Below are 62,231 nucleotides of genomic sequence, written 5' to 3'. Positions count from 1 at the left end.
CATAACCACCGAGCCAGATGCGAGGGTTTGGTCGGCTGCTCCACTGAGTGAATTCATCCAGGGCATTGTTTTCCTCAGCATTGTGGGTTGATACCAGATGAGCACCAGTCTTCACAGATTTGCAGTGATTCTGTGTGATGTAGACATTAAGGAAACAGAGAAAACATATTTAGAGTTGGATTAATATTGATGATGCTTTGAGAGTTACTTATGGAGGTAAAATCACACAGCAGATATAGACCCAGTGGGCACAAACTTGTTAAATCAAATCAAAGTTGTTACCATGTCGTTTCAATCAAAAAATCTATGTTTTTCCTTCTGATGACATTGAATCAATGTGGAAAACTGGTTGGATTAGGAAAAAGTCATTAGCGTACAGTACAGGAATTTAGGATTTTTTTTCACCCAAAGTTTAACCTAAATCCAATGACATGGTTCAAATTGTTGTTTATTTCACTTTGAATTCACGATACTTGACAACTCAATCCATCAAAACTAGATGTGACATCTGTGCCCAGTGGTGAGGTACACTACTGTATGTCTACCTTTAACTGAGACATCATGGATACGTGGGATAAAACCTGAGAGAAGTCTGAATTTACCTCAGCTGACGTATAGTCCAACATCTGGTTGAAGTGCTTAATACAGTAGGACCCCAGTTTGTACCAAGCAGCATGACCAGTGCATTGCTCAATGACATAATTCTCTAGTAGTTTAACTGTTGAATTATCTAAAAGAGGGAGAACAAGAGAGATAGGAGAGAGAAAACAAGTGATACAAACAGACAGAGCTAATAATATAGCAAGTAAAACAGAGGTAAGGCTGTAGGGGAGAGTGGGGTACGTTGTGCCAACGGGTTAGTTGAGCAACCCCTTGTTTCTAGGAAACCATACACGACATTAATTAAATGAATGTGACCAAACATTTAGGAAGTGGTCATCATTTCATGAAGGAAGAAACATGGAGAAAGTGTTGCTAGTTCCAAAAAACGGAATTCCACAAAGTCAAATAAATGTATTGTGTTATAGATTTCATGGTGCTTGTATCTAAAACAAAATAGGTTGTTTTAAGACTCTTTCATATATCAGTTGGGGTCTCTATAAGCAACAAAATGAGGTCCTAAACCTAGCATGAAAGTGCATCCCTGTAGCTGCATGAGCTAATACAGTCAAAATGGTTGCTTTGGGGTAAATTGTGTCATTTGGCCAGGGACAAGTTAAGCCAATAGCTCAACACACCCCATACAAATGCTAATTACATTTAGTCAGTTTTATACATAATATGCATAGTATTTTTTCCATTTGTCATGCATATGAACTCAAGGTAGTGTCTGCTCTGTAGCAATAAAAATGCACGATCATGCCCCGTGTATACAAATGCAAAACAAGCAGGGGTCTAGCCTCCCTTGAGGTTCTTGAAAGAGCAGCCAAGGAAGTGAGAGAAGGGAAAAAGTCCATTCAAGCAGCAGTTAGGGAGGAAAAATTGACAGAGTGACACTGAAGAGGAACATTGACAAACAAGAAAACAAACATGTTCCTGTGAGAAAGAGAGGCTTTGATAGAGTCTGATAGAGTCATGACATGGAGTCTGATCTTATTAAACATATCAAGAATCCGGCAGACATTTTCATGGGTTTAGTAGACTCAAATGTAGAGAACTTGCCTATGAATTGGCACAACATCCCCGTTCAAGACAACTGGCGGCTCAACTTACCCATTCTCTATTACCCCATACCCTGAGACCTCTTTTTTTGGACAAGCTATGTTTTCAAAACTGTTATGTTTACATGAATTCTGATTATTTCCAGGGATACACAACATCTTGAGATATATGTAGATATATTTGTTAGAAAGAATACTATGATGTAGTGATGCTGAATGTAAAAAATGACTCAACATACCCCCTACCACTTCTGAGTAGTTTACATTAGAAATATGTTACTCTGTGACTTAAGTCAATTCCTTATAAACAGACTATCTTAACTGGAAATGTTTAACCAACCTCTTTCATAATTTGGTTATTTTACCCCTAAAGACAATTAAAACTGAAAACAACACCACTTCCAAACTCAAAGTATACAGTAGCCACTCTGGGTTTGACATGATCATGATAGCATTGATGCTCACCTGCAAAGGTATGGGGGCAGGGGTGGGCAGAGGCCCCGAGGAACATCATCGCCAGAACGAGTAGGACCTTCATCTTGTCTTCTGTCTGTCTGTCTCTCTATCTGTTTGTTTGTATTGATTAACACAGGTAAAAGAGCATAAGTTAGCTAAAGGAGAAAAATAAAAGATTGATGCAAAAAATGGATACAAGAAGTAAAACAATTGTCTTACCAAAGTGTGAACTCTTTCTTTTCTATTCTTTTGACTTTCTAATTCTTTCACTCACCGCTCTCTGCTTTTATAGTGTATCTGTCTCATACCCCTCCTCTATCTCCTCTTCACCTCTGCATGCTTCCTTGTTTGTCTCTATCCTTATAAGGTCTGTTGTTTTGGTTTGTTTTTAATTCAGTACCTTATGAGTACAATTAACCATTTAAAAGCATTTCAGAAGATATGACAAAATGTCATAACAACGAAGAAAGTTCATCATATTTTATCATCTTAAAATGTAGTAGCCTATTGAGCATATTTGAAGTTAGGCTTATCATGAAGTGGAGTTGTGCATTCCAACACAATATTGGCCCGCTAGAGAGAAGAGATGTGTCAATTATAATTTTATGTTGGTATATTTATTTGACGTTAGATTGTTGAATAGAAGACATGTTCACTGGCTTTAACTGGGTTCATGTCAACATTTAATGTATTTTTTATGTAACCTTCATTTAACCAGGCCAAATAGAACACATAGATTCTGAAGGATTTGACAAATAAGCAAAGTGTTTTGCATTGCTATTTTGAATGACATTTTCAAATCAAACTTTATTTACACAACGTTAGCATTTGGAGACAATGGGCAGGTCAACAAAAGCATGGATCGCAGTCTTAGACTGCTTACAAGGTAAGGAAACCAATATTACATTTTGTGATTTGAGTGAACTATCCCATTAAGACAGAGTTGAGTTGGGATATTTACTCACTCATGGCATCATTGGACTGTCCTGTTTTTTTGGTTTTTATCTTTATGCTCTGCATAGGCCTATGGCACCTGGTAACCCTAGGCCTTGACCTGAGTAGTTCACAACAGATGTGTGTGGGGTTTGAAAAGAACAGGGATAAATGCACAATATTACAGATTGATTTGGTCTGTGAAACTATTCATTAATATGCAAACTCAACTCTGTTTTAATCTTAGATATCAAATGGACACGTTTGTGGCTGCATCACATCCGGCCGTGGTTGGGAGTCCCATAGGGCGGTGCACAATTGGCCCAGCATCGTCCGAGTTTGGCTGGGGTAGGCCATCATTGTACATAAGAATTTGTTCTTAAAACTGACTTGCCTAGTTAAATAAAAATAACAAAAATATTAATAATAATCTGTTCTACACAACGCATTTCTATCTGAACATTTCATAATATACTGTAATCATTAACTTCACCCTCCTGGTCAGCTACTCCTCCCACACATTACACCAATAGACATTAGGGTGTATTGGTATTTGTCCCCATCGGATTCCTAAATATTGGTATAAGGCCAGGTCCAAAAAAGTCGGGCAAATATTATTGATGAATGAAGATATTTGTAGCAATGCATGATGTCTCAAATTAAAATAACTGAAGCAATATCAACATCATTCATTATGAAAATAGATTCACAAAGAGCAAGAAATCGATGTACAGAAGTCTCAAGTACACTGTGTTTAGCCTTTTTAAACACAGTCCTTTTTGTAAAATCTTGACTGTGATGGAAATCTTGAACTGACAAAGGCTTTGTCTTTGAACCATGGGCTTTCTCTAACATTTTGTAGAGTTTTGGTGTGGTTGTGATGTCTGAGACTAAGCTATAAGGTGAAAGGTATCTGACAGTGCAGAGGTACTGGTGAGGCTATGGGAGAACAGACAGACAGAGACCAAGCATGAGGACAGAAGCAGTTGGGGGGCCATGACAACTCTTCTGGATTTTATCATGATGATCAATTTGAATAGTGAACACAAGCAGCTGTTATAGTGTCTTTAGTTTAGCTGCGTTTTAGCCTTCAAAAGTGGTTCAGACCCACATTTTAGGAGATAAGGCTAGATAAGGCAGTTGCCTAAACCTGATTGCACTGCATTCCCCAGCACCTGCATTTTAGAGCCAACCTCACTCTCACCTTGATTTCAATTGCACAGTCAGAAACCACTTACGTACCATTCGTTTTTGAGCAATTTGTGTTTCAGCTGCGGTTTGTGCCTGAACTATTGTCATGAGCAGGTTTTGGAACGATAAATATATTTTATCAAGGAATGTAAGACTCATTCTCTACACATTATGTTATTTAGATTCAACATTTATTCATTTCACCTTGACGTAATAATAATATAATATAATGTGCCATTTAGCAGACATTTTTATCCAAAGCATTTCCCAGTCATGCGTGAATACATTTTAAGTAATGGTGGTCCCAGGAATCAAACCCACTACCCTGGCATTACAAGCGCCCTGATCTACCAACCGAGCAATTTTGAAAGACGTGCACCCTTATAATACTAGGCTGTGCCATGCCAGTCTCTGTTTGGGTGCACTACTCCAACAGGGCAATGAATGGGAAGGTATGGGATTTCATTCTAAATCTATGGGTTCAACCTATTGTCCATCTCTAACCTGTCAAGGCTGCTTCAGCCCCTCACTCTGATGCAGCATCCTTTAATCTTATAGTGGATGTTAACTAAAGTATCATCTATTCGTGGCATGTTGTCCCAACCAGCACATATCAAATCAAATCAAAATTGATTTGTCACATGCGCCGAATACAACAGGTGTAGGTAGACCTTAGCGTGAAATGCTTGCTTACTAAGCCAACAATGCAGTTCAAGAAATAGAGTTAAGAAAATATTTACTAAATAAACTCAATTAAAAAATACAATAAAAAGTAACACAATAAAATAACAATATAGAGGCTATATACAGGGGGTACCGGTACCCAGTCAATGTGCGGGGGTTCAGGTTAGTTGAGGTCATTTGTACACGTAGGTAGGGGTAAATTGGCTATGCATAGATAATAACAACGAGTAGCAGCAGTGTAAAAACAAATCGTTCGGGTGGCCATTTGATTAATTGTTCAGCAGTCTTATGGCTTAGGGGTAGAAGCTGTTAAGGAGCCTTTTGGACCTAGACTTGGCGCTCCGGTACCGCTTGCCGTGCGGTAGCAGAGAGAACAGTCTATGACTTGGGTGACTGGAGTCTTTGACAATTTTTTGGGCTTTCCTTTGACACCGCTTAGTATATAGGTCCTGGATGGCAGGAAGCTTGGTCCCAGTGATGTACTGGGCTTTACGCATACCCTCTGCAGCGCATTACGGTCGAATGTCGAGCAGTTGCAGTACCAGGCGTTGATGCAACCGGTCAGGATGCTCTCGATGGTGCAGCTGTAGATTTTTTTGAGGATCTAGGGACCCATGCTAAATCTTTTCAGTCTCCTGAGGGGGAAAAGGTGTTGTCGTGCCCTCTTCAAGACTGTCTTGGTGTGTTTAGAACATGATAGTTTGTTGGTGATGTGGACACCAAGGAACTTGAAACTCTCCAGCTGCTCCACTACAGCCCTGTCGATGTGAATGGGGGCGTGTTCGGTCCTCCTTTTCCTGTAGTCCACGATCGTCTCCTTTGTCTTGCTCACGTTGAGGGAGAGGTTGTTGTCCTGGCACCACCCTGCCAGGTCTCTGACCTCGTCCCTGTAGGCTATCTCATCGTTGTCGGTGATGTTATTTGACAACTCAGTCAAATGTTAAATCAAAACTAGATGTTGAACTGACGTCTGTGCCCAGTGGTGAGGTACGCTACTGTATGTCTACCTTTAACTGAGACATCATGGGTATGTGGGATAAAACCTGAAATAAGTCTGAATTTACCTCAGCTGACGTATAGTCCAACCTCTGGTTGAAGTGCTTAACATTTTACATTTACATTTTAGTCATTTAGCAGACGCTCTTATCCAGAGCGACTTACAGTAGTGAATGCATACATTTCATACATTTTTTTTTTTCGTACTGGCCCCCCGTGGGAATCGAACCCACAACCCTGACGTTGCAAACACCATGCTCTACCAACTGAGCTACAGGGAAGGCTTGTAGCTCAGCACAGTAGGACCCCAGTTTGTACCAAGTAACATGGCCAGGGCATTGCTCAAATACAAAATCTTTGCTTGGGTCAACTGTTGCCTGATCTAAAAGAGTGAGAACAAGGGAGATAGGAGAAAGAAAATAAGTGATATTTAGGAAGAGGTCATCATTTCATGGAGTCTGTGAAGGAAGAAACCACATGGAAAAAGTGTTGTTAGTTCCAAAAAACAGATTTTCACAAAGTCAAATAAATGTATTGTGTTGTAGGTTTCATGGTGCTTGTATCCAAACCAAAGTAGATAATTTAAAGACTGTTTCATACATTAGTTGGGGTCTCTATAAGCTACAATATGAGGACCTGAACCTAGCATAAAAGTGCATCCCTGTAGCTGTGCGAGCTAATACAGTCAAAATGGTTGCTTTGGGGTAATTGTGTGATTTGGCCAGGGGCAAGTTAAGCCAATAAATAGCTCAGTACATTAACAAACAAGAAAACAAACATGTTCCTGTGAGAAAGAGAGGCTTTGATAGAGTCTGATAGAGTCATGACATGGAGTCTGATCTTATTAAACATATCAAGAATCCGGCAGACATTTTCATGGGCTTAGTAGACTCAAATGTAGAGAACTTGCCTATGAATTGGCACAACATCCCCGTTCAAGACAACTGGCGGCTCAACTTACCCATTCTCTATTACCCCATACCCTGAGACCTCTTTTTTTGGACAAGCTATGTTTTCAAAACTGTTATGTTTACATGAATTCTGATTATTTCCAGGGATACACAACATCTTGAGATATATGTAGATATTTTTGTTAGAAAGAATACTATATTTCCCCTGACATAGTGATGCTGAATGTAAAAAATAGCTCAACATTAAAGTGAAAAGCCATATCTCAGACTGGCCAATAAAAATATAAGATTAAGATGGGCAAAATAACACAGACACTGGACAGAGGAACTCTGCCTAGAAGGCCAGCATCCCGGAGTCGCCTCTTCACTGTTGATGTTGAGACTGGTGTTTTACAGGTACTATTTAATGAAGCTGCCAGTTGAGGACTTGTGAGGCATCTGTTTCTCAAACTAGACACTCTAATGTACTTGTCCTCTTGCTCAGTTGTGTACCGAGGCCTCCCACTCCTCTTTCTATTCTGATTAGAGCCAGTTTGCGCTGTTCTGTGAAGGGAGAGGTTCACAGCGTTGTACCAGATCTTCAGTTTCTTGGCAATTTTTTGCATGGAATAGACATAATTTCTCCGAACAAGAATAGACTGACGACTTTCAGAAGAAAGTTATCTTGTTAGGGACAGGGGGCAGCATTGGGAAGCTTGGATGAAGGAGGTGCCCAATGTAAACTGCCTGTTACTCAGGCCCAGAAGCTAAGATATGCATATAATTGGTAGTATTGGATAGAAAACACTCTAACGTTTCCAAAACAGTTAAAATAATGTCTGTGAGTACAACAGAACTGATATGGCAGGCGAAAACCTGAGACAAATCCATCCAGGAAGTGGAAATATTTTGATGTGGCTGTTTTTCAATTCAATGCCTATACAGAATGTAATGGGTTAGGACCCAGATTGCAGTTCCTATGGCTTCCACTAGATGTCAACAGTCTTTAGACATGCTTTCAGGCTTTTATTTTGAAAAACGATGAGTAAAAAGACCTTTTGGTCAGTGGACAGGGGAAGTAGGCAGAGCTGGATTGGGCGCGTGACTGTGGGCGCGCCGTTCGTTGTTTTTCCTTTCTATTGAAAATGATATTGTCTGGTTGAAATATTATTGATTATTTAGACAATAGACAACCTGAGGATTAATTATAAACATTGTTTGACATCTTTCGACGAACTTTACCGGTACTATTAGGATGTATTCGTCTGCCTGTTGTGACCGCCTTTGAGCCAGTGGATTACTGAACAAAACGCACCAACAAAACTGAGTTTTTTGGATATAAAGAGGGACTTTATCGAACAAAACAAACATTTATTGTGTAACAGGGAGTCTTGTGAGGGCAACCAGATGAAGATTATCAAAGGTAAGTGATTCATTTTATCGATATTTCTGACTTTCTGACTCCTCTACTTGGCTGGAAAATGTTTGTATGCTTTTGTAAGCGGGGCACTGTCCAAAGATAATCGCATGGTATGCTTTCGCCGTAAAGCCTTTTTGAAATCTGACACAGCGGCTGGATTAACAAGAAGTAAATCTTTAAGCCGATGTATAACACTTGTATCATTATGAATGTTTATTATTACTATTTCTGTCATTTGAATTTGGCGCTCTGCAATTTCACCGGATGTTGTCTTTCCCAGAGAGGTTATTTGTTTCTGGCCATTTTGAGCCTGTAATCGAACCCACAAATCCACCCTACCTCCACCCTACCTGACACCCTAGACCCACTCCAATTTGCTTACCGCCCCAATAGGTCCACAGACGATGCAATTGCAATCACACTGGAAACTTCAGGAAACAGCAGAGGGAGCACCCCCCATCCACATCGACGGGACAGTAGTGGAGAAGGTGGGAAGTTGTTTAAGTTCCTCGGCATACACATCACGGACAAACTGAAATGGTCAACCCACATAGACAGTGTAGTGAAGAAGGCGCAACAGCGCCTGTCACCGAAAACACTCACAAACCTGTCCTGTCACCGAAAACACTCACAAACTTTTACAGATGCACAATCGAGAGCATCCTGTCGGGCTGTATCACCGCCTGGTATGGCAACTGCTCCGCCCACAACCGTAAGGCTTTCCAGAGGGTAGTGAGGTCTGCACAACGCATCACCGGGGGCAAACTACCTGCCCTCCAGGACACTTACACCACCCGATGTCACAGGAAGGCCAAAAAGATCACCAAGGACAACAACCACCTGAGCCACTGCCTGTTCACCCCGCTATCATCCAGAAGGCGAGGTCAGTACAGGTGCATCAAAGCTGGGACCGAGAGACTGAAAAACAGCTTCTATCTCAAGGACATCAGACTGTTAAACAACCATGACTAACATTGAGTAGCTGCTGCCAACATACTGACTCAATCTCTAGCCACTTTAATAATAAAAAATTGGATGTAATAAATGTTTCACTAGTCACTTAAACAATGCCACTTTATATAATGTTTACATACCCTACATTACTCATCTCATATGTATATACTGTACTCTATACCATCTGCTGCATCTTGCCAACGCAGCACGGCCATCGCTCATCTATATATTTATATGTACATATTCTTATTCATTCCTTTACACTTGTGTGTGTATAAGGTAGATGTTGTGAAATTGTTAGATTACTTGTTAGATATTACTGCACGGTCGGAACTAGAAGCACAAGCATTTCGCTACACTCGCATTAACATCTGCTAACCATGTGTTTGATGCTCCAGATACTCAACTAGTCTAAAGAAGGCCAGTTGTATTGCTTCTTTAATCAGAACAACAGTTTTCAGCTATGCTAACGTAATTGGAAAAGGGTTTTCTAATGATCAATTATCCTTTTAAAATGATAAACTTGGATTAGCTAACACAACGTGCCATTGGAACACAGGAGTGATGGTTGCTGATAATGGGCCTCTGTACGCCTATGTAGATATTCCATAAAAAATCTGCAGTTTCCAGCTACAATAGTCATTTACAACATTAACAATGTCTACACTGTATTTCTGATCGATTTGATGTTATTTTAATGGCCCAAAAAATTGTTTTTCTTTCAAAGTGACCCCAAACTTTTGAACCAGTGTATTTGCTTGATGTTAGGTTGTTGACCGACAGTAGAAGACAGGTTCACTGGCTTTAACTGGGATCATGTCAACATTTAATGTATTTTTTATGTAACCTTCATTTAACCAGGCAACTGAATTGTGCAATGACGACCTTGGAAGAGACAAAACGTCGCCTGTGTGGACAAGGGCTAGAATTAAAAATGAAAACACAATATAAGACAAAACGGACAACACAGACAGACGACACTGGCAACAGCGCAAAAACAACAACATAATCAAATCAACATTTTATTTGTCACATTCAAGTGTTTTAATTAGCACGTTCCCATTTTTAAACCTACGATTAAAGGGATAGTTCACCCAAATTACAACATTATATATTGCTTTCCTAATGTCAAGCTCTCAATGTGCGAGTTTGGAATGATAATGATACCATTCACGTGTCGCAATTTACTGCACTTGCGAGCTCCGGACAACACAAAATCGTCCCGAACAAAAGACTAGCATGTCAGAATTATCTGTCATAGATCTGCACATTTCGTGCTGTGTGAATACCTCTACAAGGGAGATTCTACACAATCGTTGTCTGTGGCCAATAGAAACATGACATGTGCTGTAGAACAGATTAATCAATTAGTTCATCTTTTTACAGCACAATAAGTTTAGCCTACATTCAGGATGTTTATGTGTATATTTCACACTGTTTTGTGAAAACAGCCAAATATATCCAAATCGGATTTTATTAACCACATTGTAGGCCAAATAGAACACATAGATTCTGAAGGATTTGACAAATAAGCTAATTGTTTTGCATTGCTATTTTGAATGACATTTTCAAATCAAACTTTATTTACACCAACGTTAGCGTTTGGAGACAGTGGGCAGGTCAACAAAAGCATGGATTGCAGTCTTAGACTGCTTACAGGGTAAGGAAACCAATATTACATTTTGTGATTTGAGTGAACTATCCCATTAAGACAGAGTTGAGTTGGGATATTTACTCACTCATGGCATCATTGGACCGTCCTGTTTTTTTGGTTTTTATCTTTATGCTCTGCATAGGCCTATGGCACCTGGTAACCCTAGGCCTTGACCTGAGTAGTTCACAACAGATGTGTGTGGGGTTTGAAAAGAACAGGGATAAATGCACAATATTACAGATTGATTTGGTCTGTGAAACTATTCATTAATATGCAAACTCAACTCTGTCTTAATCTTAGATATCAAATGGACACGTCATCAACCCAATGACTCTGCCAGTAAAGCCTGTCTCCTGTGCCAGCCTTCTCCCATTCCAAACATTGTCTGTTTACTTTACTTGACCTTGTTTTGTCCCTGCACCCACTCCATCCTCTCAATTCAGCAAATAGAGACATCAGTAGGAGTTCACTATCAGTTCCTCTAGTTTGCAATCACTAGGTCAATAGATACACAACACATGCTCTGCATATAATAATGTGCCATTTAGCAGACACTTTTATCCAAAGCGCCTTACAGTCATGCGTGAATACATTTTACATGTGGGTGGTCCCAGGAATCAAACCCACTACCCTGGCGTTACAAGCACCCTGCTCTACCAACTGAGCAATTTTGAAAGTCGTACACCCTTATGATACTAGGCTGTGCCATGCAGGGCAATTTTGTAGACAGATGTCCTAAATGATCAACTCTAAATTAAATAGGGTAATATGTTAATTCTAACCAATCGAAAACTAGGCTAGGTTAGCCTAGGCTACAGTGGAAGTCCAATATTTCTTTAGCATTTCCATGTAAAACAAGGCTATTCATTAGAAATCATTCAATTATGGAAACATCTTCATTTACAATCATTTCTGTAGCCTAATTTCACCAATCGAGCTCCATAAAATAGAAACCTGGAAGGCAAATAATACAAATGTTTTCATGTAACTACAATCTCATCTTTATTTAGGCTACATTAATCCTTGCAATTCCACATGAGAAACCCTCGTGTTTATAAGGAATCACAGCATTTGTACAATTTGACAGTTTACCTGGTAAGAATGGTAAGAATCAAACTAGTGAAGAACAGCCCATAGATTGTAAGAATCACACTAGTGAAGGACAGCCCAGAGATGGTAAGAATCACACTAGTGAAGGACAGCCCAGAGATGGTAAGAATCACACTAGTGAAGGACAGCCCATAGATGGTAAGAATCACACTAGTGAAGGACAGCCCATAGATGGTAAGAATCACACTAGTGAAGGACAGCCCAGAGATGGTAAGAATCACACTAGTGAAGGACAGCCCAGAGATGGTAAGAATCACACTAGTGAAGCACAGCCCAGAGATGGTAAGAATCACACTAGTGAAGGACAGCCCAGAGATGGTAAGAATCACACTAGTGAAGAACAGCCCAGAGATGTTAAGTGCATATATTTTCCACACACTGACGCATTTAGTTATGAGAAATCAGTTTTTTTATGTGCCAAATGTTTGTATAGAGTATATATGAATGTATGATAGTAGTTGAAGATACAGTATATATGAATGTATGATAGTAGTATCACATCAGTATATATGGTAGTTGAACTTTTACCAGGTTATGTACAGTATATACTGTATTGAAATGAGGCTGCCAACATGCTGATAGAAATGTCATAGTAAACATGCCAGTAACTATACTATGTTTCTGTCTCACTCCTCTGCCAGGTTCTGGATGTCTATGCATCTGTTTCCTGTGTTGAGCTCCTGGAACCCCATGCATTGGACTCTGATGCCCAGTGCCAGGACTGGCTGAAGCAGGTGAAAAGACTGAAGGGGTCTATGGAGCTGGTCTGCTCCCAGAGAAGCCTGAAGCAGTATGGAGAGAGGAGCCGGGAACTGTTTGACTACATCTGGTGAGGGAAATGTCCCTTTGAAAGACTACAGAGGGCCATTTGACTTTCTTTATTCATTTTATTTTTTAAGAAAGTCAATATGCGTTGTGAAAGAGGTGAAGACCTTCACTGTATAAAGTTCTGAATTCAAGGTGCTAGTCCATCCACACATGTTGGAATGAAGTAATAAAGCAAGCATATCCATGATATTCAAAAAGCAAGAACAAAAATATATAGTATCAGTCAAAAATCTAGACACTTACTCATTGAAGGGTTTTTCTTTATTTTTACTATTTTCTACATTGTAGAATAAAAACTATGAAATAACACATAAGGAATCATGTAGTAACCAAATGAGTGTTAAACAAATCAAAATATATTTTAGATTCTTGAAAGTAGCCACCCTTTGCCTTGATGACAGCTTTGTACACTCTTGGCATTCCCTCAACCAGCTTCACCTGGAATGCTTTTCCGATAGTCTTGAATGAGTTCCGATATATGCTGAGCACTTGTTGGCTGCTTTTCCTTCATTCTGCGGTCCAACTCATCCCAAACCATCTCAATTGGGTTGAGGTCGGGTGATTGTGGAGGCCAGGTCATTTGATGCAGTACTCCGTCACTCTCATTCTTGGTCAAATAACCTTTACACAGCCTGGAGGTGTGTTGGTTCATTGTCATGTTGAAAAACAAAGGATAGTCCCACTAAGCACAAACCAGATGGGATGGCATATTGCTGCAGAATGCTATGGTAGCCATGCTGGTTAAGTGTGCCTTGAATTCTAAATAAATCACTGACAGTGTTACCATCAATGCACCCCCACACCTTCACACCTCCTCCTCCATGCTTCACGGTGGGAACCATACACCCGGAGATCATCTGTTCACCTACTCTGCGTCAAACAAAGACAAGGACAGATTTCCACCGGTCTAATGAACATTGCTCATGTTTCTTGATCCAAGAAAGTCTCTTCTTCTTGTTGGTGTCCTCTAGTCGTGGTTTCTTTGCAGCAATTCGACCATAAAGGCCTGATTCATGCAGTCTCCTCTGAACAGTTGATGTTGAGATGTGTCTCTTGAACTCTGTGAAGCATTTATTTGGGCTGCAATCTGAAGTGCCGCTAACTCTAATGAACGTATCCTCTGTAGCGAGGTAACTCTGGGTCTTCCTTTCCTGTGGCGGTCCTCACGAGAGCCAGTTTCATCATAGCGCTTGATGGTTTTTGCGACTGCACTTGAAGAAACCTTAATGTCTAAAACTAATGCTGGACTCTCGCTTCTCTTTGCTTCTTTGAGCTGTTCTTTCCATAATATGGACTTGGTCTTTTACCAAATAGCCCTATCTTCTGTATACCACCCCAACCTCGTCACAACACAACTGGTTGGCTCAAACGCGTTACGACAGAAAGAAATTCCACAAATTAACTTTGAACAAGGCACACCTGTTAATTGAAATGTATTCAAGGTGACTACCTCATGAAGCTGGTTGAGAGAATGCCAAGTGTGTGCGAAGCTGTCATCAAGGCAAAGGGTGGCTACTTTGAAGAATATCAAATATCAAATATATTTTGAATTAACACTTTTTTTGGTTACTACATGATTCCATATGTGTTATTTCATAGTTTTGATGTCTGTGTTTGTGTTTTGATACAATGTAGAACATAGTAAAACTTATATATAAATAAATAAAAGCTAAGTAATTGTTTGTCTGAATTAACTTTCTCCCAGATATGGTTAATTCTTCCAGAATAAGTAAAGATTTGTCCTTGTTTGTTTTGTGTTTTTAGTAATCATTGGAACCGTATCTGCATCGTCTTTCTGTTTGTGGAACACATGCTGATAGGCTTTGAGTCTGAGGAGAGGGAGCTCAAGTCTCTGGTCCTTGATCACACTCGTACCATAGGCAAAGTGAGTTTATATCATATATTTTTGTTCTTTAAGTCAACATGCCACCAATTACATTTGTGCTTTGTTTATACTTCTACATAGTTTAAGTCTGATGGTTGCTAAACCTGAAATATGGGATGGAAATAAATGTAAATGTCAACCTGAGCTCTTGAACTATGTTAACGTATTGCAATTTTCTCATTGCATTGAACTTTGTGCGTAAAGGATAAATTCAGTATTTTACAAGTGAATGTTTAAACGGTTCCTAACCCTGGAACTTCAGCTAACTTTTGACACCACTAGCTAAAAACCAATGGGAGTAATGGGCGACAACTATGTCATTTAAAAAAAAAACATTCAACTGAAATCAACTCAATTGGTTGGATGTCATTTTAACTAATCTATGTGACTGCTAATTATCTCGTGTGGCAGATTCTGGCAAAAAACTCAGACGTAAAATCGGAGGAACCATTTGCGGCCATCATTACAGTACTGAAGACTTGCAAGCAAAAAGCAAGTGATCTGATTTGCAAGTAGGTCTATATGATATAATTTATTTAGTGTAAAAGTCTATTCATATTATATGTCTACATTATTCGCTGTGGTTGATAAGCTGTATACAGAATTTGATGTTTAATAACGGCAGCTATTTTTTTCTCTTTAGGTTTGGTTTCCAGTGCCGTGTGTGCATGGGGGAACCACAAGACCCCGTGGACCTGCCCTGCCACCACATGTTCTGTCTGACCTGTGTCAGAGGATGTCTCAACACAGGCCAAATGTACTGCCCCACGTGCAAACACGAACTCCCAGATGACTTCGAGGTCAAAGTGACTGAGGACATAAGGTGGGTGTGTTTTACCCTTTTTTTAAATCTGGATAACCAATGATAAAGGACATGTCTTTCCCTGTTAACCGTCTTATCTGTCTAATCTGTCTACTATGGTTTTGCAGAGCTTGCATCACACTAAACGCTCAGTTCAGGCAGAGTTGCAATGCGTTTTTCATAAACCTGGTCACTACTGTGTGCTTCAAGGACAACATCCCCCCATCAAAAGGTGTCATCCTGCACCTGTTGTCCTTCCTCATGGTTGAGACAGAACCCATCCCACTCATCAGAGGTACCCTCAACACACACACACACACTAGCCAAAATTATAGAGTTTAGATTCCATTTGTTCCTGTATTCTTTTTGACATTTTAAGCATTAAACAGACCAGAGGGAAGATTGTGGCTCAGTAAAATGTTTTTATCTGTGTTCTGATATGTATTATATTTGTACCAGCACAAAGTCAGATACACACCAAAGATTTCTCACCATTTGATGAGTCTATGGACAAGAATCCTGTGGTGCGATCAGTGATACTCAAGCTTCTGCTCAAGTACACGTGAGTGAACCAGGAAATAAATGTTGTTTATACACTATATATACAAAAGTATGTGGACACCCCTTCAAATGAGTGGATTCAGCTATTTCAGCCACACCCGTTGCTGACAGGTGTATAAAATCGAGCACACAGCAATGCGATCTCCATAGACAAACATTGGCTGTAGAATGGCCTTACTGAAGAGCTCTGTGACTTTCAACATGGCACCGTCATAGGATGCCACCTTTCCAGAAAGTCAGTTCGTAAAATGTTTGCCTTGCTGGACCTGCCCCGGTCAACTGTAAGTGCTGTTATTGTGAAGTGGAAACGTCTAGGAGCAACAATGGCTCAGCTGCGAAGTGGTAGGCCACAAAAGCTCACAGAACGGGACCATTGAGTGCTGAAGCGTGTACTGCGTAAAAACTGTCTGTCCTTGTTTGCAACACTCCACTACCGAGTTCCAAACTGCCTCTGGAAGCAACGTCAGCACAAGGACTGTTTGTCGGGAGCTTCATGAAATGGGTTTCCATGGCCGAGCAGCCGTACACAAGCCTAAGATCACCATGCGCAATGCCAAGCGTCGGCTGGAGTGGTGTAAAGCTTGCCGCCATTGGACTCTGGAGCAGTGGAAACGTGTTCTCTGGCGTGATGACTCACGCTTCACCATCTGGCAGTCTGACGGACGAATCTGGGTTTGGCGGATGCCAGGAGAATGCTACCTGCCCCAATGTTTAGTGCCAACTGTAAAGTTTGGTGAAAGCGGAATAATGGTCTGGGGCTGTTTTTCATGGTTCGGGCTCGGCGCCTTAGTTCCAGTGAAGGAAAATCTTAACGCTAACGCATACTATGACATTATAGACGATTCTGTGCTTCCAACTTTGTGGCAACAGTTTGGGGAAGGCCCTTTCCTGTTTCAGCATGACAATGCCCCCGTGCACAAAGCGAGGTCTATACAGAAATGGTTTGTCAAGATCGGTTTGGAAGAACTTGATTGACCTACACAGAGACCTGACCTCAACCCCATCGAACACCTTTGGGATGAATTTGAATGCCAACTGCAAGCCAGGCCTAATCGCCCAACATTAGTACCCAATCTCACTAATGCTCTTGTGGCTGAATGGAAGCAAGTTTCGCAGCAATGTTCCAACATCTAGTGGAAAGCCTTCCCAGAAGAGTGGAGGCTGTTATAGCAGCAAAGGGGGGGGGGACCAACTCCATATTAATGCCCATGATTTTGGAATGAGATGTTTGACGAGCTGGTGTCCACATACTTTTCGTCATGTAGTGTATCACTGCAATGCTGCTGTAACCAGCAACGCAATTCAGTTGGTTTCAGATGTTATCAAACATTTGACTGAAAATTAACTCTTTTTTTTTAAATATTTTTTTTTTTAGCTTTGATGACGTCAAAGAATATCTGCAGCAGTATTTGACATTGATAGAAGAGAGCAACATTCTAGAGGCTGAGGATAAAAATGAACTTTATGCGCTCTACATCAACTGCCTTGAGGTAGGATCTGACAGGATTTCACCCTAAATCAATGGAGTGCTATCACTATTCTATTTGTAAAAGAGGTCTTCTAACCTCAACGGGACTTTATGGATAAATAAAGGTTAAATAAATGGAATAGATGTTTATAACTGTTTTTCTGCAGGACTCCATGTTCGACAGAAAGCCACATGAATGCCAGAAGCCTGCAGATCAGCAGGCCTACCTGCAGAATGAGACTGAGTTCTTGCGTCACTTCCTGGACTTTGTCACTACGTCGGCTGAGACCGTCACAATAGAGTACCTGCAACAGATCGCGAGGGTCCGTCTATGCCTGGACATGGCTGCACACCTGCTCCATAGCAAAAAAATGCATGAAATGTATGCATTCACTACTGTAAGTCGCTCTGGATAAGAGCGTCTGCTAAGTGACTAAAATGTAAATGTAATACAGTCTGGTAAAAACACTCAGTCAATATGGCGTCATGAATTCTGATCCTTGTTGCTTTCAAAATTGTGCTTGTTGGTGTAAATTAATTATAGTTGTTTTTTTATACGGAATGTTTTATAAAGAATGCTTGCAATCACTTTGACTGACTGATCCAAGATCTGTCCTCGGTTCCTCACATTGTGTGCAGGGGAATGTGAAAATCCTCAGGATGTTGTCGAGGAGTTCCTGTGTAAGGAGAGTAAGAACGACTGGTACCGGGTTTACCTGATCCGCAACGTCAGCAGCCAGCACGGTGTAGAGTATGTCCAGAGAATGCTGAAGGATACAGAGAAGTACAGGTGGCTTTTTCCTGAAGAGTTGCAGCAGCAGGTACATCACAGGGTTTCATGAAACGTTTCATACTCCATTTGTTTTAAACTGTTGAAATTACCCATCGGCCCTGTTTCCTGTTCTCTATTGTTTACAAACATGTTTCTAAAGAGGACCTGAGCGGGTTAGATACAATGATGTGTATTTCCTAGCTAGTACTGTGAAGGACGATGTTCTAGATATCAGGGTCTTCCATCGTCTTGTATGCAGAATGAAGATGTTGGCCAGATGGACCAGTATCTCGTCTATGGAGACGACTACCAGGATATCCGCGAGGCTGTTGCCAAAGCAGTACTAGAGGACAGTGTGCAGGAGATTGAGGATACCTGTCAGGTATTAGTTTAACTCCACTAAACTCAATACCACTGTATGTAATGTGTGTGTGTGTGTGTGTGTGTGTATTAGTTTTATTAAAACTATTTCTAACCTAAGAGTTTATGGATGTTTGGTGAATTTGTCCTCATCTTTGTGTGTTGTTTTGTTGTAGAGATGTACTGCACCTGCAAGGAGGCGGACCTTGTATGTCCTGCTGTCTCTTTTCAGAGAAGTCACCAGTCTGTACCGAGCAGCCAACACAGGCCTCTACCCCACCCCTAAGGTAGTAATACAGGCCTCTACCCCGCCCCTAAGGTAGGAATACAGGCCTCTACCCCGCCCCTAAGGTAGGAACACAGGCCTATACCCCACCCCTAAGGTAGGAATACAGGCCTCTACCCCACCCCTAAGGTAGGAATACAGGCCTCTACCCCGCCCATAAGGTAGTAATACAGGCCTCTACCCCGCCCCTAAGGTAGGAAGACAGGCCCCTACCCCACCCCTAAGATAGGAAGACAGGCCTCTACCCCTAAGGTAGGAAGACAGGCCTCTACCCCTAAGTTAGGAAGACAGGCCCCTACCCCACCCCTAAGTTAGGAAGACAGGCCTCTACCCCCATTCTAAGGTAGGAACACAGGCCTCTACCCCGCCCCTAAGGTAGGAAGACAGGCCTCCACCCCTAAGGTAGGAAGACAGGCCTCCACCCCTAAGGTAGGAACACAGGCCTCTACCCCACCCCTAAGGTAGGAATACAGGCCTCTACCCCACCCCTAAGGTAGGAACACAGGCCTCCACCCCACCCCTAAGGTAGGAAGACAGGCCTCCACCCCTAAGGTAGGAAGACAGGCCTCCACCCCACCCCTAAGGTAGGAACACAGGCCTCCACCCCACCCCTAAGGTAGGAAGACAGGCCTCTACCCCACCCCTAAGGTAGGAAGACAGGCCTCCACCCCGCCCCTAAGATAGGAAGACAGGCCTCCACCCCACCCCTAAGGTAGGAAGACAGGCCTCCACCCCACCCCTAAGGTAGGAAGACAGGCCTCCACCCCGCCCCTAAGGTAGGAAGACAGGCCTCCACCCCGCCCCTAAGGTAGGAAGACAGGCCTCCACCCCACCCCTAAGGTAGGAAGACAGGCCTCCACCCCACCCCTAAGGTAGGAAGACCGGCCTCTACCCCGCCCCTAAGGTAGGAACACAGGCCTCCACCCCGCCCCTAAGGTAGGAAGACCGGCCTCTACCCCGCCCCTAAGGTAGGAATACAGTTCTCCACCCCGCCCCTAATGTAGGAACACAGGCCTCTACCCCTTCCCCTAAGGTAGGAAGACAGGCCCCTACCCCGGCCCTAAGGTAGGAAGACAGGCCCCTACCCCACCCCTAAGGTAGGAAGACAGGCCTCCACCCCACCCCTAAGGTAGGAAGACAGGCCTCCACCCCGCCCCTAAGGTAGGAAGACAGGCCTCTACCCCGCCCATAAGGTAGGAAGACAGGCCTCCACCCCACCCCTAAGGTAGGAAGACAGGCCTCCACCCCGCCCCTAAGGTAGGAACACAGGCCTCCACCCCGCCCCTAAGGTAGGAAGACAGGCCTCTACCCCGCCCATAAGGTAGGAAGACCGGCCTCTACCCCGCCCCTAAGGTAGGAACACAGGCCTCCACCCCGCCCCTAAGGTAGGAAGACCGGCCTCCACCCCGCCCCTAAGGTAGGAATACAGGCCTCCACCCCACCCCTAAGGTAGGAATACAGGCCTCCACCCCGCCCCTAATGTAGGAACACAGGCCTCTACCCCTTCCCCTAAGGTAGGAAGACAGGCCCCTACCCCACCCCTAAGGTAGGAAGACAGGCCTCTACCCCACCCCTAAGGTAGGAAGACAGGCCTCTACCCCGCCCCTAATGTAGGAACACAGGCCTCCACCCCGCCCCTAAGGTAGGAAGACAGGCCTCTACCCCACCCCTAAGCTATACACGTTAGACCATCTCCTTCAACTCCACATCAGAGGGAAAACTGTTAGCCCACAACTAACGATAGAGTTGGCAAACTATTCTGATTTTTATGTTATAATAGTTATACTTTGAATTATATTGACTTTTTGTAGACTTCAGAAAATCCCAATTACATTTATCCAAAATGTCTGACTTTGTTTTATTCCTCCAGCAATGCAAAGCACTTGAGGACTTCATCGAGGGATCAAGGTACCTAAATTGCAGGGAAGTGAGGGACTTTGCCAAATAATTGGTTCACAACAGGATGGGAGGACTGAGTGTCCTGGCAGACCGGTCCAGTGTGGAGCACACCCTTATAGAGCTGGTTGTCCACATGTCTGCTGTGCTGCTCACTGGGACAGAAGGGCTGCTCACACCTCTTCAGCAGCTTGGCCTGTCTCCCAACAATATGCTGGTATGATTCTCATCAGCACCTGTCAATATCTTACATTGACTTTCTCCTTGTTGACTGTGAGAGTTGCCTTTATCTGCTTATGTCTATCCCAACAGAGTGCCTTTCTACCCACAATGCCTGAGGACATGCTGGCTGTCGCTCAAAGGCTTATAACACAGAGTGAAGTGGATTATGGACTCTCCTGGTACTGTAAGTACAGACATTTTGAATCCTAACCTGATAAATGCATGTACTATAACTTGAACTTTGAGTAAATCATCCGAGTTACACCTCTGTGAAATTGTATTTGTTAACATCGTGCTACAGGAAGCATATAGACAGTATAGACATATAAATTAATTGTTATTTTCAGATTCAGCTAATACAATTTTGGGTTAAAAACAATGACATTTCTGTAATAATAAGCTCAGTTTTGACTCAAATCTCAACAGCTTGTCCGAATGGTCACCCCTGTGTTGTGGATAAGGTAAGCAAAGTTCTTCATGTAAAATTGCGTTAGTTTCATATTTTATGTTCATTAGCTAAGCAAACAGCCAAATGATTTACTCACTCTATTGCAGTGTGGTCAACCCACCCATAAGGCACAATGTCTAGAGTGTAGGGCGGAGATTGGAGGGGAGAACCATGTTCCCTTGACTGGTTTCCAGAAGATGGAGCTACAGCAGTAAGTCAGCTCTCTAAGGGCCCAACATTGATATTACTGCCAAAGCATCAGAGTAGGAGTGCTGATGTAAGATCAGTTTGGCCTTTAAAATAATACTAAAGTATATGGACAGGAGGGACCTGATCCTAGACCAGCACTCCCACCACTCTTAGAAAAAGGGTTCTTCATCTATCCCCATAGGATAAGTCTTTGAAGAACCCTTTATGGTTCCAGGTAGAACCCTTTTGGTTCCATGTACAACTCTTTCCACAGAGGGTTCTACATGGAACCCCAAAGGGTCCAACCTGGAACCAAAAAGGGTTCCTACGAAGACAAGAACCCTTTTGGAACCCTTTTTTTCTTAGAGTGTTTTCTGATCCGTTTTATACATGGCTCCGGATCTCATGTCATGACCAATAACTGAACGTGTCCTCTTAGGGGAGATCTCACAAGGACTGGCCACATCCTGGGAGACCCTCAGAGGAGGGACAACCCAGACACCCTGGACACCAAAAACATGTCCCTCACCCCCTTCATCCTGGTCAGACTGCTTGGCCTTCCCTGTGGCTCAGTTGGTAGGGCATGGTGTTTGCAACGCCTGCATGGTGTGAGCAACGCCAGGGTTGTGGGTTCGATTCCCACGGGGGGCCAGTACAAAAAAAAAAAATATGCATGAAATGAAATGTATGCTTTCACTACTGTAAGTCACTCTGGATAAGAGCGTCTGCTAAATGACTAAAATGTAAATGTAAAAAATGTACTGCTCACCCACCTGGCCATGCTGAGAGGGGCCTCAGAGCAGCCACAGGTAGGCCATCTTGTCTGCCAAAGGCTGCCAACTCTTTCTGGCTTTATGGGTCCGGTGTGTGAAAGAACAGTGCCTTAATTAAGTAGGGAGTCCACCCACACTGCCAAGAGGGATTGCTTTGGTGATGAAGTTCCACTTCCTTGTATTATAAAATACATTTTACCAATAGAAATATGATAATTCATGTTATTAATTGTTCAGTGGGTTCTTTCTTGAACATATCATCAACATTAAAGTCAGATTTCATAACATTATAAATCTGATTCATAAGCATCGAGCTCTATTGACAGAGGTGCAGGTTTCTAGTAACAATTTTTGAGGATTTTATATTTTGGGGTTATTCACCTTCAAAGTTGTTTCTGCGGGTCGCTAAAAGCAAAATATGCATGACGAGCTAAATTTAAATGTAAAAGGCTTTGTATATAAAAAGCTTGGTATACAGTGGGGGAAAAAGTATTTGATCCCCTGCTGATTTTGTACGTTTGCCCACTGACAAAGAAAGGATCAGTCTATAATTTTAATGGTAGGTTTATTTGAACAGTGAGAGACAGAATAACAAAAAAATACCCAGAAAAACGCATGTAAAAAACGTTATAAATTGATTTGCATTTTAATGAGGGAAATAAGTATTCGACCCCCTCTCAATCAGAAAGATTTCCTGCTCCCAGGTGTCTTTTATACAGGTAACGAGCTGAGATTAGGAGCTCACTCTTAAAGGGAGTGCTCCTAACCGCAGCTTGTTACCTGTAAAAAAGACACCTGTCCACAGAAGCAATCAATCAGATTCCAAACTCTCCACAATGGCCAAGACCAAAGAGCTCTCCAAGGATGTCAGGGACAAGATTGTAGACCTACACAAGGCTGGAATGGGCTATAAGACCATCGCCAAGCAGCTTGGTGAGAAGGTGTCAGCATTTGGTGCGATTATTCTCAAATGGAAGAAACACAAAAGAACTGTCAATATCCCTTGGCCTGGGGCTCCATGCAAGATCTCACCTCGTGGAGTTGCAATGATCATGAGAACGGTGAGGAATCAGCCCAGAACTACACGGGAGGATCTTGTCAATGATCTCAAGGCAGCTGGGACCATAGTCACCAAGAAAACAATTGGTAACACACTACGCCGTGAATGACTGAAATCCTGCAGCGCCCGCAACGTCCCCCTGCTCAAGAATACATATACATGCCCGTCTGAAGTTTGCCAATGAACATCTGAATGACTCAAAGGACAACTGGTGAAAGTGTTGTGGTCAGATGAGACCAAAATGGAGCTCTTTGACATCAACTCAACTCGCTGTGTTTGGAGGAGAAGGAATGCTGCCTATGACCCCAAGAACACCATCTCCACTGTCAAACATGGAGGTGGAAACATTATGCTTTGGGGGTGTTTTTCATCTAAGGGGACAGGACAACTTCACCGCATCAAAGGGACGATGGACGGGGCCATGTACCGTCAAATCTTGGGTGAGAACCTCCTTCCCTCAGCCAGGGCATTGAAAATGGGTCGTGGCTGGGTATTCCAGCATGACAATGACCCAAAACACACGGCCAAGGCAACAAAGGAGTGGCTCAAGAAGAAGCACATTAAGGTCCTGGAGTGGCCAAGGGAGTCTCCAGATCTTAATCCCATAGAAAATCTGTGGAGGGAGCTGAAGGTTCGAGTTGCCAAATGTCAGCCTCGAAACCTTAATGACTTGGCAAAGATCTGCAAAGAGGAGTGGGACAAAATCCCTCCTGAGATGTGTGCAAACCTGGTGGCCAACTACAAAAAACGTCTGCCCTCTGTGATTGCCAAGAAGTGTTTTGCCACCAAGTACTAAGTCATGTTTTGCAGAGGGGTCAAATACTTATTTCCCTCATTAAAATGCAAATCATTTTATAACATTTTTGACATGCGTTTTTCTGGATTATTTTGTTGTTATTCTGTCTCTCACTGTTCAAATAAACCTACTATTAAAATTATAGAATGATCATTTCTTTGTAAGTGAGCAAACGTACAAAATCAGCAGGGGATCATATACTTTTTCCCCCCACTGTACTACTCATCTGTCATCAGATTCAACTGAGACACCTCAGGCTCCAATCTATCGGTATCTTCCACTCTTGGGCAGCCTCCGTCAGGTTTAAAGGCACACACAAAGAAGTTCTTCTGGCTACATGGTTTATCATTCCATTTGCCGGTTTTTGAGAAGATGAATAGAGATGGAGATATTAAATGAAAGAAATGATTAGTATTCTTAGAATATGTCATGATATGTCATCAACAAAAATAAAATGAAACATTTTCTTTCCTCTCATCCCCACAACACCACCTGGAATAAAAAAAAAGGTCCCAGAATATTCTAGAAGAAGTGCCAGTACTCAAGCAGTAGAAATGTAGGGGTTTCACCAGCACAATTCAAACCACAGCCAGTTATCCCTCCCCTCTCTTGCTTATTGAGCCAGTTCATCTCCATGCAACGTCCATCACCGGATGGTTGCTTGGGTTCCTGAATCCAGGCAGAGAAATCCATATTAGACCCATCGGCCCAGAGGAAGTTGCTAGCCTGTGAGAGAGAGAGAGCAGGACATATAACTGACCAAAACATAGGGGCAAGCGAGGGGGTATAACTGGTTTTGCCCACCTGCTTTTGCTGGCCAATTTGAACAGTGAACACTACTTGTTTTGAGATTCATTTTAGTCAATTAATACAGTTGCATTCTTTCCCCATACATTTTTGTCATTTAGCAGACGCTCTTATCCAGAGCGACTTATGGTAGTGAATGCATACATTTCATACATTTTATTTCTTTTTTTTCTTTGTACTGGTCCCCTGTGGGAATTGAACCCACAACCCTGGCGTTGCAAACACCATGCTCTACCAACTGAGCCACATGGGACTATACACACACTATTGATATACAGTGAGTGCACATATCATTAGGACCACCTGCTCTTTCCGTGACATCAACTGACCAGGGGAATCCAGGTTAAAGCTATGATCTCTTGTTGATGTCACTTGTTGAATCCACTTTAATCCGTATAGATGAAGGAAGGGAGACAGGTAAAAGAAGGATTTTTAAGCCTTGAGACAAATGAGACATGGATTGTGTATGTGTGCCATTCAGTGGGTGAATGGACAAGACAACTGATTTAAGGGCCTTTGAACGGGGTATGGTAGTAGGTGCCAGGCACACCTGTTTGTATCAAGAACTACAACTCTGCTGGGTTTTTCACACTCAACAGTCTCCCATGTGTATCAAGGATGGTCCACCAAGGACATCCAGCCAACTTGACACAACTGAATATTAGGAAATTGTTCCTGTTTGGTATACTCAGTGTAAATACTTATGGTAATATACTGATGGTAATATATACATGTAAACAGGAGTAATAGTGACCAGTAGCAGGATAAATAGATTAGAAATAGATAACATTCTAATGGTAATGGCAACCAATAATCAGTACACAGCAGCGTAATGGAGTAATGCATCAAATCAATAGTCGTTCTGTTACGTGAGTATTCATTTACCATTTGGGTGTGTTTGTCTCCCCCTGCTGGTTGTTTTAGATATGCCCAGTTAATGTTACCTTGACCTCTGTCATGTGACCTGGCTCATCAGGAAGTTAAGTTGTTTTAATTTAGAGCTCCTCACATTTATTGTTTCAGCCTCCTGAGGGAAAAGAGGCATTGCCGTGCCTTCTTCACGACTGTTCTGGTGTGAGAGGACCATGTTAAGTCCTCAGTGATGTGGATACCGAGGAACTTTCAGCTCTTGACCCTCTCCAAACCTCTGGTGTCCTGGAACTACACTGCCAGTTCTCTGACCTTCTTCCTGTAGGCCGTCTCATTGCCGTTGGTGACCAGGCCTACCATTGTTGTGTTGTCAGCAAACTTGATGGAGTTGGCGTCATGCGTGGCCACCAATGTTCCCTCAATTTTTTTCCGGCACTGAGCAAATTTCAGCTCTGCTGAGCACAAAATTGAATATTCAGTAACTTCCAGTGCACGTTTACTGTGAACACTGAGGCTGTATCTGCTTTAAGTTACAGCCAAGTAGGTTACTGTAGCTATTTGATCATAACTGTAATGTATACGCAGGGAGTCAGGAAACAAGTGCAGAAGGTGAGTTTAATAATAATAAACATGAATAATATACAAAACAGGAGAAGCGTACTGAATGTAACCAAAACCAATACTGCCTGATGAGTAATGCTACAGTGGGCTAGATAAAGGGTAAGTAATCAGGGTAGTGATGAAGTCCAGGTGAGACTAATGATGGGGCACAGGTGTGCATAATGATCGGTTACCAGGACCGGTGTTTAGTAAACCGGCGACATCAAGCGCCAAAGCGGGAGTAGACGTGACGATACCCCCCCCATTGACGCCCAGCTCCAGCTGAAGATTGACACCGGTCAGGGGGACAGCTCGAGGGTGAGGAGCGGGCCAGTGTGGATTGCGAAGTTGGAAATCTCAGATGACGTTGGGATCTAGAATGTCATCCATCGGAATCCAACACTGCTCCTCTGAACCTTACCCCTCCCAGTCCACCACATACTGAAGCCGACCCCCACAACATCCAAGAGGGATCTGACGGCATAGGCGGGGCTTCCCTCGATGTCCAGGGGAGGCCTCCGGAGGGGTGTCGTGGGGATGGCATCAGCCAGGGGTCCAGGAACCACCGGCCTGAGGAGGGAAACATGAAAAAAGGGTAAGATCCGGTAGTTGGTGGGGAGCTGTAATCTATATGTCACCTTGTTGACCCTCTGGAGGACCTTGAACGGCCCCATAAACCGGGGGCTCAGCTTCATACAGGACAGGCGGAGTGGGAGGTTCCTGGTGGAGAGCCAGACGCGATCACCAGGATGGAACACGGGAGCCTCACTACGGTGGCGATCCACCTGCTCCTTCTGGCGGCGGACGATGCGCTGGAGCCTCACTTGGGCATCGTTCCAAACATTTTCTGCGTGCCTGAACCACTCGTCAACCGCAGGAGCTTCGGTCTGGCTCGGGGTCTATTTAGCCATGGCTGGCTGATAACCCAGAACACACTGGAAGGGAGTCAGCCCGGTGGAGGAGTGACGCAATGAATTCTGGGCGTACTCGGAAGGAATCGTGCCCGCTCCCCCTGCCTCTCCTAGCAGTGACTCTTCAGGAACCTCCCCAGCTCCTGGTTCATCCTCTCCACCTGCCCGTCAGACTGAGGCCGGTACCCGGAAGTGAGGCTGACCGTGACCCCCAGCTTCTCCATGAAGGCTTTCCATACCCGTGATGTGAATTGGGCACCACGGTCAGAGACGATGTCCTCCGGAAGGCCATAGTTCCGGAAGACCTGCTGGAACAGTACCTCAGCGACCTGGAGAGTGGTAGGGAGACCACAGAGAGGGATAAAACAACAGGATTTAGACAATCTGTCCACAACAACCATAATAGTGGTGAAACCATCAGATGGAGGGAGATCAGTACCCCAGTTGTTGACATTAACCTGTTTAACCACTTGTCCTTCAGACAAGGAGGTGACTGAAAATTGTGTTGTTGTTTGATGCAAGAAACCACTTTACAAAATAGAATGCATTATTACAGAGAGTCAGACAAATTATGCTACACTCTGCCTATTGGCTACTTAACTTATTCAAGCCTGTCTCAAAATACAACACTGCCCCTTTAAGACATAAAAATGCTCTTTACTTGACTTGCTTTTCAAAGATGAAAAGAAATGTAAACGTTTTGTGCTCTTGTAGGAAGCAATCCCTCCCATATTGCTGACTACAAATGATCTATAACTTGGCTAATAACTCACTAACTGGCAAAGGATATGAACAAAATGTGCACATGTGGCTACATGCAGCTCTCACTGTGATCTCTAAACAAGCACATCTACTCACGACCACAGCTGTAAACACAGTCCAGATCAAAGTAAATGGCACAAATCCATATATGGCAATGGTCTATTTGCATATAGGCCTACTGCAGCTCTGATTGGTTATGCCTCACCAGTCTGTGTAGAGTACGGGCTGAGTCGTGCGTGTCAATCATATCTGTTCTACATGTTGCACTTCTATCTGAACATTCTGAAACGTTATGTCCTCTGATTTCAGCCTTTCATAATATACTGTAATCATTATCTTCATCCTCCTGGTCAGCTACTCCTCCCACACATTACACCAATAGACATTAGGGTGTATTGGTATTTGTCCCCATCAGCCTGCTAAATATTGGTATGATGCCAGGTCCAAAAAATGTCAGGCAAAGATTATTGGTGAATGAAGATATTTGTAGCAATGCATGATGTCTCAAATTAAAATAACTGAAGCAATATCAACATCATTCATTATGAAAATAGATTCACAAAGAGCAAGAAATCGATGTACAGAAGTCTCAAGTACACTGTGTTTAGCCTTTTTAATCACAGTCCTTTTTGTAAAATCTTGACTGTGATGGAAATCTTGAACTGACAAAGGCTTTGTCTTTGAACCATGGGCTTTCTCTAACATTTTGTAGAGTTTTGGTGTGGTTGTGATGTCTGAGACTAAGCTATAAGGCGAAAGGTATCTGACAGTGCAGAGGTACTGGTGAGGCTATGGGAGAACAGACAGACAGAGACCAAGCATGAGGACAGAAGCAGTTGGGGGGCCATGACAACTCTTCTGGATTTTATCATGATGATCAATTTGAATAGTGAAGACAAGCAGCTGTTATAGTGTCTTTAGTTTAGCTGCATTTTAGCCTTCAAAAGTGGTTCAGACCCACATTTTAGGAGATAAGGCTAGATAAGGCAGTTGCCTAAACCTGATTGCACTGCATTCCCCAGCACCTGCATTTTAGAGCCAACCTCACTCTCACCTTGATTTCAATTGCACAGTCAAAAATTACTCTTGTACCATTAGTGGAAGAGCAAGTTGTGTTTCAGCTGCGGTTTGTGGCTGAACTAACCTCATGAACATGTTTTAGGACAAATAAACCATCATTTATCAAGGAATGTAAAACTCATTCTCTACACATTATCTTACTACAATTTATTTCACATTGACATAATAATAATAATAATATAATGTGCCATTTAGCAGACACTTTTATCCAAAGCGTCTTACAGTCATGCGTGAATACATTTTACATGTGGGTGGTCCCAGGAATCAAACCCACTACCCTGGTGTTACAAGCACCCTGCTCTACCAACTGAGCAATTTTGAAAGTCGTACACCCTTATAATACTAGGCTGTGCCATGCAGGGCAATTTTGTAGACAGATGTCCTAAATGATCAACTCTAAATTGAACAGGGTAATATATTAACTCTCACCATCGAAAACAAGACTAGGTTAGCCTAGGCTACAGTGGAAGTCCAATATTTCTTTAGCATTTCCATGTAAAACAAGGCTATTCATTAGAAATCATTCAATTATGGAAACATCTTCATTTACAATCATTTCTGTAGCCTAATTTCACCAATCGAGCTCCATAAAATAGAAACCTGGAAGGCAAATAATACAAATGTTTTCATGTAACTACAATCTCATCTTTATTTAGGCTACATTAATCCTTGCAATTCCACATGAGAAACCCTCGTGTTTATAAGGAATCACAGCATTTGTACAATTTGACAGTTTACCTGTAATGAGGGCGAAGTCTGCAATTCTAATAACAAGATAAACATATTTTGGCCATATGTAAAGAAGCACGCCACATTGGTTCATGTGTCTAAAACCGCACCGGCCCCCTTCCCATTATTTATCAGAGGTTGCTGATTGGACAGACACTTGACTTGTTAACAGTTTTGCAGCAATTCAGCTGAACTCATTCTTGTTTGGACAGAGCAATCACGTTTAACCTAATGCACAGCTGCGCTCTAAACCAACGATGTGACTGATTTGAGTATAATCTTTCTAAAGCAGAGCTAAGCTAACGACGCTACAATAGCGTCTACTTGTTTTTAAAATAAGTGGCCTTGCGTGAAAATGTATTGAAGTCCAATCACTCATGCTCTCTGTTTGGGTGCACTACTCCAACAGGGCAATGAATGGGAAGGTATGGGATTTCATTCTAAATCTATGGGTTCAACCTATTGTCCATCTCTAACCTGTCAAGGCTGCTTCAGCCCCTCACTCTGATGCAGCATCCTTTAATCTTATAGTGGATGTTAACTAAAGTATCATCTATTCGTGGCATGTTGTCCCAACCAGCACATATCCATTTAGGGAATTGAATTGGGTTCATCTCATTTGAAGTGCATTACTTACTGTCTGTCTACATAGTAAGTGAATAGTTGTGGTAAATGTATAGGCCTACAGCTGCATGAGGAATCACAAGAGGGAATTGTGGAGACACTTGTTGAATCGCCAGTTTAGAAAAGAGAGGGAGGTCATGGATAAGATGGATGAAAATATTCATTTTTATTTGCTAACCAAGCAATGCGTAATGTCTCATCTTCCAAACAACTGAAGCAATATCAACACCATTCATCCAGAAAATAGATTGGGTTACATTGTTTTCTGACAAAATATAGTATTCTCAAATGCAATGTGTTTAGAATATTCAAATACAACCAGTATCAGAAATTCATACTTTGGGTGGATTGAAACTGACTGTGATGTGGAAATCTTTAATCCAACAAAAGCTTTGTCTTTGAGCCATGGGTTTTCTCTAACGTTTTACAGGGTCCTGGTGTCGTTGTGATGTCTGAGACTAAAGCTATATAAGGCAAAGCATATCTGACAGGTATATACTACTCATCTGTCATCGGATTCAACTGAGACACCTCAGGCTCCAATCTATCGGTATCTTCCACTCTTGGGCAGCCTCCGTCAGGTTTAAAGGCACACACAAAGAAGTTCTTCTGGCTACATGGTTTATCATTCCATTTGCCGGTTTCTGAGAAGATGAATAGAGATGGAGACGTTAAATGAAAGAAATGTATAGTATTCTTAGAATATGTCATGATATGTCAGAAACAAAAATAAAATGAAACATTTTCTTGCCTCCCACCCCCACAACACCTTTTGGAATAAAAAAAAAGGTCCCAGAATATTCTAGAAGAAGTGCCAGTACTCAAGCAGTAGAAATGTAAAGGTTTCACCAGCACAATTCCAACCACAGCCAGTTATCCCTTGCTTACCGAACAAGTTCATCTCCATGCAACGTCCATCACCGGATGGTTGCTTGGGTTCCTGAATCCAGGCAGAGAAATCCATATTAGACCCATCGGTCCAGAGGAAGTTGCTAGCCTGTGAGAGAGAGAGAGCAGGACATATAACTGACCAAAACATAGGGGCAAGCAAGGGGGTATAACTGGTGTTGCCCACCTGCTTTTGCTAATGATGGCCAATTTGAACAGTGAACACTACTTGTTTTGAGATTCATTTTAGTCAGTTCATATTAGTGATGGGCACCGATATCAAAAAGTTGATGTCAATACAGTTGCATTTTTTCCCCAAACAATATTGATATACAATGAGTGTAAACAACATTAGGAACACCTGCTCTTCCCATGACATAGACTGACCAGGTGAATCCAGGTTAAAGCTATGATCCCTTATCGATGTCACTTGTTAAATATACTTACATTTGTATAGATGAAGGAAGGGAGACAGGCTAAAGAAGGATTTTTAAGCCTTGAGACAATTGAGTCATGGATTGTGTATATGTGCCATTCAGAGGGTGAATGGACAAGACAAAATATTTAGGTGCCTTTGAACGAGGTATGGTAGTAGGTGGCAGGCGCACTGGTTTGAGTGTGTGAATAAAAGTAACACTGCTTGGTTTTTCATGCTCAACAGTTTCCCGTGTGTATCAAGAATGGTCCACCACCCAAAGGACATCCAGCCAACTTGACACAACTGTGGGAAGCATTGGAGTCAACATTTCCCTTGCCAGCATCCCTGTGGAATGCTTTCAAAACCAATATTAGGAAGGTGTTCCTAATGTTTATACACTCAGTGTATATACTGGCTTCATGACAACCTTGCAACCACATGAATGTTCACTTTTCTGTTGACTTCCACGGTTCTATGAAGTCTAGACAACGGCTTGCTGATTGCCCATTGGACCAGGTGTGAATGTTCTAGAAGCCTAAACCCACCCAACCAGTTTCCATCCATTGTCGATGGCCCAATAGCAGGCAATTATGTATGCTCAGTTGAGAGCCTGTGAGAAGGTCTGTAAGAGGCACAATCATGTATACCCTTTTACATAAAAGTGTATGTTAACAGGAAGGGATAAACCAATATCACGATATGCCTTGCTCATATTGATACATCAAGCAATATCGATATCATGGATTTTGGTGCCCACCACTAGTTCTTATGATTATTAACACCTGTGAAGGGTCAGTTAGTGCATAACCACCGAGCCAGATGCGAGGGTTTGGTCGGCTGCTCCACTGAGTGAATTCATCCAGGGCATTGTTTTCCTCAGCATTGTGGGTTGATACCAGATGAGCACCAGTCTTCACAGATTTGCAGTGATTCTGTGTGATGTAGACATTAAGGAAACAGAGAAAACATATTTAGAGTTGGATTAATATTGATGATGCTTTGAGAGTTACTTATGGAGGTAAAATCACACAGCAGATATAGACCCAGTGGGCACAAACTTGTTAAATCAAATCAAAGTTGTTACCATGTCGTTTCAATCAAAAAATCTATGTTTTTCCTTCTGATGACATTGAATCAATGTGGAAAACTGGTTGGATTAGGAAAAAGTCATTAGCGTACAGTACAGGAATTTAGGATTTTTTTTCACCCAAAGTTTAACCTAAATCCAATGACATGGTTCAAATTGTTGTTTATTTCACTTTGAATTCACGATACTTGACAACTCAATCCATCAAAACTAGATGTGACATCTGTGCCCAGTGGTGAGGTACACTACTGTATGTCTACCTTTAACTGAGACATCATGGATACGTGGGATAAAACCTGAGAGAAGTCTGAATTTACCTCAGCTGACGTATAGTCCAACATCTGGTTGAAGTGCTTAATACAGTAGGACCCCAGTTTGTACCAAGCAGCATGACCAGTGCATTGCTCAATGACATAATTCTCTAGTAGTTTAACTGTTGAATTATCTAAAAGAGGGAGAACAAGAGAGATAGGAGAGAGAAAACAAGTGATACAAACAGACAGAGCTAATAATATAGCAAGTAAAACAGAGGTAAGGCTGTAGGGGAGAGTGGGGTACGTTGTGCCAACGGGTTAGTTGAGCAACCCCTTGTTTCTAGGAAACCATACACGACATTAATTAAATGAATGTGACCAAACATTTAGGAAGTGGTCATCATTTCATGAAGGAAGAAACATGGAGAAAGTGTTGCTAGTTCCAAAAAACGGAATTCCACAAAGTCAAATAAATGTATTGTGTTATAGATTTCATGGTGCTTGTATCTAAAACAAAATAGGTTGTTTTAAGACTCTTTCATATATCAGTTGGGGTCTCTATAAGCAACAATATGAGGTCCTAAACCTAGCATGAAAGTGCATCCCTGTAGCTGCATGAGCTAATACAGTCAAAATGGTTGCTTTGGGGTAAATTGTGTCATTTGGCCAGGGACAAGTTAAGCCAATAGCTCAACACACCCCATACAAATGCTAATTACATTTAGTCAGTTTTATACATAATATGCATAGTATTTTTTCCATTTGTCATGCATATGAACTCAAGGTAGTGTCTGCTCTGTAGCAATAAAAATGCACGATCATGCCCCGTGTATACAAATGCAAAACAAGCAGGGGTCTAGCCTCCCTTGAGGTTCTTGAAAGAGCAGCCAAGGAAGTGAGAGAAGGGAAAAAGTCCATTCAAGCAGCAGTTAGGGAGGAAAAATTGACAGAGTGACACTGAAGAGGAACATTGACAAACAAGAAAACAAACATGTTCCTGTGAGAAAGAGAGGCTTTGATAGAGTCTGATAGAGTCATGACATGGAGTCTGATCTTATTAAACATATCAAGAATCCGGCAGACATTTTCATGGGTTTAGTAGACTCAAATGTAGAGAACTTGCCTATGAATTGGCACAACATCCCCGTTCAAGACAACTGGCGGCTCAACTTACCCATTCTCTATTACCCCATACCCTGAGACCTCTTTTTTTGGACAAGCTATGTTTTCAAAACTGTTATGTTTACATGAATTCTGATTATTTCCAGGGATACACAACATCTTGAGATATATGTAGATATATTTGTTAGAAAGAATACTATGATGTAGTGATGCTGAATGTAAAAAATGACTCAACATACCCCCTACCACTTCTGAGTAGTTTACATTAGAAATATGTTACTCTGTGACTTAAGTCAATTCCTTATAAACAGACTATCTTAACTGGAAATGTTTAACCAACCTCTTTCATAATTTGGTTATTTTACCCCTAAAGACAATTAAAACTGAAAACAACACCACTTCCAAACTCAAAGTATACAGTAGCCACTCTGGGTTTGACATGATCATGATAGCATTGATGCTCACCTGCAAAGGTATGGGGGCAGGGGTGGGCAGAGGCCCCGAGGAACATCATCGCCAGAACGAGTAGGACCTTCATCTTGTCTTCTGTCTGTCTGTCTCTCTATCTGTTTGTTTGTATTGATTAACACAGGTGAAAGAGCATAAGTTAGCTAAAGGAGAAAAATAAAAGATTGATGCAAAAAATGGATACAAGAAGTAAAACAATTGTCTTACCAAAGTGTGAACTCTTTCTTTTCTATTCTTTTGACTTTCTAATTCTTTCACTCACCGCTCTCTGCTTTTATAGTGTATCTGTCTCATACCCCTCCTCTATCTCCTCTTCACCTCTGCATGCTTCCTTGTTTGTCTCTATCCTTATAAGGTCTGTTGTTTTGGTTTGTTTTTAATTCAGTACCTTATGAGTACAATTAACCATTTAAAAGCATTTCAGAAGATATGACAAAATGTCATAACAACGAAGAAAGTTCATCATATTTTATCATCTTAAAATGTAGTAGCCTATTGAGCATATTTGAAGTTAGGCTTATCATGAAGTGGAGTTGTGCATTCCAACACAATATTGGCCCGCTAGAGAGAAGAGATGTGTCAATTATAATTTTATGTTGGTATATTTATTTGACGTTAGATTGTTGAATAGAAGACATGTTCACTGGCTTTAACTGGGTTCATGTCAACATTTAATGTATTTTTTATGTAACCTTCATTTAACCAGGCCAAATAGAACACATAGATTCTGAAGGATTTGACAAATAAGCAAAGTGTTTTGCATTGCTATTTTGAATGACATTTTCAAATCAAACTTTATTTACACAACGTTAGCATTTGGAGACAATGGGCAGGTCAACAAAAGCATGGATCGCAGTCTTAGACTGCTTACAAGGTAAGGAAACCAATATTACATTTTGTGATTTGAGTGAACTATCCCATTAAGACAGAGTTGAGTTGGGATATTTACTCACTCATGGCATCATTGGACTGTCCTGTTTTTTTGGTTTTTATCTTTATGCTCTGCATAGGCCTATGGCACCTGGTAACCCTAGGCCTTGACCTGAGTAGTTCACAACAGATGTGTGTGGGGTTTGAAAAGAACAGGGATAAATGCACAATATTACAGATTGATTTGGTCTGTGAAACTATTCATTAATATGCAAACTCAACTCTGTTTTAATCTTAGATATCAAATGGACACGTTTGTGGCTGCATCACATCCGGCCGTGGTTGGGAGTCCCATAGGGCGGTGCACAATTGGCCCAGCATCGTCCGAGTTTGGCTGGGGTAGGCCATCATTGTACATAAGAATTTGTTCTTAAAACTGACTTGCCTAGTTAAATAAAAATAACAAAAATATTAATAATAATCTGTTCTACACAACGCATTTCTATCTGAACATTTCATAATATACTGTAATCATTAACTTCACCCTCCTGGTCAGCTACTCCTCCCACACATTACACCAATAGACATTAGGGTGTATTGGTATTTGTCCCCATCGGATTCCTAAATATTGGTATAAGGCCAGGTCCAAAAAAGTCGGGCAAAGATTATTGATGAATGAAGATATTTGTAGCAATGCATGATGTCTCAAATTAAAATAACTGAAGCAATATCAACATCATTCATTATGAAAATAGATTCACAAAGAGCAAGAAATCGATGTACAGAAGTCTCAAGTACACTGTGTTTAGCCTTTTTAATCACAGTCCTTTTTGTAAAATCTTGACTGTGATGGAAATCTTGAACTGACAAAGGCTTTGTCTTTGAACCATGGGCTTTCTCTAACATTTTGTGGAGTTTTGGTGTGGTTGTGATGTCTGAGACTAAGCTATAAGGTGAAAGGTATCTGACAGTGCAGAGGTACTGGTGAGGCTATGGGAGAACAGACAGACAGAGACCAAGCATGAGGACAGAAGCAGTTGGGGGGCCATGACAACTCTTCTGGATTTTATCATGATGATCAATTTGAATAGTGAACACAAGCAGCTGTTATAGTGTCTTTAGTTTAGCTGTGTTTTAGCCTTCAAAAGTGGTTCAGACCCACATTTTAGGAGATAAGGCTAGATAAGGCAGTTGCCTAAACCTGATTGCACTGCATTCCCCAGCACCTGCATTTTAGAGCCAACCTCACTCTCACCTTGATTTCAATTGCACAGTCAGAAACCACTTACGTACCATTCGTTTTTGAGCAATTTGTGTTTCAGCTGCGGTTTGTGCCTGAACTATTGTCATGAGCAGGTTTTGGAACGATAAATATATTTTATCAAGGAATGTAAGACTCATTCTCTACACATTATGTTATTTAGATTCAACATTTATTCATTTCACCTTGACGTAATAATAATATAATATAATGTGCCATTTAGCAGACATTTTTATCCAAAGCATTTCCCAGTCATGCGTGAATACATTTTAAGTAATGGTGGTCCCAGGAATCAAACCCACTACCCTGGCATTACAAGCGCCCTGATCTACCAACCGAGCAATTTTGAAAGACGTGCACCCTTATAATACTAGGCTGTGCCATGCCAGTCTCTGTTTGGGTGCACTACTCCAACAGGGCAATGAATGGGAAGGTATGGGATCCATTCTAAATCTATGGGTTCAACCTATTGTCCATCTCTAACCTGTCAAGGCTGCTTCAGCCCCTCACTCTGATGCAGCATCCTTTAATCTTATAGTGGATGTTAACTAAAGTATCATCTATTCGTGGCATGTTGTCCCAACCAGCACATATCAAATCAAATCAAAATTGATTTGTCACATGCGCCGAATACAACAGGTGTAGGTAGACCTTAGCGTGAAATGCTTGCTTACTAAGCCAACAATGCAGTTCAAGAAATAGAGTTAAGAAAATATTTACTAAATAAACTCAATTAAAAAATACAATAAAAAGTAACACAATAAAATAACAATATAGAGGCTATATACAGGGGGTACCGGTACCGAGTCAATGTGCGGGGGTTCAGGTTAGTTGAGGTCATTTGTACACGTAGGTAGGGGTAAATTGGCTATGCATAGATAATAACAACGAGTAGCAGCAGTGTAAAAACAAATCGTTCGGGTGGCCATTTGATTAATTGTTCAGCAGTCTTATGGCTTAGGGGTAGAAGCTGTTAAGGAGCCTTTTGGACCTAGACTTGGCGCTCCGGTACCGCTTGCCGTGCGGTAGCAGAGAGAACAGTCTATGACTTGGGTGACTGGAGTCTTTGACAATTTTTTGGGCTTTCCTCTGACACCGCTTAGTATATAGGTCCTGGATGGCAGGAAGCTTGGTCCCAGTGATGTACTGGGCTTTACGCATACCCTCTGCAGCGCATTACGGTCGAATGTCGAGCAGTTGCAGTACCAGGCGTTGATGCAACCGGTCAGGATGCTCTCGATGGTGCAGCTGTAGATTTTTTTGAGGATCTGGGGACCCATGCTAAATCTTTTCAGTCTCCTGAGGGGGAAAAGGTGTTGTCGTGCCCTCTTCAAGACTGTCTTGGTGTGTTTAGAACATGATAGTTTGTTGGTGATGTGGACACCAAGGAACTTGAAACTCTCCAGCTGCTCCACTACAGCCCTGTCGATGTGAATGGGGGCGTGTTCGGTCCTCCTTTTCCTGTAGTCCACGATCGTCTCCTTTGTCTTGCTCACGTTGAGGGAGAGGTTGTTGTCCTGGCACCACCCTGCCAGGTCTCTGACCTCGTCCCTATAGGCTATCTCATCGTTGTCGGTGATGTTATTTGACAACTCAGTCAAATGTTAAATCAAAACTAGATGTTGAACTGACGTCTGTGCCCAGTGGTGAGGTACGCTACTGTATGTCTACCTTTAACTGAGACATCATGGGTATGTGGGATAAAACCTGAAAGAAGTCTGAATTTACCTCAGCTGACGTATAGTCCAACCTCTGGTTGAAGTGCTTAACACAGTAGGACCCCAGTTTGTACCAAGTAACATGGCCAGGGCATTGCTCAAATACAAAATCTTTGCTTGGGTCAACTGTTGCCTGATCTAAAAGAGTGAGAACAAGGGAGATAGGAGAAAGAAAATAAGTGATATTTAGGAAGAGGTCATCATTTCATGGAGTCTGTGAAGGAAGAAACCACATGGAAAAAGTGTTGTTAGTTCCAAAAAACAGATTTTCACAAAGTCAAATAAATGTATTGTGTTGTAGGTTTCATGGTGCTTGTATCCAAACCAAAGTAGATAATTTAAAGACTGTTTCATACATTAGTTGGGGTCTCTATAAGCTACAATATGAGGACCTGAACCTAGCATAAAAGTGCATCCCTGTAGCTGTGCGAGCTAATACAGTCAAAATGGTTGCTTTGGGGTAATTGTGTGATTTGGCCAGGGGCAAGTTAAGCCAATAAATAGCTCAGTACATTAACAAACAAGAAAACAAACATGTTCCTGTGAGAAAGAGAGGCTTTGATAGAGTCTGATAGAGTCATGACATGGAGTCTGATCTTATTAAACATATCAAGAATCCGGCAGACATTTTCATGAGCTTAGTAGACTCAAATGTAGAGAACTTGCCTATGAATTGGCACAACATCCCCGTTCAAGACAACTGGCGGCTCAACTTACCCATTCTCTATTACCCCATACCCTGAGACCTCTTTTTTTGGACAAGCTATGTTTTCAAAACTGTTATGTTTACATGAATTCTGATTATTTCCAGGGATACACAACATCTTGAGATATATGTAGATATTTTTGTTAGAAAGAATACTATATTTCCCCTGACATAGTGATGCTGAATGTAAAAAATAGCTCAACATTAAAGTGAAAAGCCATATCTCAGACTGGCCAATAAAAATATAAGATTAAGATGGGCAAAATAACACAGACACTGGACAGAGGAACTCTGCCTAGAAGGCCAGCATCCCGGAGTCGCCTCTTCACTGTTGATGTTGAGACTGGTGTTTTACAGGTACTATTTAATGAAGCTGCCAGTTGAGGACTTGTGAGGCATCTGTTTCTCAAACTAGACACTCTAATGTACTTGTCCTCTTGCTCAGTTGTGTACCGAGGCCTCCCACTCCTCTTTCTATTCTGATTAGAGCCAGTTTGCGCTGTTCTGTGAAGGGAGAGGTTCACAGCGTTGTACCAGATCTTCAGTTTCTTGGCAATTTTTTGCATGGAATAGACATAATTTCCTCAAACAAGAATAGACTGACGACTTTCAGAAGAAAGTTATCTTGTTAGGGACAGGGGGCAGCATTGGGAAGCTTGGATGAAGGAGGTGCCCAATGTAAACTGCCTGTTACTCAGGCCCAGAAGCTAAGATATGCATATAATTGGTAATATTGGATAGAAAACACTCTAACGTTTCCAAAACGGTTAAAATAATGTCTGTGAGTATAACAGAACTGATATGGCAGGCGAAAACCTGAGACAAATCCATCCAGGAAGTGGAAATATTTTGATGTGGCTGTTTTTCAATTCAATGCCTATACAGAATGTAATGGGTTAGGACCCAGATTGCAGTTCCTATGGCTTCCACTAGATGTCAACAGTCTTTAGACATGCTTTCAGGCTTTTATTTTGAAAAACGATGAGTAAAAAGACCTTTTGGTCAGTGGACAGGGGAAGTAGGCAGAGCTGGATTGGGCGCGTGACTGTGGGCGCGCCGTTCGTTGTTTTTCCTTTCTATTGAAAATGATATTGTCTGGTTGAAATATTATTGATTATTTAGACAATAGACAACCTGAGGATTAATTATAAACATTGTTTGACATCTTTCGACGAACTTTACCGGTACTATTAGGATGTATTCGTCTGCCTGTTGTGACCGCCTTTGAGCCAGTGGATTACTGAACAAAACGCACCAACAAAACTGAGTTTTTTGGATATAAAGAGGGACTTTATCGAACAAAACAAACATTTATTGTGTAACAGGGAGTCTTGTGAGGGCAACCAGATGAAGATTATCAAAGGTAAGTGATTCATTTTATCGATATTTCTGACTTTCTGACTCCTCTACTTGGCTGGAAAATGTTTGTATGCTTTTGTAAGCGGGGCACTGTCCAAAGATAATCGCATGGTATGCTTTCGCCGTAAAGCCTTTTTGAAATCTGACACAGCGGCTGGATTAACAAGAAGTAAATCTTTAAGCCGATGTATAACACTTGTATCATTATGAATGTTTATTATTACTATTTCTGTCATTTGAATTTGGCGCTCTGCAATTTCACCGGATGTTGTCTTTCCCAGAGAGGTTATTTGTTTCTGGCCATTTTGAGCCTGTAATCGAACCCACAAATCCACCCTACCTCCACCCTACCTGACACCCTAGACCCACTCCAATTTGCTTACCGCCCCAATAGGTCCACAGACGATGCAATTGCAATCACACTGGAAACTTCAGGAAACAGCAGAGGGAGCACCCCCCATCCACATCGACGGGACAGTAGTGGAGAAGGTGGGAAGTTGTTTAAGTTCCTCGGCATACACATCACGGACAAACTGAAATGGTCAACCCACATAGACAGTGTAGTGAAGAAGGCGCAACAGCGCCTGTCACCGAAAACACTCACAAACCTGTCCTGTCACCGAAAACACTCACAAACTTTTACAGATGCACAATCGAGAGCATCCTGTCGGGCTGTATCACCGCCTGGTATGGCAACTGCTCCGCCCACAACCGTAAGGCTTTCCAGAGGGTAGTGAGGTCTGCACAACGCATCACCGGGGGCAAACTACCTGCCCTCCAGGACACTTACACCACCCGATGTCACAGGAAGGCCAAAAAGATCACCAAGGACAACAACCACCTGAGCCACTGCCTGTTCACCCCGCTATCATCCAGAAGGCGAGGTCAGTACAGGTGCATCAAAGCTGGGACCGAGAGACTGAAAAACAGCTTCTATCTCAAGGACATCAGACTGTTAAACAACCATGACTAACATTGAGTAGCTGCTGCCAACATACTGACTCAATCTCTAGCCACTTTAATAATAAAAAATTGGATGTAATAAATGTTTCACTAGTCACTTAAACAATGCCACTTTATATAATGTTTACATACCCTACATTACTCATCTCATATGTATATACTGTACTCTATACCATCTGCTGCATCTTGCCAACGCAGCACGGCCATCGCTCATCTATATATTTATATGTACATATTCTTATTCATTCCTTTACACTTGTGTGTGTATAAGGTAGATGTTGTGAAATTGTTAGATTACTTGTTAGATATTACTGCACGGTCGGAACTAGAAGCACAAGCATTTCGCTACACTCGCATTAACATCTGCTAACCATGTGTTTGATGCTCCAGATACTCAACTAGTCTAAAGAAGGCCAGTTGTATTGCTTCTTTAATCAGAACAACAGTTTTCAGCTATGCTAACGTAATTGTAAAAGGGTTTTCTAATGATCAATTATCCTTTTAAAATGATAAACTTGGATTAGCTAACACAACGTGCCATTGGAACACAGGAGTGATGGTTGCTGATAATGGGCCTCTGTACGCCTATGTAGATATTCCATAAAAAATCTGCAGTTTCCAGCTACAATAGTCATTTACAACATTAACAATGTCTACACTGTATTTCTGATCGATTTGATGTTATTTTAATGGCCCAAAAAATTTGTTTTTCTTTCAAAGTGACCCCAAACTTTTGAACCAGTGTATTTGCTTGATGTTAGGTTGTTGACCGACAGTAGAAGACAGGTTCACTGGCTTTAACTGGGATCATGTCAACATTTAATGTATTTTTTATGTAACCTTCATTTAACCAGGCAACTGAATTGTGCAATGACGACCTTGGAAGAGACAAAACGTCGCCTGTGTGGACAAGGGCTAGAATTAAAAATGAAAACACAATATAAGACAAAACGGACAACACAGACAGACGACACTGGCAACAGCGCAAAAACAACAACATAATCAAATCAACATTTTATTTGTCACATACAAGTGTTTTAATTAGCACGTTCCCATTTTTAAACCTACGATTAAAGGGATAGTTCACCCAAATTACAACATTATATATTGCTTTCCTAATGTCAAGCTCTCAATGTGCGAGTTTGGAATGATAATGATACCATTCACGTGTCGCAATTTACTGCACTTGCGAGCTCCGGACAACACAAAATCGTCCCGAACAAAAGACTAGCATGTCAGAATTATCTGTCATAGATCTGTACATTTCGTGCTGTGTGAATACCTCTACAAGGGAGATTCTACACAATCGTTGTCTGTGGCCAATAGAAACATGACATGTGCTGTAGAACAGATTAATCAATTAGTTCATCTTTTTACAGCACAATAAGTTTAGCCTACATTCAGGATGTTTATGTGTATATTTCACACTGTTTTGTGAAAACAGCCAAATATATCCAAATCGGATTTTATTAACCACATTGTAGGCCAAATAGAACACATAGATTCTGAAGGATTTGACAAATAAGCTAATTGTTTTGCATTGCTATTTTGAATGACATTTTCAAATCAAACTTTATTTACACCAACGTTAGCGTTTGGAGACAGTGGGCAGGTCAACAAAAGCATGGATTGCAGTCTTAGACTGCTTACAGGGTAAGGAAACCAATATTACATTTTGTGATTTGAGTGAACTATCCCATTAAGACGGAGTTGAGTTGGGATATTTACTCACTCATGGCATCATTGGACCGTCCTGTTTTTTTGGTTTTTATCTTTATGCTCTGCATAGGCCTATGGCACCTGGTAACCCTAGGCCTTGACCTGAGTAGTTCACAACAGATGTGTGTGGGGTTTGAAAAGAACAGGGATAAATGCACAATATTACAGATTGATTTGGTCTGTGAAACTATTCATTAATATGCAAACTCAACTCTGTCTTAATCTTAGATATCAAATGGACACGTCATCAACCCAATGACTCTGCCAGTAAAGCCTGTCTCCTGTGCCAGCCTTCTCCCATTCCAAACATTGTCTGTTTACTTTACTTGACCTTGTTTTGTCCCTGCACCCACTCCATCCTCTCAATTCAGCAAATAGAGACATCAGTAGGAGTTCACTATCAGTTCCTCTAGTTTGCAATCACTAGGTCAATAGATACACAACACATGCTCTGCATATAATAATGTGCCATTTAGCAGACACTTTTATCCAAAGCGCCTTACAGTCATGCGTGAATACATTTTACATGTGGGTGGTCCCAGGAATCAAACCCACTACCCTGGCGTTACAAGCACCCTGCTCTACCAACTGAGCAATTTTGAAAGTCGTACACCCTTATGATACTAGGCTGTGCCATGCAGGGCAATTTTGTAGACAGATGTCCTAAATGATCAACTCTAAATTAAATAGGGTAATATGTTAATTCTAACCAATCGAAAACTAGGCTAGGTTAGCCTAGGCTACAGTGGAAGTCCAATATTTCTTTAGCATTTCCATGTAAAACAAGGCTATTCATTAGAAATCATTCAATTATGGAAACATCTTCATTTACAATCATTTCTGTAGCCTAATTTCACCAATCGAGCTCCATAAAATAGAAACCTGGAAGGCAAATAATACAAATGTTTTCATGTAACTACAATCTCATCTTTATTTAGGCTACATTAATCCTTGCAATTCCACATGAGAAACCCTCGTGTTTATAAGGAATCACAGCATTTGTACAATTTGACAGTTTACCTGGTAAGAATGGTAAGAATCAAACTAGTGAAGGACAGCCCATAGATTGTAAGAATCACACTAGTGAAGGACAGCCCAGAGATGGTAAGAATCACACTAGTGAAGGACAGCCCAGAGATGGTAAGAATCACACTAGTGAAGGACAGCCCATAGATGGTAAGAATCACACTAGTGAAGGACAGCCCATAGATGGTAAGAATCACACTAGTGAAGGACAGCCCAGAGATGGTAAGAATCACACTAGTGAAGGACAGCCCAGAGATGGTAAGAATCACACTAGTGAAGCACAGCCCAGAGATGGTAAGAATCACACTAGTGAAGGACAGCCCAGAGATGGTAAGAATCACACTAGTGAAGAACAGCCCAGAGATGTTAAGTGCATATATTTTCCACACACTGACGCATTTAGTTATGAGAAATCAGTTTTTTTATGTGCCAAATGTTTGTATAGAGTATATATGAATGTATGATAGTAGTTGAAGATACAGTATATATGAATGTATGATAGTAGTATCACATCAGTATATATGGTAGTTGAACTTTTACCAGGTTATGTACAGTATATACTGTATTGAAATGAGGCTGCCAACATGCTGATAGAAATGTCATAGTAAACATGCCAGTAACTATACTATGTTTCTGTCTCACTCCTCTGCCAGGTTCTGGATGTCTATGCATCTGTTTCCTGTGTTGAGCTCCTGGAACCCCATGCATTGGACTCTGATGCCCAGTGCCAGGACTGGCTGAAGCAGGTGAAAAGACTGAAGGGGTCTATGGAGCTGGTCTGCTCCCAGAGAAGCCTGAAGCAGTATGGAGAGAGGAGCCGGGAACTGTTTGACTACATCTGGTGAGGGAAATGTCCCTTTGAAAGACTACAGAGGGCCATTTGACTTTCTTTATTCATTTTATTTTTTAAGAAAGTCAATATGCGTTGTGAAAGAGGTGAAGACCTTCACTGTATAAAGTTCTGAATTCAAGGTGCTAGTCCATCCACACATGTTGGAATGAAGTAATAAAGCAAGCATATCCATGATATTCAAAAAGCAAGAACAAAAATATATAGTATCAGTCAAAAATCTAGACACTTACTCATTGAAGGGTTTTTCTTTATTTTTACTATTTTCTACATTGTAGAATAAAAACTATGAAATAACACATAAGGAATCATGTAGTAACCAAATGAGTGTTAAACAAATCAAAATATATTTTAGATTCTTGAAAGTAGCCACCCTTTGCCTTGATGACAGCTTTGTACACTCTTGGCATTCCCTCAACCAGCTTCACCTGGAATGCTTTTCCGATAGTCTTGAATGAGTTCCGATATATGCTGAGCACTTGTTGGCTGCTTTTCCTTCATTCTGCGGTCCAACTCATCCCAAACCATCTCAATTGGGTTGAGGTCGGGTGATTGTGGAGGCCAGGTCATTTGATGCAGTACTCCGTCACTCTCATTCTTGGTCAAATAACCTTTACACAGCCTGGAGGTGTGTTGGTTCATTGTCATGTTGAAAAACAAAGGATAGTCCCACTAAGCACAAACCAGATGGGATGGCATATTGCTGCAGAATGCTATGGTAGCCATGCTGGTTAAGTGTGCCTTGAATTCTAAATAAATCACTGACAGTGTTACCATCAATGCACCCCCACACCTTCACACCTCCTCCTCCATGCTTCACGGTGGGAACCATACACCCGGAGATCATCTGTTCACCTACTCTGCGTCAAACAAAGACAAGGACAGATTTCCACCGGTCTAATGAACATTGCTCATGTTTCTTGATCCAAGAAAGTCTCTTCTTCTTGTTGGTGTCCTCTAGTCGTGGTTTCTTTGCAGCAATTCGACCATAAAGGCCTGATTCACGCAGTCTCCTCTGAACAGTTGATGTTGAGATGTGTCTCTTGAACTCTGTGAAGCATTTATTTGGGCTGCAATCTGAAGTGCCGCTAACTCTAATGAACGTATCCTCTGTAGCGAGGTAACTCTGGGTCTTCCTTTCCTGTGGCGGTCCTCACGAGAGCCAGTTTCATCATAGCGCTTGATGGTTTTTGCGACTGCACTTGAAGAAACCTTAATGTCTAAAACTAATGCTGGACTCTCGCTTCTCTTTGCTTCTTTGAGCTGTTCTTTCCATAATATGGACTTGGTCTTTTACCAAATAGCCCTATCTTCTGTATACCACCCCAACCTCGTCACAACACAACTGGTTGGCTCAAACGCGTTACGACAGAAAGAAATTCCACAAATTAACTTTGAACAAGGCACACCTGTTAATTGAAATGTATTCAAGGTGACTACCTCATGAAGCTGGTTGAGAGAATGCCAAGTGTGTGCGAAGCTGTCATCAAGGCAAAGGGTGGCTACTTTGAAGAATATCAAATATCAAATATATTTTGAATTAACACTTTTTTTGGTTACTACATGATTCCATATGTGTTATTTCATAGTTTTGATGTCTGTGTTTGTGTTTTGATACAATGTAGAACATAGTAAAACTTATATATAAATAAATAAAAGCTAAGTAATTGTTTGTCTGAATTAACTTTCTCCCAGATATGGTTAATTCTTCCAGAATAAGTAAAGATTTGTCCTTGTTTGTTTTGTGTTTTTAGTAATCATTGGAACCGTATCTGCATCGTCTTTCTGTTTGTGGAACACATGCTGATAGGCTTTGAGTCTGAGGAGAGGGAGCTCAAGTCTCTGGTCCTTGATCACACTCGTACCATAGGCAAAGTGAGTTTATATCATATATTTTTGTTCTTTAAGTCAACATGCCACCAATTACATTTGTGCTTTGTTTATACTTCTACATAGTTTAAGTCTGATGGTTGCTAAACCTGAAATATGGGATGGAAATAAATGTAAATGTCAACCTGAGCTCTTGAACTATGTTAACGTATTGCAATTTTCTCATTGCATTGAACTTTGTGCGTAAAGGATAAATTCAGTATTTTACAAGTGAATGTTTAAACGGTTCCTAACCCTGGAACTTCAGCTAACTTTTGACACCACTAGCTAAAAACCAATGGGAGTAATGGGCGACAACTATGTCATTTAAAAAAAAAACATTCAACTGAAATCAACTCAATTGGTTGGATGTCATTTTAACTAATCTATGTGACTGCTAATTATCTCGTGTGGCAGATTCTGGCAAAAAACTCAGACGTAAAATCGGAGGAACCATTTGCGGCCATCATTACAGTACTGAAGACTTGCAAGCAAAAAGCAAGTGATCTGATTTGCAAGTAAGTCTATATGATATAATTTATTTAGTGTAAAAGTCTATTCATATTATATGTCTACATTATTCGCTGTGGTTGATAAGCTGTATACAGAATTTGATGTTTAATAACGGCAGCTATTTTTTTCTCTTTAGGTTTGGTTTCCAGTGCCGTGTGTGCATGGGGGAACCACAAGACCCCGTGGACCTGCCCTGCCACCACATGTTCTGTCTGACCTGTGTCAGAGGATGTCTCAACACAGGCCAAATGTACTGCCCCACGTGCAAACACGAACTCCCAGATGACTTCGAGGTCAAAGTGACTGAGGACATAAGGTGGGTGTGTTTTACCCTTTTTTTTAAATCTGGATAACCAATGATAAAGGACATGTCTTTCCCTGTTAACCGTCTTATCTGTCTAATCTGTCTACTATGGTTTTGCAGAGCTTGCATCACACTAAACGCTCAGTTCAGGCAGAGTTGCAATGCGTTTTTCATAGACCTGGTCACTACTGTGTGCTTCAAGGACAACATCCCCCCATCAAAAGGTGTCATCCTGCACCTGTTGTCCTTCCTCATGGTTGAGACAGAACCCATCCCACTCATCAGAGGTACCCTCAACACACACACACACACTAGCCAAAATTATAGAGTTTAGATTCCATTTGTTCCTGTATTCTTTTTGACATTTTAAGCATTAAACAGACCAGAGGGAAGATTGTGGCTCAGTAAAATGTTTTTATCTGTGTTCTGATATGTATTATATTTGTACCAGCACAAAGTCAGATACACACCAAAGATTTCTCACCATTTGATGAGTCTATGGACAAGAATCCTGTGGTGCGATCAGTGATACTCAAGCTTCTGCTCAAGTACACGTGAGTGAACCAGGAAATAAATGTTGTTTATACACTATATATACAAAAGTATGTGGACACCCCTTCAAATGAGTGGATTCAGCTATTTCAGCCACACCCGTTGCTGACAGGTGTATAAAATCGAGCACACAGCAATGCGATCTCCATAGACAAACATTGGCAGTAGAATGGCCTTACTGAAGAGCTCTGTGACTTTCAACATGGCACCGTCATAGGATGCCACCTTTCCAGAAAGTCAGTTCGTAAAATGTTTGCCTTGCTGGACCTGCCCCGGTCAACTGTAAGTGCTGTTATTGTGAAGTGGAAACGTCTAGGAGCAACAATGGCTCAGCTGCGAAGTGGTAGGCCACAAAAGCTCACAGAACGGGACCATTGAGAGCTGAAGCGTTTACTGCGTAAAAACTGTCTGTCCTTGTTTGCAACACTCCACTACCGAGTTCCAAACTGCCTCTGGAAGCAACGTCAGCACAAGGACTGTTTGTCGGGAGCTTCATGAAATGGGTTTCCATGGCCGAGCAGCCGTACACAAGCCTAAGATCACCATGCGCAATGCCAAGCGTCGGCTGGAGTGGTGTAAAGCTTGCCGCCATTGGACTCTGGAGCAGTGGAAACGTGTTCTCTGGCGTGATGACTCACGCTTCACCATCTGGCAGTCTGACGGACGAATCTGGGTTTGGCGGATGCCAGGAGAATGCTACCTGCCCCAATGTTTAGTGCCAACTGTAAAGTTTGGTGGAAGCGGAATAATGGTCTGGGGCTGTTTTTCATGGTTCGGGCTCGGCCCCTTAGTTCCAGTGAAGGGAAATCGTAACGCTACAGCATACAATGACATTATAGACGATTCTGTGCTTCCAACTTTGTGGCAACAGTTTGGGGAAGGCCCTTTCCTGTTTCAGCATGACAATGCCCCCCGTGCACAAAGCGAGGTCCATACAGAAATGGTTTGTCAAGATCGGTGTGGAAGAACTTGATTGGCCTACACAGAGACCTGACCTCAACCCCATCGAACACCTTTGGGATGAATTTGAATGCCAACTGCAAGCCAGGCCTAATCGCCCAACATTAGTACCCAATCTCACTAATGCTCTTGTGGCTGAATGGAAGCAAGTTTCGCAGCAATGTTCCAACATCTAGTGGAAAGCCTTCCCAGAAGAGTGGAGGCTGTTATAGCAGCAAGGGGGGGGGGGACCAACTCCATATTAATGCCCATGATTTTGGAATGAGATGTTTGACGAGCTGGTGTCCACATACTTTTCGTCATGTAGTGTATCACTGCAATGCTGCTGTAACCAGCAACGCAATTCAGTTGGTTTCAGATGTTATCAAACATTTGACTGAAAATTAACTCTTTTTTAATTTTTTTTTTTTTTTTTTAGCTTTGATGACGTCAAAGAATATCTGCAGCAGTATTTGACATTGATAGAAGAGAGCAACATTCTAGAGGATAAAAATGAACTTTATGCGCTCTACATCAACTGCCTTGAGGTAGGATCTGACAGGATTTCACCCTAAATCAATGGAGTGCTATCACTATTCTATTTGTAAAAGAGGTCTTCTAACCTCAACGGGACTTTATGGATAAATAAAGGTTAAATAAATAGAATAGATGTTTATAACTGTTTTTCTGCAGGACTCCATGTTCGACAGAAAGCCACATGAATGCCAGAAGCCTGCAGATCAGCAGGCCTACCTGCAGAATGAGACTGAGTTCTTGCGTCACTTCCTGGACTTTGTCACTGCGTCGGCTGAGACCGTCACAATAGAGTACCTGCAACAGATCGCGAGGGTCCGTCTATGCCTGGACATGGCTGCACACCTGCTCCATAGCATACAGTCTGGTAAAAACACTCAGTCAATATGGCGTCATGAATTCTGATCCTTGTTGCTTTAAAAATTGTGCATGTTGGTGTAAATGAATTATAGTTGTTTTTTTATACGGAATGTTTTATAAAGAATGCTTGCAATCACTTTGACTGACTGATCCAAGATCTGTCCTCGGTTCCTCACATTGTGTGCAGGGGAATGTGAAAATCCTCAGGATGTTGTCGAGGAGTTCCTGTGTGCTGTTAGGAGCCTGTGTAAGGAGAGTAAGAACGACTGGTACCGGGTTTACCTGATCCGCAACGTCAGCAGCCAGCACGGTGTAGAGTATGTCCAGAGAATGCTGAAGGATACAGAGAAGTACAGGTGGCTTTTTCCTGAAGAGTTGCAGCAGCAGGTACATCACAGGGTTTCATGAAACGTTTCATACAACTCCATTTGTTTTAAACTGTTGAAATTACCCATCGGTCCTGTTTCCTGTTCTCTATTGTTTACAAACATGTTTCTAAAGAGGACCTGAGCGGGTTAGATACAATGATGTGTATTTCCTAGCTAGTACTGTGAAGGACGATGTTCTAGATATCAGGGTCTTCCATCGTCTTGTATGCAGAATGAAGATGTTGGCCAGATGGACCAGTATCTCGTCTATGGAGACGACTACCAGGATATCCGCGAGGCTGTTGCCAAAGCAGTACTAGAGGACAGTGTGCAGGAGATTGAGGATACCTGTCAGGTATTAGTTTAACTCCACTAAACTCAATACCACTGTATGTAATGTGTGTGTGTGTGTGTATTAGTTTTATTAAAACTATTTCTAACCTAAGAGTTTATGGATGTTTGGTGAATTTGTCCTCATCTTTTGTTGTAGAGATGTACTGCACCTGCAAGGAGGCGGACCTTGTATGTCCTGCTGTCTCTTTTCAGAGAAGTCACCAGTCTGTACCGAGCAGCCAACACAGGCCTCCACCCCACCCCTAAGGTAGGAAGACAGGCCTCCACCCCTAAGGTAGGAACACAGGCCTCTACTCCGCCCCTAAGGTAGGAATACAGGCCTCTACCCCACCCCTAAGGTAGGAAGACAGGCCCCTACCCCACCCCTAAGGTAGGAAGACAGGCCTCTACCCCGCCCCTAAGGTAGGAATACAGGCCTCCACCCCACCCCTAAGGTAGGAAGACAGGCCTCTACCCCGCCCCTAAGGTAGGAATACAGGCCTCCACCCCACCCCTAAGGTAGGAAGACAGGCCTCCACCCCACCCCTAAGGTCGGAACACAGGCCTCTACCCCGCCCCTAAGGTAGGAAGACAGGCCTCTACCCCGCCCCTAAGGTAGGAATACAGGCCTCCACCCCACCCCTAAGGTAGGAAGACAGGCCTCTACCCCGCCCATAAGGTAGGAACACAGGCCTCTACCCCGCCCCTAAGGTAGGAATACAGGCCTCCACCCCACCCCTAAGGTAGGAAGACAGGCCTCTACCCCGCCCATAAGGTAGGAACACAGGCCTCTACCCCACCCCTAAGGTAGGAACACAGGCCTCTACCCCGCCCCTAAGGTAGGAACACAGGCCTCTACCCCGCCCCTAAGGTAGTAATACAGGCCTCTACCCCGCCCCTAAGGTAGGAAGACAGGCCTCCACCCCACCCCTAAGATAGGAAGACAGGCCTCTACCCCGCCCATAAGGTAGGAACACAGGCCTCTACCCCACCCCTAAGGTAGGAACACAGGCCTCTACCCCGCCCCTAAGGTAGGAAGACAGACCTCTACCCCGCCCATAAGGTAGGAACACAGGCCTCTACCCCACCCCTAAGGTAGTAATACAGGCCTCTACCCCGCCCCTAAGGTAGGAAGACAGACCTCTACCCCGCCCCTAAGATAGGAAGACAGGCCTCTACCCCTAAGGTAGGAACACAGGCCTCTACCCCGCCCCTAAGGTAGGAAGACAGGCCTCCACCCCTAAGGTAGGAACACAGGCCTCTACCCCACCCCTAAGGTAGGAATACAGGCCTCTACCCCACCCCTAAGGTAGGAACACAGGCCTCCACCCCACCCCTAAGGTAGGAAGACAGGCCTCCACCCCTAAGGTAGGAAGACAGGCCTCCACCCCTTCCCCTAAGGTAGGAACACAGGCCTCCACCCCACCCCTAAGGTAGGAAGACAGGGCTCTACCCCACCCCTAAGGTAGGAAGACAGGCCTCTACCCCACCCCTAAGGTAGGAAGACAGGCCTCCACCCCGCCCCTAAGATAGGAAGACAGGCCTCCACCCCACCCCTAAGGTAGGAAGACAGGCCTCCACCCCACCCCTAAGGTAGGAAGACAGGCCTCCACCCCGCCCCTAAGGTAGGAAGACAGGCCTCTACCCCACCCCTAAGCTATACACGTTAGACCATCTCCTTCAACTCCACATCAGAGGGAAAACTGTTAGCCCACAACTAACGATAGAGTTGGCAAACTATTCTGATTTTTATGTTATAATAGTTATACTTTGAATTATATTGACTTTTTGTAGACTTCAGAAAATCCCAATTACATTTATCCAAAATGGCTGACTTTGTTTTATTCCTCCAGCAATGCAAAGCACTTGAGGACTTCATCGAGGGATCAAGGTACCTAAATTGCAGGGAAGTGAGGGACTTTGCCAAAGAATTGGTTCACAACAGGATGGGAGGACTGAGTGTCCTGGCAGACCGGTCCAGTGTGGAGCACACCCTTATAGAGCTGGTTGTCCACATGTCTGCTGTGCTGCTCACTGGGACAGAAGGGCTGCTCACACCTCTTCAGCAGCTTGGCCTGTCTCCCAACAATATGCTGGTATGATTCTCATCAGCACCTCTCAATATCTTACATTGACTTTCTCCTTGTTGACTGTGAGAGTTGTCTTTATCTGCTTATGTCTATCCCAACAGAGTGCCTTTCAACCCACAATGCCTGAGGACATGCTGGCTGTCGCTCAAAGGCTTATAACACAGAGTGAAGTGGATTATGGACTCTCCTGGTACTGTAAGTACAGACATTTTGAATCCTAACCTGATAAATGCATGTACTGTAACTTGAACTTTGAGTAAATCATCCGAGTTACACCTCTGTGAAATTGTATTTGTTAACATCGTGCTACAGGAAGCATATAGACAGTATAGACATATAAATTAATTGTTATTTTCAGATTCAGCTAATACAATTTTGGGTTAAAAACAATGACATTTCTGTAATAATAAGCTCAGTTTTGAGTCAAATCTCAACAGCTTGTCCGAATGGTCACCCCTGTGTTGTGGATAAGGTAAGCAAAGTTCTTCATGTAAAATTGCGTTAGTTTCATATTTTATGTTCATTAGCTAAGCAAACAGCCAACTGATTTACTCACTCTATTGCAGTGTGGTCAACCCACCCATAAGGCACAATGTCTAGAGTGTAGGGTGGAGATTGGAGGGGAGAACCATGTTCCCTTGACTGGTTTCCAGAAGATGGAGCTACAGCAGTAAGTCAGCTCTCTAAGGGCCCAACATTGATATTACTGCCAAAGCATCAGAGTAGGAGTGCTGATGTAAGATCAGTTTGGCCTTTAAAATAATACTAAAGTATATGGACAGGAGGGACCTGATCCTAGACCAGCACTCCCACCGCTCTTAGAAAAAGGGTTCTTCATCTATCCCCATAGGATAAGTCTTTGAAGAACCCTTTTGGTTCCATGTACAACTCTTTCCACAGAGGGTTCTACATGGAACCCCAAAGGGTCCAACCTGGAACCAAAAAGGGTTCCTACGAAGACAAGAACCCTTTTGGAACCCTTTTTTTCTTAGAGTGTTTTCTGATCCGTTTTATACATGGCTCCAGATCTCATGTCATGACCAATAACTGAACGTGTCCTCTTAGGGGAGATCTCACAAGGACTGGCCACATCCTGGGAGACCCTCAGAGGAGGGACAACCCAGACACCCTGGACACCAAAAACATGTCCCTCACCCCCTTCATCCTGGTCAGACTGCTCACCCACCTGGGCATGCTGAGAGGGGCCTCAGAGCAGCCACAGGTAGGCCATCTTGTCTGCCAAAGGCTGCCAACTCTTTCTGGCTTTATGGGTCCGGTGTGTGAAAGAACAGTGCCTTAATTAAGTAGGGAGTCCACCCACACTGCCAAGAGGGATTGCTTTGGTGATGAAGTTCCACTTCCTTGTATTATAAAATACATTTTACCAATAGAAATATGATAATTCATGTTATTAATTGTTCAGTGGGTTCTTTCTTGAACATATCATCAACATTAAAGTCGGATTTCATAACATAAATCTGATTCATAAGCATCGAGCTCTATTGACAGAGGTGCAGGTTTCTAGTAACAATTTTTGAGGATTTTATATTTTGGGGTTATTCACCTTCAAAGTTGTTTCTGAGGGTCGCTAAAAGCAAAATATGCATGACGAGCTAAATTTAAATGTAAAAGGCTTTGTATATAAAAAGCTTGGTATACAGTGGGGGAAAAAGTATTTGATCCCCTGCTGATTTTGTACGTTTGCCCACTGACAAAGAAAGGATCAGTCTATAATTTTAATGGTAGGTTTATTTGAACAGTGAGAGACAGAATAACAAAAAAATACCCAGAAAAACGCATGTAAAAAACGTTATAAATTGATTTGCATTTTAATGAGGGAAATAAGTATTCGACCCCCTCTCAATCAGAAAGATTTCCTGCTCCCAGGTGTCTTTTATACAGGTAACGAGCTGAGATTAGGAGCTCACTCTTAAAGGGAGTGCTCCTAACCGCAGCTTGTTACCTGTAAAAAAGACACCTGTCCACAGAAGCAATCAATCAGATTCCAAACTCTCCACCATGGCCAAGACCAAAGAGCTCTCCAAGGATGTCAGGGACAAGATTGTAGACCTACACAAGGCTGGAATGGGCTATAAGACCATCGCCAAGCAACTTGGTGAGAGGGTGTCAGCATTTGGTGCGATTATTCTCAAATGGAAGAAACACAAAAGAACTGTCAATATCCCTTGGCCTGGGGCTCCATGCAAGATCTCACCTCGTGGAGTTGCAATGATCATGAGAACGGTGAGGAATCAGCCCAGAACTACACGGGAGGATCTTGTCAATGATCTCAAGGCAGCTGGGACCATAGTCACCAAGAAAACAATTGGTAACACACTACGCCGTGAAGGACTGAAATCCTGCAGCGCCCGCAAGGTCCCCCTGCTCAAGAATACATATACATGCCCGTCTGAAGTTTGCCAATGAACATCTGAATGACTCAGAGGACAACTGGTGAAAGTGTTGTGGTCAGATGAGACCAAAATGGAGCTCTTTGACATCAACTCAACTCGCTGTGTTTGGAGGAGAAGGAATGCTGCCTATGACCCCAAGAACACCATCTCCACTGTCAAACATGGAGGTGGAAACATTATGCTTTGGGGGTGTTTTTCATCTAAGGGGACAGGACAACTTCACCGCATCAAAGGGACGATGGACGGGGCCATGTACCGTCAAATCTTGGGTGAGAACCTCCTTCCCTCAGCCAGGGCATTGAAAATGGGTCGTGGCTGGGTATTCCAGCATGACAATGACCCAAAACACACGGCCAAGGCAACAAAGGAGTGGCTCAAGAAGAAGCACATTAAGGTCCTGGAGTGGCCAAGGGAGTCTCCAGATCTTAATCCCATAGAAAATCTGTGGAGGGAGCTGAAGGTTCGAGTTGCCAAATGTCAGCCTCGAAACCTTAATGACTTGGCGAAGATCTGCAAAGAGGAGTGGGACAAAATCCCTCCTGAGATGTGTGCAAACCTGGTGGCCAACTACAAAAAACGTCTGCCCTCTGTGATTGCCAAGAAGTGTTTTGCCACCAAGTACTAAGTCATGTTTTGCAGAGGGGTCAAATACTTATTTCCCTCATTAAAATGCAAATCATTTTATAACATTTTTGACATGCGTTTTTCTGGATTATTTTGTTGTTATTCTGTCTCTCACTGTTCAAATAAACCTACTATTAAAATTATAGAATGATCATTTCTTTGTAAGTGAGCAAACGTACAAAATCAGCAGGGGATCATATACTTTTTCCCCCCACTGTACTACTCATCTGTCATCAGATTCAACTGAGACACCTCAGGCTCCAATCTATCGGTATCTTCCACTCTTGGGCAGCCTCCGTCAGGTTTAAAGGCACACACAAAGAAGTTCTTCTGGCTACATGGTTTATCATTCCATTTGCCGGTTTTTGAGAAGATGAATAGAGATGGAGATATTAAATGAAAGAAATGATTAGTATTCTTAGAATATGTCATGATATGTCATCAACAAAAATAAAATGAAACATTTTCTTTCCTCTCATCCCCACAACACCACCTGGAATAAAAAAAAAGGTCCCAGAATATTCTAGAAGAAGTGCCAGTACTCAAGCAGTAGAAATGTAGGGGTTTCACCAGCACAATTCAAACCACAGCCAGTTATCCCTCCCCTCTCTTGCTTATTGAGCCAGTTCATCTCCATGCAACGTCCATCACCGGATGGTTGCTTGGGTTCCTGAATCCAGGCAGAGAAATCCATATTAGACCCATCGGCCCAGAGGAAGTTGCTAGCCTGTGAGAGAGAGAGAGCAGGACATATAACTGACCAAAACATAGGGGCAAGCAAGGGGGTATAACTGGTTTTGCCCACCTGCTTTTGCTGGCCAATTTGAACAGTGAACACTACTTGTTTTGAGATTCATTTTAGTCAATTAATACAGTTGCATTCTTTCCCCATACATTTTTGTCATTTAGCAGACGCTCTTATCCAGAGCGACTTACGGTAGTGAATGCATACATTTCATACATTTTATTTCTTTGTACTGGTCCCCTGTGGGAATTGAACCCACAACCCTGGCGTTGCAAACACCATGCTCTACCAACTGAGCCACATGGGACTATACACACACTATTGATATACAGTGAGTGCACATATCATTAGGACCACCTGCTCTTTCCGTGACATCAACTGACCAGGGGAATCCAGGTTAAAGCTATGATCTCTTGTTGATGTCACTTGTTGAATCCACTTTAATCCGTATAGATGAAGGAAGGGAGACAGGTAAAAGAAGGATTTTTAAGCCTTGAGACAAATGAGACATGGATTGTGTATGTGTGCCATTCAGTGGGTGAATGGACAAGACAACTGATTTAAGGGCCTTTGAACGGGGTATGGTAGTAGGTGCCAGGCACACCTGTTTGTATCAAGAACTACAACTCTGCTGGGTTTTTCACACTCAACAGTCTCCCATGTGTATCAAGGATGGTCCACCAAGGACATCCAGCCAACTTGACACAACTGAATATTAGGAAATTGTTCCTGTTTGGTATACTCAGTGTAAATACTTATGGTAATATACTGATGGTAATATATACATGTAAACAGGAGTAATAGTGACCAGTAGCAGGATAAATAGATTAGAAATAGATAACATTCTAATGGTAATGGCAACCAATAATCAGTACACAGCAGCGTAATGGAGTAATGCATAAAATCAATAGTCGTTCTGTTACGTGAGTATTCATTTACCATTTGGGTGTGTTTGTCTCCCCCTGCTGGTTGTTTTAGATATGCCCAGTTAATGTTACCTTGACCTCTGTCATGTGACCTGGCTCATCAGGAAGTTAAGTTGTTTTAATTTAGAGCTCCTCACATTTATTGTTTCAGCCTCCTGAGGGAAAAGAGGCATTGCCGTGCCTTCTTCACGACTGTTCTGGTGTGAGAGGACCATGTTAAGTCCTCAGTGATGTGGATACCGAGGAACTTTCAGCTCTTGACCCTCTCCAAACCTCTGGTGTCCTGGAACTACACTGCCAGTTCTCTGACCTTCTTCCTGTAGGCTGTCTCATTGCCGTTGGTGACCAGGCCTACCATTGTTGTGTTGTCAGCAAACTTGATGGAGTTGGCGTCATGCGTGGCCACCAATGTTCCCTCAATTTTTTTCCGGCACTGAGCAAATTTCAGCTCTGCTGAGCACAAAATTGAATATTCAGTAACTTCCAGTGCACGTTTACTGTGAACACTGAGGCTGTATCTGCTTTAAGTTACAGCCAAGTAGGTTACTGTAGCTATTTGATCATAACTGTAATGTATACGCAGGGAGTCAGGAAACAAGTGCAGAAGGTGAGTTTAATAATAATAAACATGAATAATATACAAAACAGGAGAAGCGTACTGAATGTAACCAAAACCAATACTGCCTGATGAGTAATGCTACAGTGGGCTAGATAAAGGGTAAGTAATCAGGGTAGTGATGAAGTCCAGGTGAGACTAATGATGGGGCACAGGTGTGCATAATGATCGGTTACCAGGACCGGTGGTTAGTAAACCGGCGACATCAAGCGCCAAAGCGGGAGTAGACGTGACGATACCCCCCCCATTGACGCCCAGCTCCAGCTGAAGATTGACACCGGTCAGGGGGACAGCTCGAGGGTGAGGAGCGGGCCAGTGTGGATTGCGAAGTTGGAAATCTCAGATGACGTTGGGATCTAGAATGTCATCCATCGGAATCCAACACTGCTCCTCTGAACCTTACCCCTCCCAGTCCACCACATACTGAAGCCGACCCCCACAACATCCAAGAGGGATCTGATGGCATAGGCGGGGCTTCCCTCGATGTCCAGGGGAGGCCTCCGGAGGGGTGTCGTGGGGATGGCATCAGCCAGGGGTCCAGGAACCACCGGCCTGAGGAGGGAAACATGAAAAAAGGGTAAGATCCGGTAGTTGGTGGGGAGCTGTAATCTATATGTCACCTTGTTGACCCTCTGGAGGACCTTGAACGGCCCCATAAACCGGGGGCTCAGCTTCATACAGGACAGGCGGAGTGGGAGGTTCCTGGTGGAGAGCCAGACGCGATCACCAGGATGGAACACGGGAGCCTCACTACGGTGGCGATCCACCTGCTCCTTCTGGCGGCGGACGATGCGCTGGAGCCTCACTTGGGCATCTTTCCAAACATTTTCTGCGTGCCTGAACCACTCGTCAACCGCAGGAGCTTCGGTCTGGCTCGGGGTCTATTTAGCCATGGCTGGCTGATAACCCAGAACACACTGGAAGGGAGTCAGCCCGGTGGAGGAGTGACGCAATGAATTCTGGGCGTACTCCGAAGGAATCGTGCCCGCTCCCCCTGCCTCTCCTAGCAGTGACTCTTCAGGAACCTCCCCAGCTCCTGGTTCATCCTCTCCACCTGCCCGTCAGACTGAGGCCGGTACCCGGAAGTGAGGCTGACCGTGACCCCCAGCTTCTCCATGAAGGCTTTCCATACCCGTGATGTGAATTGGGCACCACGGTCAGAGACGATGTCCTCCGGAAGGCCATAGTTCCGGAAGACCTGCTGGAACAGTACCTCAGCGACCTGGAGAGTGGTAGGGAGACCACAGAGAGGGATAAAACAACAGGATTTAGACAATCTGTCCACAACAACCATAATAGTGGTGAAACCATCAGATGGAGGGAGATCAGTACCCCAGTTGTTGACATTAACCTGTTTAACCACTTGTCCTTCAGACAAGGAGGTGACTGAAAATTGTGTTGTTGTTTGATGCAAGAAACCACTTTACAAAATAGAATGCATTATTACAGAGAGTCAGACAAATTATGCTACACTCTGCCTATTGGCTACTTAACTTATTCAAGCCTGTCTCAAAATACAACACTGCCCCTTTAAGACATAAAAATGCTCTTTACTTGACTTGCTTTTCAAAGATGAAAAGAAATGTAAACGTTTTGAGCTCTTGTAGGAAGCAATCCCTCCCATATTGCTGACTACAAATGATCTATAACTTGGCTAATAACTCACTAACTGGCAAAGGATATGAACAAAATGTGCACATGTGGCTACATGCAGCTCTCACTGTGATCTCTAAACAAGCACATCTACTCACGACCACAGCTGTAAACACAGTCCAGATCAAAGTAAATGGCACAAATCCATATATGGCAATGGTCTATTTGCATATAGGCCTACTGCAGCTCTGATTGGTTATGCCTCACCAGTCTGTGTAGAGTACGGGCTGAGTCGTGCGTGTCAATCATATCTGTTCTACATGTTGCACTTCTATCTGAACATTCTGAAACGTTATGTCCTCCGATTTCAGCCCCTTCATAATATACTGTAATCATTATCTTCATCCTCCTGGTCGGCTACTCCTCCCACACATTACACCAATAGACATTAGGGTGTATTGGTATTTGTCCCCATCAGCCTGCTAAATATTGGTATGAGGCCAGGTCCAAAAAATGTCAGGCAAAGATTATTGGTGAATGAAGATATTTGTAGCAATGCATGATGTCTCAAATTAAAATAACTGAAGCAATATCAACATCATTCATTATGAAAATAGATTCACAAAGAGCAAGAAATCGATGTACAGAAGTCTCAAGTACACTGTGTTTAGCCTTTTTAAACACAGTCCTTTTTGTAAAATCTTGACTGTGATGGAAATCTTGAACTGACAAAGGCTTTGTCTTTGAACCATGGGCTTTCTCTAACATTTTGTAGAGTTTTGGTGTGGTTGTGATGTCTGAGACTAAGCTATAAGGCAAAAGGTATCTGACAGTGCAGAGGTACTGGTGAGGCTATGGGAGAACAGACAGACAGAGACCAAGCATGAGGACAGAAGCAGTTGGGGGGCCATGACAACTCTTCTGGATTTTATCATGATGATCAATTTGAATAGTGAAGACAAGCAGCTGTTATAGTGTCTTTAGTTTAGCTGCGTTTTAGCCTTCAAAAGTGGTTCAGACCCACATTTTAGGAGATAAGGCTAGATAAGGCAGTTGCCTAAACCTGATTGCACTGCATTCCCCAGCACCTGCATTTTAGAGCCAACCTCACTCTCACCTTGATTTCAATTGCACAGTCAAAAATTACTCTTGTACCATTAGTGGAAGAGCAAGTTGTGTTTCAGCTGCGGTTTGTGGCTGAACTAACCTCATGAACATGTTTTAGGACAAATAAACCATCATTTATCAAGGAATGTAAAACTCATTCTCTACACATTATCTTACTACAATTTATTTCACATTGACATAATAATAATAATAATATAATGTGCCATTTAGCAGACACTTTTATCCAAAGCGTCTTACAGTCATGCGTGAATACATTTTACATGTGGGTGGTCCCAGGAATCAAACCCACTACCCTGGTGTTACAAGCACCCTGCTCTACCAACTGAGCAATTTTGAAAGTCGTACACCCTTATAATACTAGGCTGTGCCATGCAGGGCAATTTTGTAGACAGATGTCCTAAATGATCAACTCTAAATTGAACAGGGTAATATATTAACTCTCACCATCGAAAACAAGACTAGGTTAGCCTAGGCTACAGTGGAAGTCCAATATTTCTTTAGCATTTCCATGTAAAACAAGGCTATTCATTAGAAATCATTCAATTATGGAAACATCTTCATTTACAATCATTTCTGTAGCCTAATTTCACCAATCGAGCTCCATAAAATAGAAACCTGGAAGGCAAATAATACAAATGTTTTCATGTAACTACAATCTCATCTTTATTTAGGCTACATTAATCCTTGCAATTCCACATGAGAAACCCTCGTGTTTATAAGGAATCACAGCATTTGTACAATTTGACAGTTTACCTGTAATGAGGGCGAAGTCTGCAATTCTAATAACAAGATAAACATATTTTGGCCATATGTAAAGAAGCACGCCACATTGGTTCATGTGTCTAAAACCGCACCGGCCCCCTTCCCATTATTTATCAGAGGTTGCTGATTGGACAGACACTTGACTTGTTAACAGTTTTGCAGCAATTCAGCTGA

The 62,231-nt window shown here is 42.5% G+C and overlaps 5 protein-coding genes and 1 long non-coding RNA gene across 6 annotated transcripts in view; 4 read left to right on the top strand and 2 right to left on the bottom strand.

Annotated features, from left to right (window-relative positions):
* Positions 1 to 2,400, bottom strand: part of LOC145877530 (C-type lectin lectoxin-Thr1-like) — a 4,366-nt gene extending 1,966 nt beyond the window's left edge. Inside the window, exons 1-4 of the mRNA XM_082973237.1 lie at positions 2,337 to 2,400; positions 2,127 to 2,227; positions 603 to 730; positions 1 to 130 (exon numbers count right to left, since the gene is read on the bottom strand). The exon at positions 1 to 130 is cut by the window's left edge and continues 20 nt beyond it. Coding sequence (XP_082829363.1) covers positions 1 to 130; positions 603 to 730; positions 2,127 to 2,199 — 331 coding nt within the window. The 5' untranslated portion in view covers positions 2,200 to 2,227; positions 2,337 to 2,400. The remainder of the gene's footprint in view (positions 131 to 602; positions 731 to 2,126; positions 2,228 to 2,336) is intronic.
* Positions 2,401 to 15,079: 12,679 nt separating this feature from the next.
* LOC145877465 (E3 ubiquitin-protein ligase rnf213-alpha-like) lies at positions 15,080 to 21,030 on the top strand. Its single transcript, XM_082973040.1, has 10 exons — positions 15,080 to 15,174; positions 15,306 to 15,485; positions 15,593 to 15,759; positions 15,924 to 16,026; positions 17,401 to 17,515; positions 17,661 to 17,891; positions 18,153 to 18,314; positions 18,525 to 18,647; positions 18,802 to 18,944; positions 20,874 to 21,030. The coding sequence occupies exons 2-10, from the start codon at positions 15,331 to 15,333 to the stop codon at positions 21,028 to 21,030; spliced, it is 1,356 nt and encodes a 451-aa protein (XP_082829166.1). The 5' UTR covers positions 15,080 to 15,174; positions 15,306 to 15,330.
* A 95-nt stretch (positions 21,031 to 21,125) lies between these two features.
* LOC145877479 (uncharacterized) lies at positions 21,126 to 22,238 on the top strand. The gene is made up of 4 exons (XR_014391785.1): positions 21,126 to 21,213; positions 21,456 to 21,490; positions 21,585 to 21,688; positions 22,106 to 22,238. It is a non-coding gene; the product is annotated as an uncharacterized LOC145877479 (long non-coding RNA).
* Positions 22,239 to 30,820: 8,582 nt separating this feature from the next.
* LOC145850509 (lectin) lies at positions 30,821 to 35,186 on the bottom strand. The gene is made up of 6 exons (XM_082973236.1): positions 35,123 to 35,186; positions 34,913 to 35,013; positions 33,389 to 33,516; positions 32,767 to 32,916; positions 31,567 to 31,675; positions 30,821 to 31,322 (listed from the first exon to the last, which is right to left on the bottom strand). The coding sequence occupies exons 2-6, from the start codon at positions 34,983 to 34,985 to the stop codon at positions 31,177 to 31,179; spliced, it is 606 nt and encodes a 201-aa protein (XP_082829362.1). The 5' UTR covers positions 34,986 to 35,013; positions 35,123 to 35,186; the 3' UTR covers positions 30,821 to 31,176.
* A 12,493-nt stretch (positions 35,187 to 47,679) lies between these two features.
* LOC145877464 (E3 ubiquitin-protein ligase rnf213-alpha-like) lies at positions 47,680 to 53,261 on the top strand. Its single transcript, XM_082973039.1, has 10 exons — positions 47,680 to 47,774; positions 47,906 to 48,085; positions 48,194 to 48,360; positions 48,525 to 48,627; positions 50,004 to 50,112; positions 50,258 to 50,465; positions 50,646 to 50,845; positions 51,059 to 51,181; positions 51,317 to 51,427; positions 53,013 to 53,261. The coding sequence occupies exons 2-10, from the start codon at positions 47,931 to 47,933 to the stop codon at positions 53,259 to 53,261; spliced, it is 1,425 nt and encodes a 474-aa protein (XP_082829165.1). The 5' UTR covers positions 47,680 to 47,774; positions 47,906 to 47,930.
* Positions 53,262 to 53,357: 96 nt separating this feature from the next.
* LOC145877478 (E3 ubiquitin-protein ligase rnf213-alpha-like) lies at positions 53,358 to 54,564 on the top strand. The gene is made up of 4 exons (XM_082973061.1): positions 53,358 to 53,444; positions 53,687 to 53,721; positions 53,816 to 53,919; positions 54,315 to 54,564. Exons 1-4 carry the CDS (start codon positions 53,369 to 53,371, stop codon positions 54,547 to 54,549), a joined length of 450 nt encoding a protein of 149 aa, XP_082829187.1. The 5' UTR covers positions 53,358 to 53,368; the 3' UTR covers positions 54,550 to 54,564.
* Positions 54,565 to 62,231: the final 7,667 nt, after the last annotated feature.

The sequence above is a fragment of the Salmo salar genome, chromosome 03 (genome assembly GCF_965601325.2).
Source record: "Salmo salar chromosome 03, fSalSal1, whole genome shotgun sequence".
NCBI classification, from domain to species: domain Eukaryota; kingdom Metazoa; phylum Chordata; class Actinopteri; order Salmoniformes; family Salmonidae; genus Salmo; species Salmo salar.
Note: the sequence above shows the minus strand (reverse complement) of the source record. Positions and strands in the feature narration are given on the sequence as shown.

What these genes read in the sequence shown, in the direction of transcription:
- LOC145877465 (XM_082973040.1), top strand. Translation starts at nt 15,331, where the DNA reads ATGGGGGAACCACAAGACCCCGTGGACCTGCCCTGCCACCACATGTTC. An exon ending in ACCCATCCCACTCATCAGAG is followed by an intron (nt 15,760 to 15,923) that starts GTACCCTCAACA and finishes TATTTGTACCAG; the next exon opens with CACAAAGTCAGATACACACC. An exon ending in GCCTCTACCCCGCCCCTAAG is followed by an intron (nt 18,945 to 20,873) that starts GTAGGAATACAG and finishes GGTTCACAACAG; the next exon opens with GATGGGAGGACTGAGTGTCC.
- LOC145850509 (XM_082973236.1), bottom strand. Translation starts at nt 34,985, where the DNA reads ATGAAGGTCCTACTCGTTCTGGCGATGATGTTCCTCGGGGCCTCTGCC. An exon ending in CTGCCCCCATACCTTTGCAG is followed by an intron (nt 33,517 to 34,912) that starts GTGAGCATCAAT and finishes TCCCTCTTTTAG; the next exon opens with ATAATTCAACAGTTAAACTA. An exon ending in CACTAACTGACCCTTCACAG is followed by an intron (nt 31,676 to 32,766) that starts GTGTTAATAATC and finishes TCTCTCTCACAG; the next exon opens with GCTAGCAACTTCCTCTGGAC.
- LOC145877464 (XM_082973039.1), top strand. Translation starts at nt 47,931, where the DNA reads ATGGGGGAACCACAAGACCCCGTGGACCTGCCCTGCCACCACATGTTC. An exon ending in ACCCATCCCACTCATCAGAG is followed by an intron (nt 48,361 to 48,524) that starts GTACCCTCAACA and finishes TATTTGTACCAG; the next exon opens with CACAAAGTCAGATACACACC. An exon ending in TCTACATCAACTGCCTTGAG is followed by an intron (nt 50,113 to 50,257) that starts GTAGGATCTGAC and finishes GTTTTTCTGCAG; the next exon opens with GACTCCATGTTCGACAGAAA.
- LOC145877478 (XM_082973061.1), top strand. Translation starts at nt 53,369, where the DNA reads ATGCCTGAGGACATGCTGGCTGTCGCTCAAAGGCTTATAACACAGAGT. An exon ending in ACCCCTGTGTTGTGGATAAG is followed by an intron (nt 53,722 to 53,815) that starts GTAAGCAAAGTT and finishes ACTCTATTGCAG; the next exon opens with TGTGGTCAACCCACCCATAA. An exon ending in CAGAAGATGGAGCTACAGCA is followed by an intron (nt 53,920 to 54,314) that starts GTAAGTCAGCTC and finishes GTGTCCTCTTAG; the next exon opens with GGGAGATCTCACAAGGACTG.